This window comes from Microtus pennsylvanicus, chromosome 4 (genome assembly GCF_037038515.1).
Source record: "Microtus pennsylvanicus isolate mMicPen1 chromosome 4, mMicPen1.hap1, whole genome shotgun sequence".
In the NCBI taxonomy this organism is placed as follows: Eukaryota; Metazoa; Chordata; class Mammalia; order Rodentia; family Cricetidae; genus Microtus; species Microtus pennsylvanicus.
In genome coordinates, this window is record NC_134582.1 from 97,905,279 (window position 1) to 97,966,226 (window position 60,948).

Below are 60,948 nucleotides of genomic sequence, written 5' to 3' on the forward strand. Positions count from 1 at the left end.
TGCCCTTGCCAATTAAATGTCTACCCAGAAACTAATCTTTAGTTTCCTTTGTATGTTTAATCCTGTTGGCCTTTTATATGCATGACTTTAGGCATGGGTGTCTATTTTGTTTTTTAACATCAAAAATAATCCAATGGTTGCTGTTGAGTGCAACAAATTCAGATATTCTTTTCAATAAATCAGGTGCATAATTCTTTTTTTTTTTGGTTTTCTTTTTTTTCCCTTTTTTTTTTATTGAGAAAAGGAGAAAATAAAAACAAGTTTCCACCTCCTCCCAGCCTCCCATTTCCCTCCCCCTCCTCTCACCCTTCTCCCCCTCCTCCCACCCTTCTCCCCCCCCCACTCCTTTCCCCCTCCCTCTCCAGTCCAAAGAGCAGTCAGGGTTTTCTGCCCTGTGGTAAGTCCTAGGTCCTCCCCCCTCTGTCCATATCTAGGAAGGTGAACATCCAAACTGGCTAGGCTCCCACAAAGCCAGCACATTATGTAGGATCAAAACCCCGTGCCATTGTCCTTTGTGTCTCATCAGCCCTCATTTTTCGCCATGTTCAGAGAGTCCAGTTTTATCCCATGCTTTTTCAGTCACAGTCCAGCTGGCCTTGATGAGCTCCCAATAGATCAGCTCCACTGTCTCAGTGGGTGGGTGCACCCCTCATGGTCCCGACTTCTTTGCTCATGTTCTCCCTCCTTCTGCTCCTCATTGGGACCTTGGGAGCTCAGTCCAGCAGGTGCATAATTCTTGACCATAAGGTAACCTATGGCATTGACAAGTGCTCCTGACAGGCATGAGAAGGTATGGCTCTTTTCAAAGACAGTTGCTTCTCGTTTTAGAATTAGAGTAAGGCAAAAAAGAAAGAGAGATAAAACCAATGTAATAATGCATTAATTAAATTAATGAATCCCAAATAACAATTGCTATCTAATTTCTCTTATACTTTGTGAAATGAAACCATGTTGTTTCTTTTATAGCTAGAGTTTTGGAAGCCACCATCAAAGGCATTCTTGGTTGTTGAAGGGAGGGTTAAAGACAGACACACTATGGGAACAAAGACCACCAAAGGACCCCCTCCTTATGAAGACACATTTGCCTCCTATGATTCCATGCTGTAGGAATTGATAATGACCTTATCAATCAACTTTTCTGTGTTTTGGCAGGCTGCTATAGTGATAGGATGGCTTTGTATAGTGGTGAAGGAAGCTGAACTAGGGACTCTTGGATTGGTATGACCCTTCGTCAGATGCACTCCTTTGGATGGAGCTTGAGATTCTACATTTTGTTCTTCCATAAGACTGTTGATTCATTAGCCTCAGTAAGACAGGTGGTGCCCATCCTCTTTTCTCTCCCTGGTCTCAGGCAAGCCAAGGCTACATTCACAAGTGCAATTGATGGATGAGGACAATTAGTAGTGATGACTCCATAAGTTAGAACCCAAACTGTAGCAAATCACCAGGAAGCTTTTTTCTTCCCCTGCTGTTGGATAATGCTTTTGTACACTGTAATGATTTGTCATTCGTATTGGTTTAATAAAATGCTGATTGGCTAGTAGCCAGGCAGGAAGTACAGGCGGGGCAACAGACTAAAAGAATTCTGAGAAGAGGAAAGGGAGAGAGAGTCAGTCACCAGCGAGATGCAGAGGAAGCAAGATGAGAATACCTCACTGAGAAAAGGTACCAGGCCATGTGTGGCTACACATATACAAGAATTATGGGTGAATTTAAGTGGTAAGAGCTAGTTAGTAATAATTCTGAGCATTAGCCCAAACATTTTATAATTAGTATAAGCCTCTATGTATTTATTTGGGACCAAATGGTTGCAGGACTGGGTGGGACAGAAACTTTCATCTACATTTTCCCCACTCCCCCAGTCAGATACTACCACCTACATATCCAGGCTCTCCTAGATATAGGAGAAAAGCAGTGGACACTGCCTCTGGCTCTTCCTTTGGGCTGTTCCTTTAGTTTGGATCTGGAATGTTTCCCCAAAGACCATGTATTAATAGCTTTCTCCTCAATGTAGTGTTCCTGGGAGATGGTGAAACCTTAAGAGGTGGGATCCTTAGGGAAAGTCTTCAAATCATTGTGCGCTGTGTATCTGGAGGGGATTATAGCTCCCCTCTTTCATCTACTCTGTCTCCGTGTGAGCATTTTGGGTGTACTTCCTGCTCCAAGTCATTGTCATGTGGCTTTCCACCAAGACCATGTGATCATGGACAAGAGTTTGAGACTGAGACCAAATCACCCTTTGTTCTTTATAGACTGATTAACTAAGGTACTTTTTATGGTAATGGGAAGCTAAAACACTCCTCCAGCAAAACCCAATGACAAAAACAAAATTCCAAGAGTCTAAGTGACTCTGCTCAAATCCTTTTAACCTGTGGGGTAACCACAAGTAAGCTGTCAAAAGTCAAACATACTTTTAAGTCCCAGATCACAGAATAGACTCTGATTCACAATTTGCGTGAGAGACACATTTCATTCATGTCATAATAAACCAGTTAGTGCAGCCCTTAACTAAAACTTCAACCAAATAATATAGTCATCAACACGATGCTAACAGAATGGAAGGAATTACTGCAAGAGCCAAGAGAAAACTGCAAACCCAGGGGCAAATTTGGCCACCTGTGCCTCAGCAGCACTAATCAGTGTGGAAGAGGTAATGAGAACCTAATGGCAGATTGTGTCGCTGTTAAGGCGAAGGGAAACAGAGTTTGGCCTTCCAAGTGTGGGGCCCTGTTTTCCTCCTCTGCTGTTGCATGACCCTCAGAGTGTGCATGAGAAGCTCACAGTGCAGCTGTGCTGCGGCTACCAGACAACGCCAATTTCCATCCAAGATCTGGAACTGCTGCTTGTGGGTACATGCAGACGCAAACTACAGGCACCTCTGTGGGGGCAGCAGAGCTAGCCCTAAGCCTCAAATCATCATTACAATCTACTTTCCAAGTACAGTATCCAGAGTATAATCAAAGATAACCATTTGGGTGGGGAGCCATGGCAACATAGAGCAAAGCAGCCTAAAAAAAAAAGAGAGAGAGAAAGAGAGAGAATGGAAATAGTGGAAGATTCCAAACGTTGCAACCTCCCCAACAAGCTAGAGAACAACAGTTTTTGAAGATAAAGTCTATGAAAGCCAAGGTCAAACATTTTAGCAGGTAATTGCCAGTTTGCAAAAGACAAGCAAGTATGATTGAAAAGGGACTGGAAACCACAGAGCTAAAAATATAATAATAAATTATGTCCATAGAAAAAAATAGGTAACAAGAGAAAGAATTTGTGGATTTTAAATTCTGATGAAGCAATCCATTAAAGTTATTAAGTGATTAACTGACTTTAGTTTCTTCTAGAAAGTCAATATAGTTTAAAATAAAAACCAAATCAAAAGCAACTATGGGAAAGACAGAAGGAACGATAAACATCTCCAAGAGTTAGGATGAAGATGCTTGGAGAGGGGGAGGGGCACAGAGCAGACTAGTACATACAAAAGCAACATTCGGGCCAGGGAGATGGCTCAGTTGGTAAAAGCACAAAAGCCTGAGGTTGGCTCACCCGCACCCACATAAAAACCCTGCGTGGAGGCATGTGTCTGTAACTTCAGCACTCAGCCGAGGGAGGAGAGACAGTAGATCCCTGAAGACAATTGGCTAACCAACCTAGCCAGGCAGTAGGGCCCAAGTGCAGTGGGAGATAATGTTCAAAACACAAGGCAGAGAGTGATGAGCTGTGGTCCCCAGTGTGCGTACACTGTAGATGTCTTGTACCTTGCTTTACCAACTCACAGATAATGACACAGAGACTTCTTATTAATTGTGAAAACCTGGCCTTAGCTTAGGCTTGTTTTGGACTAGCTCTTATAACTTAAATTAGCCCATATCTATAAGTTAATTATAACTTAAATTAACTTAGTCCACATCTGATAAAAATATCCTTCGAGATACATCCAGTTCTACTTTGTTCTGCTCTTCCTGTTTCTTCTGTGTCTCTGTCATGTGCTAGATTCCTCCCTCTACTTCCTCTCTCTGCCTGGAAATCTCGTTTATACCTCCTGCCTCGCTATTGACTGTTTAGCTTTTTCTTACACTGATCACAACACTAGACCTTCACACAGTGTACAAATATCCCACGACAATACACAAACACATACGCACACATGTGTAGACAATCCACACCCACACAGGTGTACACCCACACCAACACATACATATGTTCCCTGTACATATACACAAAAGAACAAAAGCTAACATTCAAAGTGCTTGTTCCAAACTAGATGAAAGGCATCAGTGCATACTCTGAGCCCTAGCAGGAGAAACAAAACAAGTCTGTATCCAATGCTAGAAAAACTGCAGGAGTCCTAAGACAAAGGTCATAAAAACGATCCAAAAGGAGGGTCTAGAGACAGGGAAGCCACACTGACAACACACAGCCACAGGAACTGGGAAAGCCAGGCCAAAGAGAATTCTTCTAATTTGCTAGGGAAACCAAACTCAAAATCGTACCAGCTTTAACTTAGTCAATATTTGAGAAAAATATCCTTCAAGACACATACAGATAAACAAAAACTAAGAGCATTGATTAAGCAGATTTTGCCTTTAAACCACTCTGAGGAACATTATTTAAACACAAGGAATGTTGGAGTTGAAAGAAGAAAAGAAAGAACAAGGAAACTGCATATATGGTAAATTTAAACAAACATGAACGACATAGAACAATAGCAATAGTGTCTAAAGAGTTTTCAATGTATGTAGAATTAAAATAAATGATAATCCAGGTTTGAAGGTTTATAACTTTAGTTCTAGGTACCCAGGATGCTGGTGTAAGAGGATTATTTGAACTTGTGTTTGAGGCTAGCTGATAGAACATCACAACATTATTTAAACTATAATTCTAAATAAATAAAAGTAAATAATAATGTAGAAGTCATAGGGTGGGGGATGGAGTTTAATGCTCCATGATCCTTCAGCTAGAGGTATAGTTCAGTCTCTAGCATCTCCTTCCCTTAGAAAGAAGTTTCCAAGGTCGTTGCATTGTCTGGGAAGATAAGCCAGGGATGCATGCTGAAATGCCCAAAGTCTGGAAGAACATTAAGATGATTTGACAGCTTCTAAATTAAACCAAAGAGAAATAAAGAATGCACAATCAATCCAAAAAAGGCAAGAAAGAGGGAAGAAATTAAGATACAACAGACATGAGGAATAACAAGATGGGGTATAAAACTAGGTATTTAAGTAATTACTCAATGCACTGTAAATGACTTAATGTTTGAGTTAAGAGACAAAGGTGGTCAGTCTGGCTTGAAAACATATAATGTTTAAAGGAAACATGATCTGGAAGAACAAAGAATTTTTTTTATATAGGTTTGAGTGGGAAAGGTCCTTTGCAGGCTCATGCATTAAACATGTCTGTTGGCTCTATTTAGGGAAGTTTTGGAAACTTTAGAAGTGAGGACGAGCAGGAGTAAATAGATCACTGGGCGCAGTTGTGAAGGGACCTTATCTAGGTCCCTCTCTGTCTCTCTCTGCTTTCTCGTTTGTTCAGAAGTAAAGCGAAGTCTCAACCATGTTCCATCCACCCCACAGCCATGATGTAGTACCAGGCTCCTGGGCAAAGCAACCAGGAAGTGAAACCTCTGAAGTCACCAGCTCACCCATCTTTCTGCCACTAAGTTGCCTCTTAGGTTTAGCTGCGACAATGAGAAAACTAACTCCTGGCCGGGACTGGGCCATCTTGTAAAGCTCCCCCACTTTGGTTGAACTGGGGCAGTTCCAGTAACTGCAATTATTTGATTTCTGGAGTCCCTTTTTCTGTAGGTTCTTGCCTTCCTACCCCATGGGCCCCAAGTTATGATCAACCAGAAAAAAAAATGTTTACCAATTACGGCATACTCTCCTTCTCTATCCCTAACAGGGCCAACCTTGGGTCAGAAGCAGAAACATTTCGATCTACCCCCTTTAGTTAAGGACCCTACTCCTTTACTAGAGGAATCTGTGCTCAGTGCCCAGCTATGCTGCTGTCTGACCTGTCCATCTAAGATGATAAGGACTCTTCCAAGGTCAATGCCAAGAGCAATCTTCCTCTGCCCGGCCCCTTAAACTCCAAACTGGAAACATGTCACTGATGAACACGCCATGCAAACACTAACCATAGAGACAGATGTAGCTATATTAGTACTAAGCAAAAAATAACTTTTTCCTATCCTAGAAATAGACATTTTATAAGAAAAAGATTCAGTGCCCTAGAAAAATATCAAGCTTTTAAATTTGGATTCACTCAGTAACATTCCCTCAAAATGAAAGAGCAAAAGTAGAAAGAAATTAAAGGAGAAACGTGTATGCAAAATGGGAAAAGGATGCACTTTTAGTAATTAATATGGTCTAGCTAATACAGTAATCAAAATTATAGGATTCTTTTAGAAAAGAAGAAGAAACTTCGTAATTTGGCTGCTATAGTGTTCATTCCAGGGAGGAGCTTGGAAGAGAATGGGAGCAAGTGTTTCCAAGCTCTGAGGTGCAGAAACCAACCTGACTCCACATTTGGAACCCCAGAACTTGCAAATAGAACTGAGTTCATGAAGAGGAGTAGGTTCTGCGCTATCCTAGGAGGTTTTCACACTGCACCATCAATGCCCTTTCACTTGCTGCCAATTGAAACATTGGCAATTTTACAATCTCCAATAACTTGCACTCAACAAGGCAGCTGAGGTTGATGGAAAGGCAGAAGGTAAGTGGCATTCCAGTAGAACCTGTGGAATTGCCATCTTCCACAGCAGTCTGCCTCCTTCCAGTATCTCTGGCAAAGCCCCAAATCTCTGCAAAGAGTCAACAAAAACAACAGCAACAACAAAAGACTGTTCATCTGGCATTAGGTATAAAGCTCGGCGGTGGAGTCTGATTTAGCATGCCCAGGCGCTGGATTAACCCTCCAGCACGAACACAGAGGCGTGTGGAGAGAGGGAGTGTCATGTAGGGAATGGTCCCAACAGTCACCTCCAGTGTGCGATTTTACACACTTGAGTAGATGAACTGCAGGAGAGCACGAGCTGCAAGAGCAATCGGATGTTACTGAACAAGGTTTTCAAAGTATGCTTGCGCCAGCCCTTCCTTCATTTTGTAGACTGTTACGCCGGATCCTATTGAGACTTCCTTGCAACAGAAAAGATGACTTCCCTGTATTATTTCAAAATTGTAAATATTTTAACATTACACAATATTTTTAAGAGTCAGATTTAAAGGAATGAAGATGTGCCACAAATTTCAGTTTTCTGTGTAGAATATCATGTTAGTTTCAAATATTTAAGAAATTAAGTAAGATTCCCCTCCCCCACTTTCAATAAACCTGTCTCTTTCTTTGTCCTTCTCTTCGTGTTTTGAGACAGAGTCTTGCTACACATCCCAGACTAACCTCAAACTTACAGTTCTCCTCCTCCAACCTTCCATGTGCTTATATTTCATGCTTATGCCACTAGGTCAGCTACCTGCATGTTTTCTATTAAGATAATACAGGAAATACTAGTAACAGTTACCCTATCATTCTAATATACAAAATATTACAAAATTTTGCAATTCATTAAGTATGTGTGTGTACTTTTGATAGGTGTACAGGGGCTCATGTGTGTTTGGATGTGTATGTATACACATATGTACATATGTGAGGACAAACTTGGGTATCATTCTCCAGGAACCAGCCTCCTTTTTAAAGATAGTGTCTTTCACTGGCCTGGAACTTGCCGAGTAAGTTAAGCTAATAGGGTCAGCAAGCCCCAAGGATCCGCCAGTCTCCACCTCCTAAGAGGGGATTACAGGTGCCAACCACCATGCCTAGAATTTTTAATTCCATTTAATTTTTAATGGGTTCTGGGCATCAAACTCAGGTCCTTGTGGGGCAAGGAAATTCTTTACCAACTAAACCGTGTTCCCAGGCACCACCAATTGCTTCTGTGTTTAGATACTAAAACAGCTCTCTGGTAACTAATTTGGCTATCCGGTTGCATTAGCTCACAGCAACTCTAATGTGGGGAACAGTGCTTTTAAATCTTCTGCATTGAGTGCCAACATTCTAGGAAGCTTAACCCCCTACATAATCTAGCAAACGTGCAGTCTAAATGTCATCGTGTATTTCCTTTTGCTATCGCAAAACACTTGCTGCTAGGTACTGGCTCACTGTTCTGAAGGCTGGAAGCAAAAGCCATTTTGTCAATATCTGTTCTAGGTGAGGTCCCTAACACACAGCACAGCCTGCAGCAGAGACACCATTCTCTCCAGATTAACCCATAATTCTTTTGTTATCTCCGATCAGAATTCCAATTCACCAAGCCAACGCTTTGGTTTCTCTGAAGGGCAAACAAGTAATCGAGGAAAGGGGAGTGGCTCGCCCTACAGTCTTCAAACAGTCAGAAATGAGAAAAGTGACAAGCCAATAGAGGAGGCCTGCCTCCAGCGGCGAGTCCAGGAGAGAATGTGTGAGTTTGGTGTATGACTGAGGTGGTACCTAGAATCTGGGAAAACAGCAGGACCCATTAGATGTTTGTAAATTATCTGTTCTCTGGGGGATAAACTGGTCTCACTTCACAGCCTGAAAAAATTTAAACTGATTAGGAGTTAAATCTAAAAACCAAACTTCTACGTGCAAAAGTACTGGAATAAATATCAATGTGCTGGCCTCCTGGTAGAGGGAACCTCAACTGAGCTAATGTTCCCATGAGATTGGCCTAGAAGCAAGTCTGTGGGGCATTTTCTTGATTACTGATTGATGTGGGAGAACCCATCCCACTCTGGCCGGTGCCATCCTGAGCAGGCGGTCTTTGGTAGTATAAGAAAACAGGCTGAGCAAGCCAAGGATAAGAAGCTGGTTATCAGAGTTCCTCTGTGGTCTCTGCTTCAGTTCTTGCTCAAGGTCCCTGCCTTGACTTCCCCCAGTGATGGACTGTGATCAGGATCTGTAAGCCAAGAATCTATTGGTCATGGTCTTTATCAGAGCAAATAGGAAGTAACTGAGACAATTAGAGAATGTATTTAATATCTTGGAAGACTCTGAAACACTACAAAAGATGCAGGAAGTCAAATTTTAAGACATAGGTAGAAGTTTACTTGTCTGATTCTTTAAAAATTTCTGCCAACATCACAAAACTTGTATACACATGAGTAGAATCCCTAAGACATGTGACTGGGAGAGATGCTCACCATGGCCATCCATCAGGGGTAAAAAGTTGATTAGATTGCCTCTCAGCCACAGCACTCTGGAAAGTCCTCTGTCCAGCTACCATTCAACAGACGGAAGAGAACCTAATACAAATCCCTTCTTGCCATGTGTAGCTCCTAAGGATCAAACTATCAATTAGACACAGTGAATTCTTGGCAAGACGGCGATTTGGGAAGACAGACCCTACCATCAATTATTGTGCTAAGAACACAGTGCAGAACAGGGTCCCAAGAGATCAGTCTTGGAACTGACCTCCACCTGTTACGCTATAGTTCTCTTTGATAATGTTTCTTTTGATCAATCATTTCAAGCAGCTGTTTTATGCAATCAAATATCCACTAATTTAGACAAGAATTTTGATCTTGTTGTTTTTCCAGCCCTAGTCTTCCCTTTTCTCTTGGATGTTAAGAAACACTTGCCCTGGCTACTGGCAATCTTGTTTCCAGTTACACAGGAAACCATTGTCTTCCTGAGTAGTTCAACCACAGCTCTGTTGTGATGACAAGTCAAACCCTTGGAAGTCCTCTTTGTTAGTCAAATTTTCGGAAGAAAAAAAAAAACCTGAAATCAGCATCGTGTGACAAGTCCCGAGGAAACAAAAGCAAAAAACAAAAAAACTGTTTAGTTTATACTGCTAAAAATCCCACCAGTCCAGAAATCAACTTGTTTGTATGAGAAAAGCAGACACCTGTCTCGAACCCACATCCCACCCCTCCTGTCCTTGCACTTGACCTTCGGTTTTGAGAACAGAACTTCCTAGTCCTCTGGTGGAGATTCTTCTTTACCTTGATTAAAAATATTGCCAAAGATTCTAAAAGGAAGTAATATCTCATATGACATAGTACCTATGTACCAGAATTTTTTAAAGCTTCATAGAAGTTTGTTTAATCCTCTCATCCAGCTAATGAGTTGGATAGAACATGTCCTCATTGTGTAGATGGTGAAATCAGTAAGCAGATGTTACACAAGTTGTCAACGGTCCCATAAACCAGCATTCATCCTAGAGAGCCTGCTCCGACATCTGTGAGCTGACCCTGCCTTGCACACAGCCTCACACAGCAAAGGGAGGGTGGGACCTTTCCAGATGTGTCAGGACTACTCTAGGTGACTAAGATTGGCTGCAGGTCTTGGAGGTCATTGTTCAGATCCATCTGCCAATGCTTCTGTATCTTGGAAACTGCTGCCAGTTGGAGATAGAGATGAGTGGAGTATTTTAACAAGGAAAAGACAGGATGCGGGCTCGAAGCATCAAAACCAGGCTCTGTGAAACACGGATTCAAAGGGACAAAGGAGATGGTGGGTCACAGAGAAAATCCCACAGCCGTGGACATAAAGACCGTGGCCCAATATATTGTAATGTTCTTCAAATAAAACAGCCTACAGACTGGGCCTGTGAACACATGGGACTCACTGGTCAAATGTTGGTGATCTAACTAGTGCCAGGATGATAAAATAATTTCGCATAATCTGGTGTAGGGAAGAAGGGAGGCTTGAGTGAGTGAATGCACATTGTGACAAGGACCAGGCTTTGTCGAGGACACCCAAGGCCTCTCAGACACATGGGAAATCAGAAAAGCTGTGACTTATACGGTCCAGGCTCAAGAGAAAGTGCAAGGCATTTCCCTGGGAGTTCTGGAATGAGTGTTTATGAAGACTGATCAGTGTGTACAAAGACTAGCAGCTGTATCTTCCTCCTCCCCAGATGTTTATGGCCTGACACTGCTCACTCACAGAGACCTCCTACTCTGGAATTAGCCATGCCCTCCCCCTGTATGGACCTAATCAACATGCTGTGCTTCCCAGCTGCCACCGCAGAGGCTAGAGGAACCCCTCCCCACCAGATCCTAGTTTTGCTGTCCATGTCTCTGTGTATCTGTCTTCATTCCTATGTGACCGTTAGCCGGGGTTCTGGGACCCAAGTCAGTAGGGTGGCTGCCATCTGGGTTCATTGTCCTAAGAAAACATACTACAGTCACAATACAATTCTAACAGCACAAGAGGCACAACATTCGAGCTAGTGAAATGGATGCGCAGTCCTCAGAGAAGCAGAGGTTATGTTTACAGATGGGGAGGGCGAGCTAGAGGCTTTGGTTCTTTGGAAAAGTGTCCACCCTGATCAGTCATCGCACAGTCATTTCTAGCTCAAAGATTTATGGGCTAATATAGAAGTTTGCCAAGGGCTTATTACTGAAGGCTATCTCTTTGACAACCTACCATGTTGCCTGGCAACAATTTCCTTGTTGATTTCATATCTCTTCTTATCATGGTTTCTGTAACGTCTGCAAATCTATCCCTATTTTGTTCCGTCCCACGTGAAATAAAGTTCTTTTATATTCTGGGATTGCCAGGCAGCAGGAGAAAATGATGGATTTATCTAACTCCATTGTGACCTGAAAAGCTGCATCCTTGGCTATTATTGCAGCCTCAACTTCAGTTTGAGCTTAAAGCATTTCCCCAAACGCCCATGGACGATTAAAGCACCACCTGCGAAGCCCGTAACAGCAATTGCAGTCGGGATGGAAGAAAGCAGGATGTGAAATTTCAGGGCTCAGGTTCACACGCTGGGTGGATTTGGCCGGAACTAGAACTACAGAGCAGGGGAGGTCTGATCTCCGAATAACACAAAGCGGAAAGGCACAGCAGTCGAAATGCTGGAAGAGTCTTGCATAGATCAGAGAAATCTGAGATGTGTATTGTGACAAAGGTTAGGTTCATTTAAGAGAAATGTATGTTCGTGGTCTGAGTGCATGTATGTATATATGGGTACATATGAGGTGTGTGTGCAGGTACATGTATGTGGAGGCCCAAGGCATCTTTCTTTTTTTTTCTTTTTATTGAGAAAAGGAGAAAAAAAAACAAGTTTCCATCTCCTCCCAGCCTCCCATTTCCCTCCCCCTCCTCCCACCCTTCTCTTGATGGCTCTACCTTATATATCAAGGCAGAGTCTCTTACTAAACCAGCGGCATGCCACTTCAGCTGGTCTAGCTAGCCAGTTTGCTCCCAGAATCACCAGCTAGGATTACCAGTAGTTGCCATGCCTACCCAGCTTCTCCATGGGTTCTTGAGCTCTGGAACACCAGCCTCACACTTGTGTGGCATGACATTACCCTCTGGGCTTTTCCCTATGCCTCCAAAAGAAGTCTGGACAATTATTCCTGGTGGGTCTCAGCTCCTATGCTCAGAGGTCTCCGACTAATGCCTGAAATTCTGTAGCTAAGCTGTATCCGTTACCTTGAAATTTCATATACTTGTAATTTGAAGATGAAACGTTTTGAACATTTGTCCCTAGTTAAGGGTGCCATGTTGGCATGTTGTAGAGTCTTTACAAAGTATGTCCTAGTGGTAGAAGTCAGTCACTAGGGGTGAGCAAATGAATGCTAATTTCTGTGGAACTCTGTTTCATGGTCTTCTGTGGCAAGAACAATCTCCATCACATGTCCTTGCTATGCTGTAAGCTGCTCCGCCATGCCTTCCCTATCATGATGACCCCAAACTATTTTCTCCCTTAAAATAATTTGGCCATAGCAAAACAAAAGTAACCAAATACAGACCTCTTAAGGATAAAAATGCTTGCATGAAAATAATCTTTAGTTGTCATTTACATCTTAGTGACAATCAGTCACTTCTATTTTTGTGGGGAAGGAGAACGCAAGGCCAATGTTTGACAAAAGAGGAATGCCGAGGGCTCTGGGCTCAGGAGAAAATGACAAAACAATGCCCGTCTTGACATCCTTGCCGTATGAGTTTTATAACACCAAACCCACAGATAATAATTACAGACCTATCTTGGTTTCTCCTTCCGCATCAGCATTACTACCTTCATCAACAAAAGATCTGTAATTATAGATCCTCATCAGGGTCTTATTAAAATCTATGCACATAACAAAGATTCAAAATACACTGAGACAAGACTAACAAAAATGAAAGAAGTTGGCAAGTCCACTATTATAGTTAGAGATCATGGCACATGTGGCTAGGGAGACAGGACTCTTGAAATGGACTAGCTTTGTAGGGAGGATGCCCGAGTTGGGTAGTGAACTACAGGACAGTTCTGCAGGGGACCATGGACCGATCTAGTCCCTTATCTACCTCTCCTTCTCAAAAACATGCGTTCCCAAGGATGTCAGGAATACAATAGCATGAGAAAGAGGATTCTTTTCTAGAAGTCAGCTGTCTTTCTGTGCTTTAGTTCAGTTTGTCAATTGGCCCTGGGAAAACAAAGCCCAGGAGATCAAAGCCCAGGATAGCTGGCCTCTCTCAGTGGCGGTAAAATGAAGGCTTTTATGGTAGAAAATCCAGCTACTCAAGCATTCTTGAGCCTCAATTTCAAGGGCACCCTGGGTTTCCACTGTCTCATGCTGCCGGCCTGCAACTCACTGCCTGTGAATGTGTTTATCTTACCAGACACAGGGAAGATAACCAGTGCACAGTAAGATGCGCTTACCTCATCAAACCTTCTGGACTTGTTTCCAGCAAAGATGCAGAAACTGAGGGAACTAGACTGAAGGTCATAGGAGTTGGATCTAGTATATAGAGTTGAGGAGCCATCTTGGCAACTCCCATGCTTATGAAAATGTTCTGTCTCATTACAGTCTCTGTATCCACAATTCACTGTTTAAAAATGTGCTAATTTTGTGCTTGCAGACAGTATTAAGTAGTTAATCAGTGAAGATCTGGTGTTCCTAAGCCTGCATAATTGGAAGAAGTTATGATCAAATGCATCATCTGTCAAACTGCAATTCTGATCTTATCTCCACCACAGTAAAGTTGCTGTCACACTACAGGAATTCGATTAAGTGACTCAGATATTCCTTTCCTGTCCTATGATGATATATCCTGCGCCTGAACCAGAGATTGTCATCAGCTTTAAAACACACACAAAGAGCAATCCTCAGAAGGACATCACAAAATGAACGTTTAACACGCCTGGCTCTGCAGATGCCAGAACACCTGCACAGGTCCTGGCACCGCAGAGCAATGCCAGTCACTTCTATAAGAACTCAGAACCAAAGAAAGTATGACACAGGGGACAGCGCATGTCACATATGATGGTCGTGGCAGAGATTGTAATGGAGATCCCACATTACCACGGCTTGGCTCCATCCTGCACCCCGCCTCACTTCTGTCTGTGGTGTGGGTACAGGCAAGAAACACACTGCACAGCCTGGAATACAGAATACAGAGCTTGCTTAGTGATGGGACACGTTTGTTTGGAGACAGGGTCTCACATATTAAAGGAGTCGATTCCCAGATTCTCAGACAACAGCAAAAAGTATATAGTATGATAGTATCAGCAACGTGGTAGGTTTTTAAAGTCATTACCAGATATAATACGGACAGATATGATGACACACACTGCTAATTAAACGTCTCAAAATGTTGAAGCAAAATGCTCAGCACCCCAACCAGGTGAGACCCTGTAAATTTCATTCTTCAGTGATGAGGTCCCACTGCAATTAAGTTCTGCAGATGAAGAAAGTGAAAAATAAGAATGATAATCTTGACCATGAAATGGCTCAGCTAGGATTTGAATTCCAGCAGACTCACACCTGGCCCATGGTTCCTCACTGTTCACAGATGGCTGGGCTGCAGACAGAACCCTGGGTGTGGGGGCAGAGGGCAAGGCTGGGCACAGGGAGTATGCAAAGGTCTCTGTTCCTCTTACAAAGTCCAGTTTGTAGGCTGTCTGTCTTGTCAAGACTATGTGAGTGACACAGCTGGAAGTGTGCAGAACATGATCCGTGTGCCCCCTGGTGGCTCTGACTGCAGCCATCAAAAGCCGTGTGAAGACTGCTATAGGTTGTGGAAAGTCATGAGATGAAATAAGAAAAATCAAGCCACGAAACAGGTGATGTAGGTCCTCAACTTCCACATGCACACATACATTTGGAAAGTACCCAAAGGACATATACTGGACCATTCATAATAGTTACCACTGAGGCATACTGTTTTGCCCCCTTTTTTGTATAATTTTTGCAATGATTAAATATTGCTTTTGTAATGAGAGAAATAGACTCTATCGAAAGATGTTACTTTATCTATCATGTTGATCACAAACACTGAAACAACCCTGGCCTCCACTGGTCACTGGCAAGTGGACTAGGCTGAGGTGCAGCTTCAGGAAGAGTTTGCTCCAGTCTCAGCCTCACTCCTTCTGGAGAGCAGCTTTGAGGACTGCATTCACATAGACCCCAGGGAAACGTTATCCATTCGTTTTTATTATTTAGCAATTGTGTACCTTCATATTCTATACACCAAACATGATAGAAATGCAAAAGTCAATTAAAGGCAGGACCCATTCAGGAACCACACAAGTTTTCTCTTTCCTCCTATCTTCCTTAGCTACAAATTCAGTTTTGGCTGCCGTTGAGGGTGTGACGTCTCTTTTGTGTGTATTTGTATCTTGTAACAACTAGCAGTCAAGAAGCTAACAGCTTGCATGTGTGGTTGACATCTGGCTATTTTACTGTTCAGGCATCTTCTCTAGTCCCTAAGGTGTGCAGGAAATCTTCTCTAAGAGAGTAGTTGTATTCCTCATGTCTCCCTTCAGCCCCCCTCCCGTGTAGGTGATGTGTATGAACGCATGTGGTGCGGCATGTATACACAAGCATGTAAGTGCATGGGGGGACCTAAAGTTGATATCAGATATCTTCCGTGGTTACTCTCTACTTTATGAGGCAGGGTCTCTCAACTGAACCCAGAAGTTGCCAGTTCTGGTCAAGATAGCCAGCTTGTCCATGGGGTCCCGTCTCTGTTTCCTAAGTGCTTGGATTGTAGGTGCCCATCACACCTGCCAGGTGTGGCTCTTGCACTGGCTTCTGGGGATCTGAAATGTAGTCATGTTTGTCAGAGAGCAACGTTGTGGAGTTGATTCTCTCCTTCCACCTTCACATGGTATGGGAATTTGAGTGAGAATGGTTCCCATAGGCCATTTGAACACCTGGTCCCCAGTGGGTGGCACTGTTTGGTTTATTTAGGAGGCATGGCCTTCTTAAAGGAAGTATGTAGCTACAGAGGGGCTTTGAGAATTTATTATTTGAATTTCTTTTTCCTTTATGTGTATGAATGTTTTGCCTGCATGTATGTCTATGCATTGTGTGCATACAGGAACCACGGAGGCTAGAAGGCTTCAAATCTCCCTGGAACTGGAGTTACAGACTGTTGTGAACCACCATGTCGGTGCTAGAAATCAAACATGAGGCTCCTGCAAGAGCAGCCAGTGCCTTTAACTCCTGGGGTCATGCCATTTCCAGTTGCTTTCTCTACTCCTGCTTGTGTTGGGAAGATGTGAACTTTCAGCTTCTTGCTCCAGAAGCCATGCTCTGCCTCTGCAATCATGGACTCTCATCGCTCCGGAACCGTGAGCTAAAATAAACTCCTTCTTCCTTAAGTTGTCTTGGCCACAGTGTTATCATATCAGAAAAGGAACATAAATTCTGGGGATTGAATTCAGTTTTTCAGTAATATATTATTTGTGTTTTAATAAATAAAGCTTGCCTGAAGGTCAGAGGGCAAAGCAGTCATACTACTCAGCCATACAGTCCAGGGGGTGGTGGCACACACTTTTAATTCCAGGAGACAGAGGCAGACAGATCTCTGTGGCTACCCTGGGCTACACAAGATCCAGAAACAGATCCAGGTGATGGTGGTGTACATCTTTAAGCCCAGTGTTTGGGAGTCACACATTTTTGTTTTGTTTTGTCTTTGAGACAGGGTTTCCCTGTAGCTTTGGAGCCTGTTCTGGAACTAGCTCTTACAGACCAGGCTGGCCCCGAACTCACAGATGCCTGCTTCTACATCCTGAGTGAGGGGATTAAAGGAGTGCACAGAAAGTGTGTGCTAGGAGTCACACACTTTAGATCCCAGCACTAGGGAGATGGAGACAGGAGCAATATGGCTGGGCAGAGAGAGGAGGATAAAGGGGAAGAGACAGGAACTCAGTGGAGGGTGGAGTCTAAGGATTCGTGGAGACAGGATCTTGCTCCTCCAGTAGGAAGATTTGGTAGAGGTAAAAGGTCTCTCTAATGGTTGCTGCTTTGCTTTTCTGATCTGCAGGTTGAACCCCAATACCTGTCTCTGGGTTTTTACTATTCGTGCTACACAGGTTTGGATGGAGCCTTTTTCTGCTGAGCCATCCCACTCACTACCCCTACCCAGAACACTGTACTTTCTAATGCAGTATTAATAAAAGCTGGATTCTCATTTAGAATTGATAAAATGTCCTAGTTTAAAGATGCATATCTTGAAAAGATGAGTGATTATTTTTCTTACAGCAACTGGAGAGAGTCTCTGCAAGTCATTTACATAACATCATTGAATTTTATTGTGCTATGCCAGGGTAAACAAAACCTAACACCTGGAAGGTAAGGAATGAACTGGAGCTTCGCACTGCAGTTTTAGAACCTCTCAGCATGACATTAATACATGGCAACACTGAATAGCTACCTCCAGTTGGCTAGTGTCCTGACTCCCTTGTCCACTGTGTCTCACCGATTTTCCCTTAGTATGGGCTACCCTCTCATATTCAAGTGTGCTGTAGTATATACTGTTTGAGACAGTGAAGAACTGCCTTTAAATAAACGTGCTTTAAAAAAAAAAGATTCGTTCAATCAACCAAGAAGTACTCCTGACTTCTACATTACTTCACAAATGAGGGCAGGCACCACACCTGTTTTACACACCATGATGTCCTAGGCTGGTATGTCTTAGATGATTCTATGGCCTCTTAACTAGAAGGGCAGTGTTCAAGGATCTCAGTGATATGTCCTCACTCCGTCCCCAAGAAAATATATCCAAGGGAATGGAAGACTCATTTTGAATGGGACCACTTCTAGGTTCCATGATGTGTTCTTAGCTCTGAGTGACTTCATTTCCATGTTTAGTGAATGCAAATCAATGAAGACCTGATTAGTGAATCCTAGTGAGATATCAGTAAAGCTGACGGATTAGTCTCACATGAATTTGTGTTTTCCTAAGCTTCTTAAAAATTATAGTGAAGCAATCTTTAAAATTTTGCACCCTTCTCTAGAAAAATGGGGTAAAGGCCAAGCGTGGAGGCACGTGCCTTTAAACCTAGCACTTGGGAAGCAGAGGCAGGTGGATGTCTTGAGTTCAAGGCCAATCTGATAAACTGAGTGAGTTCCAGGATAGCGAGAATTATACAGCGAATCCCTGTCTTGAAAAACAAAAACAAGCAAAAAAAAATTAGGGAAAGAAATATGAGATAAATAAGGGAGTTAGTGCTACATGATGTTAAGGTCAGAAAGATGATGAAAAAAATCCAATAAGGAAAGCCAGAAACCTGCTTTTTCTCTAAAGAAGTTGTTTCAAAGTCTTGAGGTCATTCACAAGGAGTTGGGCCAGGAGGCCACCGTAGGACATCTAAACTGGAAAACTCCAAACACAGCTGACAGTTTGGGTCCCATTTAGTCACCAGAGAACACACCCAACTGATACTGTCTCCCTGTTTGACACTCAGCATGCAGGGAGCTGAACCTTCACCCACAGGCAGATAACAGAGAGGGTCCCCACTATCCAACTGGAAAGCCCTAAGAACTGACTTCCAGGGTTTTCAACAGTCTGAAAAGGAACAAAACCAATACACTGCCCTTCCATCCAAGTTCAAAGCTTTCAATTTCATGAAACTGAAAGCTTGACATGAGGAGAGAATAAAGACCAAAACAAAGAAAAAGAAAAAAAAAATAGAAAAACTAAAAAGTTAGCATGCTCAGGGAGTTAAGCAGCCATCAAACAAGTTCTACAATAAATACAGGCTTCTGGGGGAGGAATAGAGGACAGAAGGAAATTTAAGAAGGATGGCAGCAATGAAAGAGTAAAAAGTAAAGGTGAAGAAATTTCTCAGAAACTACAGTAAGAAAGAAAATTACACAGGGGTGGGATTAGAGCAGAGGGAAGGCAGCAGGACATCCCTCCCCAGTGAAGTCTCTCTACTCACGCCTCCTCACCCTGGCCATCTCACTCCTGATTTCCTATGTAGTGCAATGCTAACGTTTCACTCAATAAATGCAAGAGAATCTCTTTCATTCGCCGGTGTTTCCATGATCAGTAAGATTTCTTAGTGTGAAAAAGGTTATATTTAATGAATTACATGGGGGTGGGTCCCCTAAAAGTGTAAGGCAGGAATTTCCATCTAGAAAGCTCCTACCAAATTCACACAAAAACGACTGAAAATTTTCTATACACCAGAAGCAGAAGATTCTAGAAGTTTGTAGTGTTTACAAACCAGAGATGCCAGACCAGAATGTCCTCAAACTTCTAAGTAACAAGATGGGAAAGTAGAAGACAATGGACAAATAATTCCTCACCTAGAATGTATTCCCAGTCAAACCCTCAGACAAGCCTAAAGGTAGAGTGTGAGCATCACTTGCAGTCTTTAGGGGTCTACACTAGCTCTTTGCAGAACCCTTCAGTGACAAAGCTCAGGTAGTGATAAAGCTACCTGAGCAAAAATGAAGTCTCTGCAGGAAGTTGCCTGTCTAGGCGGATAAAACCAGATATCCCAAGCAGTGGGATATCATGTGCAGGAAACAGGTATTCTCACCAGGAAGGCAGAGGCACTCCCAGGATGACAGCTGACATCAACTCTTGATTGACTAAGGACTCTCGGAGAGGAGTAAGAAGGAACCCACTAACTCCTGTGGAAATGTGTACAAAGGGGCTCTCAAAATGAATTTGAGAATTAGCATCCAGTCCAAGCCTAGTGATAGTGACATAACTCCAGGAAACACAAAAGGTAAACTGTCTTTACAAACAGCTACATGTAAATAAGTACTAAACTTGGGGGAGGAATGTGCTAGGGAATCTTTGTGGCAGAATTTGTTTGAAAGATGTGTTGCATTTGTTTATGTTGCGGGACATTTGTTTAACTATGTGAAGATGTGCTGCATCTGTTTAATTATGTAAAGATGTGTTCTGTCGGTTTCCCTGCCTGCCTAAGGCACCTGATTGGTCTAGTAAAAAGTTGAACAGCCAATAGTGTGGGAGGAAATATGGGCAGGTCTTCCGGAGAGGGAGAGTAAGTAGAAAGAGGGATTTAGGGTCAGGAGAGAAAGAAAAGGAGACAACAGTGAGACGCCAGGGGCTAGACAGACAGACAGACAGCCCCAAGGCAAACGTAGATGAACAGAAACAGGTTAAATTAACTTAAAAAAGACAGTGGGACAAGCCTAAGCTGAGGCTGAGCATTCATAATTAGTAAGTTTTCGTGTCTTTATTTGGGAGCTGGCTGGCGACCCAAAGAAAAATTCCAACTGCAAGTACTGCAGTCTTTCACAGGCCACTTAGAATTATATAGGTACAGTCCTTAAAGAGAGAAAAGGAAAAAAAAAAAAAAAACCCTGTATAATCCCAGCACCAGAGGCAGCCCTGGGCAACACAGTGAAACCCTGAATAAAAAACAAACAAAAAACTAATTTTCAGAAAAATTCCCTGCCTTCCCAATCTTCTGTTGTTTTCTCATTCACAGTACCAGTTCTTGAAATGTGATGGGGGCAGACATTGGTGCCACGAAACAAGGAGGAGAAGGAACACTGAAGAATTGAAGAGTACTTTGAAATAGTTTTATTGGTTCATAAGACCTTTGCATATAAAAAAAATACCCAAATCACTATGCAGTATTAAATCACAATTACATTTTCTTTTACCAATTGGAACTACCCAGAATATACTTTTTTTAAAAGAAAAAAAAAGCCTACCGAACAGAATTTTGAAATGACATTATGACTTAAATACTATGACAAAATAGATAATTCCTTATAACATTAAGTAATTGCACAAAGCTGCCAGGTATCTTCATAAGCATAATCATTGCACAGAGTGCAAATAACACAATTTCAATGGTACACATTTAGCTGAAGAACCACCTCCACCTATGGAACTCTTAATATCTGGCACAAAATGTTGGTCTGTTTTAACTTTTCCCAGCCAATCATCTCCAGGACCCAGCGACTTCTGGCCTTCCTCAGGTACAAGCATCCTACTCATGGCCTAAAAGTCAACACCGCCTCTGCTTGAAGAAGTCAATTCCTCTTAGCTCCTCAGGCAAGTAGTCCTGGTCCACAGGCTCACTGTACATGGGGTTGTACTTGTAGCCTTTGCCATAGCCCAAATCCTTCATCAGCCTGGTGGGTGCATTCCTCAGGTGCAGGGGTACGGGAGGCAGGGGCCCCTGATGATTCCGCAGACAGGCTTTCACGTTGTTGTAGGCACTGTACACCTCAATGGATTTGGGGGCTCTGGCAAAATACACCACACACTGGGCCAGAAGCACCTAGGACACAGAAGGGAATGTCACCAGGAAGATGCCACAAAGTTTGTTTGGCATAGTAGTTTATGATCTCTACTAGTTAATTCTTAGACGATTCCCATGTTTGTTTTTAAATTAATTTTTATACTTCCACATCTTTTCACTTATTCTGGACAATTAATTTACAAATGTAGAAAAAGTCCTATGAGGTGAGAGGAAAGCTAGACCAGTGGTTCTCATTTAACCTAAGAACTTCTTACTAAATCAAATATTTCTTAGGTACTAATCCATAAAACAATGGAGGTGAACCTGCAATTCCCTGTCCCCAGAATGCCTGAACACTTCTGAGCCTCAGGACTCTTGAGGACAGTTTGAAAACATGACCTTGTTTCTGGTGATAGTCCTATAATCTCAGTCACTCAGGAGGCTAGAGGAAGGAAGGGCTCAGGTTCAAGGGCTAGAGAATGGGCTCAGAACAATTTTGAGCAACTCATAAGACCCTGTTTCAAAAAGTTAAAACAGATACAACACAGTGGTAGAGCATTCGACTGGTACATATGTTCTGTACAAACACAATGTTATAAAAACAAAGTCAAACCACAACCTCATTGATAGGGAAGTTCTCATTTCTCTAGGAAGTTAATATTCTATGAAGTCCAAAAGCTAAGGAGCTTGCTCAGTGGGCCTAACATACCAGTGATGAAGGCAGGAATTACATTCAGATCCACAAAAGACAGGACACAAAACAAAACAGATTTGCAAAGAACTCAGCTGGTATCTTACCTCACATTCGGGCATGCCTATAAAGTGACAGCCTTGGTAGGCAGCAACTGCTTGTGCTAATGCTGATGGATCTGCCAAGCCTGTCACACATAAAGAGACAAGGTAAAGAAGTTTAAGTCACAGCACTGCCAGTGTGCAACCAGCAACCGCTACTGCATGCAGACTTAGGAACAGAACACCCAACAATTACACCAATTTACCTCTGATATCCAACCACATTAAGCAAGAACTATTTAGAGTTACTGTTGTTGTCAAAAATGGTCTCTTGTGAAAAAACACATTCTAGTAAGAAAACAAAGACTACATATGACAAGCAGAAGGTGCAAAGTCATAAAGTCATCCACAGGATTTTATGTAAATATAAACTCTAGAAGATTAAGATGAGGAAAACGTTTCTGATCTTTGTCTTGAATGGTATTTAGAATCTTCCATTTCTATCACAAGAACTATCTAACGAAAACCTTAACATTTGTCTGCAAAGCTAACCAGAAATTATCTTGCATTTGGATATTCTGAAAGATCTTGAAAGACCATTCCCAAATGAGAAACAGAAACGGTAACTCTCTGAACAGTCAAAGCACATGCTCATGAAGAAACAGACCACTGGGCTCATGACAAGTCTTTCCTTTTCTGCCTACTCTGCATGATTCCATGACATTCTTGGTCCAAGAGTGACATATACCAGTCTCACAACCCCCACAGACTCTCCTCCACTCACCAATGTCTTCGCTGGCAAACCTCACAAGTCTCCTGGCCACGTAGAGTGGGTCCTCTCCTCCCTCAAGCATCCGTGCCAGCCAGTACAGGGAGGCATTCTGGTCAGAGCCACGCATAGCCTTGTGTAGGGCAGAGATGCAGTTGTAATGTTCTTCTCCTGTACACCAGAGAGAACACTGTCACACGGCTGCCTTGTGTGCCCATCTGACATACAAAGCAGCACTAAACAGGCCCCAGGTACGTTGGGGAAGGCAGGCATGACAGCTGCCCTAGAGGTGTATTCAGTGAAGTGAAACCTGGATTAGCCCCAAAGGAGCTCACTCAGGGCCCCATGACTGTTTCATAGCACAGTCTTGTTCAGAGGAGAAACACACTGACAGCACCGAGACATAGAGGACTGTCAGAGACGAGAGAGGTGGGACAGAGTCTCATGTCCTGGTTCCATCTTCTGCCCCCACAGTCTATTTGAGTAAAACTGACTGAGTCTGGTCAGAGGCATCAGAATGGAGGCAAAGTAGCAGGGACAGCTGTTAAAGCCCATCTGTTCCTCAGCGTCATTGCCAGCTGACATCCTGGTATCTGAAGCCCATGGTCATTAAACCGCGGACTGTGAGGACACTTGTGAGGAGACTGGCAGATGACCTAACGGTTCTTATCCTGAAAGTACTGGAGCTCCAGCCTCACCACTGACTCAGTCCATCCTTAATCCTCGATCCACAGATAAATCAGCAAAATGTACTTTAGAAAAACCATTTAAGCACAGGAAATTAAAGCTAACAGTAGTCAAAAATAAGCAGTGCTCTGTAGACATGTTCCATGCCTCCCTGACCATCCTTTCACGTACTTTAAGGACACGACACCTGAGAAGGCAGAGCACACTGGTCCTAAGTCCTTACAGAGAAGCACCTGCTTTGTGGTCATCTTGAGCTACAACAATGTGACTGTGTTCTGGTAGGCACAGCACTGTGGCTCCAGGAACAAATCCCAGCAGCTGCTAAGATGACATTTGGTCTTCAAATAGAATGACAAGAAACTGGTCTACCAAAGAGAAAATAGCTGTTAGGCTGATTGCAGGGCCCCAAAACTCCAATTCCTAAGGAAACCCAAGCTAGATCAATGGCATGAGCCCGGTTACTAAATGTTTATGAGTAAGTAGTGCCCCTCACCGGGGGCTTTTCCAGTTAAGGGAGCCATGAACCCTGCCTGGATGGAAGTGTCCTGAATGGAAGTGATCTACATGGCTTTGGCCCCTTTTCGGCCTCTTTTCTACAGGGCAGGGCCTAACATTGGGAAGGGACAGGCAGTTACCTCTAGCCTACTACCTATCTTTCAATCCCATACTCTCTCAGGTGACTCATCTTTACTGGGTTAACACAGGATATACCAACTGGTACAGTGAACTAAAGAACAGCCTCTGGCCCAAGGTAATTTGGACTTGAACCTCAAACACACTATCAGTGCAGACTCTGGAAAATTTTCTATGCTTCAGGACTCTCACTGGGTAAAATGGGGCTGTTTTAAAGACACAGGCTGTGTACAGAGCCAAGAACTACAGAAGAACTAACTATAACTGCTAGCATTAATCACTAGCTCACACTAAAAATAATTCCATTTTTGCTTTTATGATATACTGCCTGATAGTTGGAAATTTAATATTATTTTTATTTTATTTTTTATTTTTTTGGTTTTTCGAGACAGGGTTTCTCTGTGGTTTTGGAGCCTGTCCTGGAACTAGCTCTTGTAGACCAGGCTGGCCTGGAAATTTCATATTATCAATCTAAAAGCACAAGTTCAATACAGGGCAGACCATTTGTTATCACTCAGAAATGTTTTCACTCTGGTGTAGAAACATCTGAACTACTTACTAGATCCTACTAATGGACAACTGTTTTGTTTGTGACATTAAAAGAAATAATAATAATAATAAAAAAAAACCTCTAATGGTAAGGCTTTGTTTTGTTTGTTTTGTCTCATCAGTTATAAAAAGCCCCAAGAGTCTAAGCTAACACATTTCCAGGGCAATGGTTCTACAGTTCTTATTTATAGAGCAATCAGTAAAAGCACATTTCTTGAGAACAGACACGCTGGCATGGGTGGGCAGTGTGAGCACACTGGTATTAGAAGGGCACGATGCATGGGGTCCTCAAGGCTGTGCTTCCACACAGTTTCCACTGCCTTCAGCTCCTCCTGGGACAGGGAAGAGCTAGAAGGATGATCCCTTATATACAGCTCCCTAAGGCTGAACACCCCCAAGAGCAACTCTTCTCAGTTACATGGTCTAGGTACAGTGACCTCAGAGTCTCCACCGTGAGGTGGCAGACGCATATGCAGGCAGTGAGAAAGCACATTTTGGGAAGTAGATAGAACTGGATTTGAGGATCAGTTTTTAGCACATGCTTTTGAACTGAGAATTTTATGGGAAGTAGGGATAATATTAATAAAAACCTTCGAAGGTAGTTTTGGAAATCTAAAAAAGGAAAAAGCCATAAAGCACTCAATGATTATTCATAAACATTCTATGGATTTTAACCTGGTAAGTTAGGGGCCTGGTAAGTGTAAAAGATGGTCCAGTCACAGCAAAGGGTCTTCTGGGACACTCCCAAGGGGGAGATGAAGGCCACTGCTACTGAGCCTCCAGAAGGCATGAGATCCGTTCACTTCTGAAAAATGTGTGGTTTCTTCTCATTCCATGCTAGTATTTGGCTGAAAGCAAAGTATGGAGCTATGCCTAGATGTTTTACTTCTCAGGCTTCTCAAGGACTGCCAAGACATCCAATGGAGAGCAAGTGAAAAGGCCCCTGGCTGAGGCCACACCCAGCACCACACAGGTGGGACAGGGGTGTTCAATGTGTTCTTAGCACTGTTTTCAGCACACAACACTATCAGGTAGGGCTGCTTTGGTCACTCAGGATGTGCAGCCAGCTCACTCATTCATGAGAAGCAGTGGCCAGGACCAGAATCATTATCCAGTCCCTCCCAATTCTCTAGTCAGTAAGAACTCTCATCATCAGGAAATACCAGAATGGAGACATAGTCAACGAGACCTGGAAGGTTCAGTTACCAACCTCTGTTTCTGGCAGGACTTTTAAAGACATGGACATAGTTATACAACACGATACTACTCAGAGTCGCACAAATGTTCTGCGATAGAGTTCTGCCTGATCTACAGTAAGTCATCTTCACTTCTGTTTTATAAAAGCTGTAAATATGCTGTGCTTATGATATTTAATAAGTCCACAGATTTAATAAGAATTGGGATATTTGCTATCTATAAGCATGTTTATATACAAATACTTAGTGCAGACTGCAAAATTAACCATTTTGAGGCTACTAGTAAATTTACCTTTTAGACAAAAAATGGAGGATTTCAACTCTCAAATAAATCAGTAAGTCTTGACTTACTTACTGTCTTTGTCTTTGTAAATGATCACAAGAATCACTGTCAACTGAATTCATATGCTTTCGAACTGCTATGTTCTACCAGGTGCTACCAGACAGCAAGGGGAAGTCTGTATCTAACAACCTTACAAGATGAAGCCTCCAATTTCAAACTCCCAAGCTCTTCTTGATTCTTAATCAAGGCAGCTTGCTTTATGCTTGTTTTCAGAAAGGTCAGCCCTGTGTGTGAGGCTTACTTCTATTATGATATGCAGATCAAATTAAGAATCTGGGGTATGCTTTGGGCTGGCATAAGATTACAGGCTGCAAATGAGCCGCAGGCATACACTTGTTCCCGCAGTACTACGGTTCCCTATCTCAATTCCTCACCTGCGCGGTCATATAAAATGTGGGACCGCTGGAGGCCTTCCTTCACATCATTCTCAGTGATTAGAACCCGGCTCGGGGAATAGGTTTGACCACTCTTCTTACAGAACATCTTCCTAGAGCTCAATCTGGCCAGCACTGCCAGTTGTAGTCCATTCAAGCCAGTCCGTGCGTCACCATCACTGAGGTAAGCCAGAGTGTCCACTGCTTTATCTTCAATGAAGACAGAGGGCCTGCAACAGAAACCAGGGTTCGTTACCAGCACATTCAAGTCACACCTCGTTTTACAGCACATGTTAATTAAACTTTTGATTCAGTAAGCACTCTAGTTCAAAGGTTTTACTACTTACTCTGAATTCATATTAACCTAGATACCTAAGCATTTTTTAGACTAAGAACTGACCAGATTTCCTAAGTCCTGGGAGTATGCCGGTATACTTTACCAGTCAGGAGCTACAGGGTATCTCACTCTATCTCACAGGTGGAGGCAATCACATTCTATCTTATGAGCCACAGAAGACCACACTGAACAAGTTCCTTTACACACACAAGCTTGTACAAGGTAGGATAAAAATGTTATGCAAAGTCAATGTGACAAGTGGGCTATATGTTTTTAACCTACACAATAGTGAAAACTACTAGACATGCTAGTATGTCATTGTGGTGATATTTTGTTTGTGTTCTAACAAAGCTTGCCTGAAAATCAGAGGGTGGAGCTAGCCACTGGTTAACCATAGAGGCCAGGCAGTGATGGCACACACTTTTAATCCCAGCAGTTGGGAGGAAGCAGGAAGATCAGGAGTTCAAAGCCACACTGGGCTACACGAGACTTGACCAGTCAAAAAGAAACAGAGCTCACACCTTTGATCCCAGCAATAGGTAGGCAGAGACAGGAAGTAAAATGGCTGGGCAGAGAGGAATATAAAACAGGAGGAGACAGGAGTTCAGCCTCTTTCAGGGTAAGGATTTGGCGAGGTAAGGCTGTGGCTTGCTCCTTTGTCTCTCTGATCTTTCAGCATTTACCCCTATATTTGACTCTGGGTTTTTATTACTAAGACCAATTAGAATTTGTGCTACACCTCATGATAGTGTATGGAAAGCCTATTTCAAGGGTCATCCACAGTTGATGACATAGGATACTCAGATCACCTTCAGACAGGGTAAAATCAGCATCACACTTTGGAAGTAGACACAGGTGGATCAAGTGAGTTTGAGGCCAGCCTGGTCTACAAAGCAAGTTCTAGGACAGCCAAGACTGTTAGACAGAGAAACCCTGTCTCAGAAACAAAAACAAATCAAAGATATTCTTTTCTTCACCACAGGTATCCCAGATTTCTAGCTATTCATTATGTGTCTTAGGGTCTCTATTGCTGGGATTAAACACATGACCAAATACACCTTGAAGAAGAAAGGGTTTATTTCATCTTATACTTCTAAGTAATAGTCCATCACTAAGGAAGATAAGGACAGGAACTCAAGGCAGGAACTGAAACAGAGGTCATGGAGGAATACTGCTTACTGGCTTGCTCCCCATGGTTTCCTCAGCCTGTTTTCTTATACAACTGCACTGTCTCCCATGGGCTGGGTCCTCTCATATCTATCATTAATCAAAAAAATCCATACAGTTGCCTAGAGGCAGGCAGTCTCTCCATCCCTTTCCCAAATGACTCTAGTGTGTCAAGCTGACCAAACAGCAAGGGCACTACAGTTCTCCTCATGCAGCTTCCTAGCACTGCATCCTTCTCATCCTCTTAAGGACCACCTGAGCCCCACAGCCCTAGTGACTGGCCTTCTCCCTCTCTAAAGGCAGCTCCAACCAGCAAACACGTCGCTAGAAGAGTCAACACACATCTAGACTACACCATTAGATCATACCGTATAGTTTTATATTCTTCAAATAAATAGCTGTTCAGATGGCATTTCTAAAATAATACATATTACATTAAATCTACAAAAGTCAAAGGGATAGAAACCACACATTGCTGGACAACGTTAAAATTAGCACTGTGGCACATAACCCTACCAAGAATATGTCCTTTACTGTTTCAGAGATTTATAAACAGCATGCTGACTAGGACTTCAAGAGTGGACATGGGAATTTTTCTCTTGGAAAAATCAGGACCCTACTTTAGACATTTAAACTCTCAACCAAAGTGTATGTGTGTGGACACATGAGCTGGTACATATGGAAGCCTGAAGTCGATATCTAGTCTATTCTTCACCTTATATATTGAGCCCAGAGCCTGCCTGTGGGGCTAATCTAGCTATCTGTCATTACAGGCAAGAGCACCACACCAGGTTCTAAAGCATAGGTCATTTTGCTCTTACAGTTTGGAGTCAAAAGAGTCACCACTCCTTCAACCCTTTAGATATGATTCATATTTGTAACGTCACTTTCTGTCCACAGTGTTTTAAAAACAGAACAAATCTGTCAGCAACTCCGTGCAAATAATAAAAAGGAGGTTGTGCTGATAGCACTCAATGGACATAAGCAAACGACAAAATGAAAATCTCTTCTGAAGAATACTGTGCAAGAAGTTCTCACATTCTACCCACCACTCAGCTATGTCCTGAACTACTGCTTTTAAAACTTTGAAGAGTTTTATTATTCAAAACATAATCTTTATTATTCAAAACATGCAAGGTTATGTTTTGAATAATAACAAAGTATATTAAAATACCCTGGGAGCAGTGAGGTAGCTCAGCAGGTAAAGGTGGATAGTGTGTTCAAGCCTGGAGAACTGAGAACCTACATAAAGGAGCAGTTCTATGTACACATGCACTCGTACACACACCCACACTCTCTCCCTCCACTCCCACCCCTCCCACACAAATAATTAATAAAAAATTTAGGGGCTAGAGAGATGGTTCAGTGGCCAAGAGCATATAATACTCTTGCAGAGTTCCTAGAACCAATATGGTGCAGCCTGAAGCTCCTTTAAGTCTTTAATTCCTGCTCTAAGGGGATCCGACGCCTGGTTCTGGCCTCTTATAGCACCTGCATACACACACTGCACAAGCCCACACAGCAACACATTAATAATAACAATAATAATAAAAACTTTTAAAAATTAAAAATAAAATACCCTGTGATTGAATGAGACAAGGAGACAATTTATACTAAGAATGATAAAACAGAAGCCAGGGAAATGCATTAGTGGGCAAACGGGCTTGCTGCCAAGCCACATGGTCTGAGAGTTCGATTCCTGGCACCCACATGGAGAGAACGAACTCTCAGAGCTGCACTTTGTTCTTCACTCCCACACATAAACACACATGGGGGAGGGGTGGGGAGACTGCTTTCAGTGTAGAAAGAAATTTCAAAAGTTAGAGAATTGAGGGTAAAATCTACTTTGGGCAAACAAAGGCTGACCAAAATTTTACAGCCTCCTGGAATAAAATAATAAATAGTAAGTTACACCGTTATGAAGTAATAAACTGGAGCTAGTAGGATGCCTTAGTGTGTAAAGGTGTTTGCTGCTTCAGCCTAAGTTCAACTCCCAGAACCCACATGGTAAAAGGAGAGATGATGTAAGTTGTCCTTTGACCTACACATACACTTCATGGCACACATGCACTAAACCCCACACACAAAATTAAAAAATGTAAGACAAAATAATTAAAAATAAATAATATGGCCAGGTGTGGTAGCCCATGACTAATTCCAGTACCCAGGAGGCAGGTAGCACTGAGTCTGAGGTCAGCCTGCCCTACACAGCAAGTTCTACAACAGCCAGGGTAATAAAGGGAGACCTTGTCTTAAAAAACAAAACAAAACAAAATAAAAAAACCCCAACACAACAACAAAAGATAATAAAAGCTTCTATAATAAGAAAAAATTGGCTGAAACAAATGCACTGGAAAATAATTCTTGGATAACAAAATGTAGTGGTAAAACAGAATTAACCAAGCTCCTCCAACTGAAGAACAAGTTTTGATCTTAACAGAGAAACAGAAAACACTCCCTCCTCTTTTCCAAAGACCTGAACTCCTTTGCACATTAATTTTTTGCTTTTTGGGTTTTTATTTTATATTTTTTTATTTTTCATGACAGATGATACTGGAAAGTGAAATTCTTTGTGACTTCATGGGAGAACCAAAGACAGCCTGGTTCATGTAATAAAAATAAGTCAGAGCTGAAATAGCTGCAAAGGTACAGGAAGTGGCACTCACATGCTGGTGTAACCAGCAGCTGTAGTTGGACTTAAAGCCCACTCAACAGGAGGGAAATCATTCCTGGCACTAGAAACCTAGCCACCTTCCTGGGGCTAGTGATGCCATAGACCTTAGAGGATAATCTACTACTTCACTTTGCAAAAACAGCATATCTCACTACATTTAAATCCTATCCTTATACCTACAAACAAGGGAGCTCTCACGCCTTGTCAAAGAAGCTTCTCTTTACAGCAGATGAAAGCATCACAGAAAACCATACTGGACACAATGCAGAGATCAACAATCACTGGGAGCCCAGGCCCATTGGCTACATCTAAGCACAGTTCCTGCATCTAGGCTCAGGGAACAACATATTGGGCAGGGAGGTTTGTTGCAAGGACCAAAACACCAGTCAATCTGCTGTGAAACAATGTCTCCTAGAAATGGCTGCATAAACAAGACCTGGACAAAGGTACTATCCATAGACATGCTAACCTGGAAGGGAGAAAATTCCACAGGGTCCCACCCCTAGACCAAAAACTATACACAACTAAATACTGCTGGAGAGGGAGAATTAGCCTCTGGGAGGGAGGGGCTGCAGGGAGGAAAGAGAAGGGGGAATGTAATGAAATTCTAATAATTAAAAATGTATTAAAAAAGCCGGGCGGTGGTGGCGCACGCCTTTAATCCCAGCACTTGGGAGGCAGAGGCAGGCGGATGTCTGTGAGTTCGAGACCAGCCTGGTCTACAAGAGCTAGTTCTAGGACAGGCTCCAAAACCACAGAGAAACCCTGTCTCGAAACCCCCCCCCCAAAAAAATGTATTAAAAAGAGAAGATACAATGTTTTCTATACTCATAATTTACTCTAGTTGGTATCTTCTATTGCAGTGTTTGACTACCTTTTTTTTTTTTTTTTTGCTATTTGGTGGTAGAAAACATGCCAGAGAGAAAATAACAAAAAAAAAGAAAAAAAAAAGAAAAAAAAAAGAAAACTGCTGGGACAAAGTGGCAGAGCAGGAGGTCCTGTTAGCAGGCATGGGTATTATGAGTTCAAGACCAGCCTGGTCTAAAAGAGCTAGTTCCAAAGCTACAGAAAAACCCTGCCTCAAAAAAAAAAAAAAAAAAAAAAAAAAGCAGATGGAGGGTGACCAAAAATGTCTTGTGTAGGCTGCTGTGTCTAAATCATGGCTCTTCTCTATAATCCAGGAATTCCAAGCAAGATAGCCTCATGGCCCCCAAGCAAGAGTAAATGCTGTTTACTCCCCTCTCACAAAGAGATCCACCCGCCTCCACCCGCCTCCCGAGTGCTGGGATTGTGCCTCCACCACCCAGCAGATCTGCAGTCTTATCAGCAGCAGGTAACTTAGAGTAACAACAGTAGTTTATACTCTGATTCTCAACAGTACAAGATCACTGACCACAGACAGTCAGTCCTTGCCTCCTTCCAAAATTAACCAAGCACACAGACAGCACACTTTATTTTCTGTGTCATGTAATCAAGATGTATTTGCTATCTAACACACTGTATCCAGAATGTGTTTGTAATTGCAGCATTGGGAAGTAGAAATCACACAGATCAAGTTCAAGGCTAACCTGGCCACAGGGTCCTGTCTTGTAAAACCAAAATTTAGATAGATGGATGGATGGATGAGACAAACAGACAGACAGACAAACAAAACTTCCCTTTTTGAGATGAGGTCAAATGTAACACAAGCTAGACTTGAATTAGACAGGCTAAGATGACTTTGAACCTCACACTGCCCTGCCTCCATCCCAAGTGCTGGATTATAGATTTAAGTCATTATGCCATTTTTGCAGTGCTAGGGACCAAACCTAGGACCTCAAGCATGCTAGGAAAGCACTCTACCAATTAAGCTATATCTCCAGTCTCAATATTTTTCTATGGTCATTACTCAGCATGTAAGTTTCAATTATTGTATCCTTTGCATTGCTTTAGACAAACAAATACATTCATCTCATTATTAGCAATCAAGTTTTCATCTTTAGTGAAAAAAATTATATATACACTAAACAACTGTTTGAAAATAATTTTAGCTGGGTGTAGTGCACTGCAGAGGCGGGTGAATCTCTAATTTCAAGGCTAGCCTAGTCTACAGAGTGAGTTCCAGGACAACCAGGGCTACACAGAGAAACCCTGTTGAGAAAAACAAAAACAATAAAATGAAAAAAAAAAGTTTAAAAATTTAACGAATTACCACCAAAGTTTGATTTGCATACCTGTCTTATATACTCGGGATCATATAAGCTGGATGAAAAGGAAACTAGTATACGAAGCTTAAGGTACTCTCTTGTGCACATGACCACAGCAGAGCACCAGCAGCCCTTTGCTCCTCTGGCTCTTGTCACCCTACATGCTCTCTACAGGCACAGGAATGTACTTTTCAGCACTCAGCAATATCTAGCATATGCAGGACTTTCAATGCCTCAGGAATGCTGGGATTAAAGGCCTAAGAATATTTTTTAAAGAGCACTCAGGCTGGGGTGGAGAAGGGTGGAGCTTAGTAACTAAGCTTGTAAAGACTTGGGTGTGAACCCCAGCATGAAAGCCGAGCAAGAAACTGAATACTTCTGTCCTACTGTAATGTCAGCAATAAAATACTCTCTGGCAAAGTAGGGGAAAAATTTTTCTTGGCAATTGAGGAGTCAGCTACTTCTTTGAGGAAGTCATCGAAAATGTGTTTCTTCTGTGGTCTATGACACCTCCTAACATCTTGTCAGAAATGCTAGCAAATTGACCAATTAATGAAGCTAAGGCTAATACTTATTTTACTGTGCTTCCAACAGATAAGAAGGAATATTTCTATTAAAGAAAAAGGTCTCACACCTGGACAATTATGTCCCATGAAGGACAATACTAAGGAATAAACTATGTCTCTCATATTAAAAGCTAGAATTGATTTATGCCCTAAGCAATCACCAATGATGCAAAACACACTTAACAGGTGCTGGGGATATAAACAAGGACAGCCTTCTGTTTTCTTAGCATTCCCAAGAAGGTGGAAGACAGAAACAAGCAAGAATGAAAGAAGCCATAACCGGATCAGTGACAGAGAAAAACTTAAGACATGTTAAATACTGGAGGTTTGCACTGACTGCAATACAATTTTAGCAGGTTAAGGGTGACTGATTTATTCAGTATGTGACTACTAGTTTAGTAACATATAATATCTGAATTCTTCCGCTGGATTGCTCACACTTCCTTCATGTGCCTGCAGGTCACCTAGAACTCTCTTAAAGCACAGAAGCCTCTTCATGAGGACGGGCTCCACAGTTCTATGACCGCATTTCAGTCATGGCTAAGCAGTGAGTGGGAGACCTGGAGAACTTGGATAATCCAGTCCCATGAAATGACATGAAATAAAAAGGACCCTGAATCAACAGGACATAAAATTGCATACACATTACAACAACCAGAACATGGGATAATAATAGTTTCCTACAGCTTGGGAATTTTCTTTCCTTTTTCCTTTTCAGTTTGTCTTTAGTACATGGTGGAATGAGTTTACAGTTGGTCCACGGATTCTCTGCATCTTCAAATTCAATCAATCTTTGACTGAAAAGTTTTATTTAATGCATGTTTACAAACTTGTAAATCTTTTCCTCTTTGTCACTAGTCCCTACACAATAGCGAACAAGAGCTAGTCATATAGCATTATAATCTAGGGAGGGTGGAAGCGTAGCAGTTGTATAGCATTTGTCTGTCATGAGCAGGATATTGAGTTGACTGCAATTTTTTTTAAACTACAAACAATCTAATCAGAATTTAAAGTATGTGGGAGTGGGAGAATGTGTGTAGATTTAATGCAAACACTGTACCTGCATGTTTATTTGTGAAGGGTCCGGGACTGAGAGAAGATTATACTAGATACAATGACCTGAGACCTACACAAGCCCAGCCCACAGGGCTCCTGCTATGAGCACAATGGACAGATTAACAGCAGGCCCCACATTTTTTTTCTGGCCGCAGTCCTAATGGCCATTCAATCACAACTGTACTCTATAATAAAGCAACCTCATTCTGCCCTGGGGTCCTTAGCCAAATACTTCAAGGTTTTCAATGTGGCATTCTTCCTACATGTAAGACAAGAGCAAATGGGAGAATCCAGACACAGGGAGAACTGTTGAAACCCAAAACCTGAGCGCTTTAATCCTCACGGAAAAGAGGCCCCAGAACTTGGCCTTGGAGCAGCACATGCAGCTGTCTGGTCCATGGCCTGAGGAGGAGGGCAACAGCCCCTCTGCAGACCACACTATGTTCCCTGCATTATTTCAGCCACCACATGAACAAACGACTTCAGAAGAACATTTCCAACAATAAAGGAGAACCTCTGACCCAAGAAATCAAATGGATTCACCATCCAAACGCTACAGGGTAGTCATGATGCAGAGCTGAGGAGCAAAAGGAATGAGACAGCCTCTTATTTGTCACTTTCAACTAACTTCTTTACTTCCAGGGGAATGAGTTTTGGAATATGCAAAATGTTTTAAGTCACTGTATGATTAAGAGTTACAGCAACGTCTCCCCAACACTTTGAAAAACACACTGTGGGACAAAAGAAATCACAATCTAATGCAAATCTCCAACGATGTGTAAATTAATTCTAGAAATGTATATCTATTTCCTCTTTTTAAAAAGCAGCTTGAAGCCTTTAAAATAAGGCTTCCTATAGTCTTTCTAAACCTTTAAAACAAGTGATTGAGGAAAAAGCATGAAGCATAACTGCAAATGCCCAGTAACTACAGTAACAGCAACATTAAAGCTCAAAAGTATAGACACACCTATGAGGAGCCACAGAATGCACTTAAGGGACCCCCGAAGGAGGTCTTGAGGGCAGGATTAAACACTTCTTGTTTATTATCCTTACAGCCAGATGGACAATTCTTCTCTGCCACCAACCCTCTACTGGCTGAGGCCCAGCCCTCTTTGGTCCTCTGCCAAGAGATTCTCAGGGAGGTGTGGGCGTCCAGGAGTGCGCACAATCTACTTACTCAGAGCTGCAGTTGCTGCTGTGGCTCAGAGGGTCAGTAGGACGGCTAGAGTCTAGGACATGGATTCCCAGTGAGTTGATAGCTCTCATTAAAATAGTCACCATTGCCTCTACTGGAAGCTTCTCAAGAACAATCACCCGACATCGGCTCAGAAGAGCGGCATTGACCTGGAAGGAAGGGTTCTCCGTGGTTGCACCAATCAGTGTGATCGTGCCACATTCCACGTGAGGAAGGAAAGTGTCCTAATCATGGGAGGAAAAGAGAAGACAGTGATTCTACTCAACAGCCATGGGCAGAACCCTATGTAAGTTGTCTATCCACTCTTTCATTTTCCTAATTTTACCTTTTCAGAACACTCATCAGATAGAGCAGATCAACTTCACGAGTATCCCTCTTGATTAACATGTATAAAGCTCAACTTTTGGGTACAGTGTCTAAGCCTGGTCTCTTATTGAAAAAGTATGGTAAATTACCACCTACCTATAAGAGTAATTCCAACAACTTCAACATAAGCTACTTCTTTGCTTAGAAAAGTACCTTCTCCCTATTGCTGAACTAGTACACAGTGTGTACAACTGCATGCCAGCTTTTTATAGAAGAACACAGTGTTAGAATTTCTAAAATATTCTTCCCCTACAAGTATTCAAACAACTTGTTACTGTTTTTAACACTGGTGAATATACAACCTCCAGATACTGTCTAAAGGGGAAATGTCAGGTCAACGGTCCCATGTGAAACCATGAAGCCAGTGTCAGGCAGAATTCTAAAATGTTGTTTTACTCAAAAAGATTCACCTTAGGAGAAAAAAGGTTTATTAGTTTTGTGAAATATTTCTACCTGCAGTTAAAAAGCTGCAACAATGTAAATCAAAGAGAAAAGAATGCCTGAAAAACAGCCATTTTTCTATTTAGGTAATTCAAAATGAAGCTTTATATAAAATCAAATTGTATCATTTTATGTCTAAAGGCCTTAAAATAAACATTTAGAACATTATCTTTTAATATTTTTCTTGACAAGAGCTAGAAGGCACAGAAAACAGAAAATAATTTGGAACATACATATACTGGGCAGAAATAAAACCACGAATTTGGGGGAGAGGGATAAGAGCTAGAATCCAGGTTTTCATAAGCTAGATAAGTGCTTTATACCCTAACCTTAAAAAGATCTTTAGATCAAGTGCAACTGGTCACAATGTCTTTTTAGTTTAAAAGGCTCTAAAAGTTGGAAACTGGATCAAAAGATCCTTTTCTTACATGGAAAGCCAGAGATAGAGCAATCATTCCATTTATCAGAGGGAGAAAGCATTCTCGTTTCATCGAAAAATACAAAAAAAAAAAAAAATGGAGAAATAAGTTTGAAGATGGGTGGCAGCCTAAGTGTCTTGAGGACAGTTAACATCTGTTGCATTTGTATACTGCTTTGTGATCTTACATTCTGTGTGTCCTAGTTTATGCACATAATATCTGAAAAATAGCAAAAAGTTAATATACCTGCTGAGATTTATTGAACCGATGAATCTCATCAATAAAGAGGATGGTTTTCCTTTTGAAGAAGCTCTTTTCATTCTGGGCCTGCTTTATGACATCTCGCACATCATTTGTCTTGGCGTTTGTGGCAGACAGCGTCACAAACCTTATGCTGTGCTTCTTGCTGTTGTTGGCTATGATGTGAGCTAAGGTGGTCTAGAAAAAGATGATAAACAGAGTTTGAAAAACTCACCAGACAGACTGGGCAGCATACATGGGTACCACAAGTAGCACCGTAACTATTTAACCAAGTACACTGAACATGGCGGAATGCTGAAGCAGAGAGACTATGGAGTTGTAAAAAAAACAACAACAAAATAATTACAATTAAGATGGGAAGATAGTTAATTCTGACCACTCCCCTCCTCTTAACTCCTTTTGATTCTTTTTTGGTGGACTCTTTAAGATCTTATGAATCCCAATAAAGAATAGCAGTCCTGATTTAGCAAAGCTGGGGTAACAGCTGTGACCTCTCACCAAAGAGAAATTCTTTCTCCTTTGGCCAAGAGTATAATGTTGAAGGCCCCTGGATAAGAGTTGATTCCAGAACCAAGCTCAAATGGGACGCCAACAGATTAGCTGAGAAAAGCAAAATGAATGGCTTCTGAGGGCAGTGACAGCAGCTAGCATGTGAAGTGGCTACATGCCACTTCTGAATGTCCACTCTAGAAGAAAATTAAAAGCAAGAATTTGATCTTATTAGTACTTATCAGAAAACAAAGGAAAGACTGAAAAAAACTCTTAATTCAGTACCTTGCATTTAATGGGTGCTCAATAAATATGTATTTGCCATTACTGATAGTACTGTTAGCAATTCAGTATTAAAAATGGAAATAAAGAAAAAGTGAAGGTTGCTTACTGAATGGCAAACTGTTGAGCACTTTATTTTCTGGGAGTTGTACAGTTGAGTGTCATCAGACACTGGCTGCTTGGTAACGAATCCCAGCTTACCTGTGCCTTTTGGAATTAGGCTCCCATGTCATATGGGTTTGTGACTACCACCAACTGTCTCACTGAGCAGACTTGGCCCAAAAATCTCTCACATTCAACCCTCCGTGACTCACCACTCAGCTCCCTGCAGACCTTCGCAGAGCCTACAAGCATCAATGTGCACTCTTAGGGTGTTACACAGATGTCAGGAATACTGCCAAGGCTACTGAGCAAGCCCCTAAAAAGAGGAACCACCAAATCCGGGAGGGGCGCGAAAGATGTCAAGAACTAAACAATTAGCATGTTATTTTGGAGGCTGGACTGTTATCTGGGGTACATTTGATTTATGCTTGATCAGAGAGAACATGAATACAAGAAGGCACAAAAGGAATGATGCATTCCAAAAAATAAAGAGGTGTAGCTGAGATGAGCTGCAAAGAAAAACAGGATTAACATCACAAATGTGTTTGAAGCAGCCTGAATCAAGAAGCGTTCTTTACATTCCAATCCTGGGCTCATTCTTTATTGTCCTATGGATGGGCAGGAACAGGATTGTCAATTTATCACATTCTCTCAAGTACTCTTCCAGTGACCTGTTCTCTAAACCCATGATATTCTAGCCAATCTCCTCTGGCTGTGGTAAGGTGACACACAGAACAGGACACTAAAGCATGAATGCTTTTCTTAAGCGGAAGGCAATATGAGAAAGTTATGGGAATGCCTGTTGAAACGCTGCACAGAAGGGAGATTTCAATTAGTTCCAAAAACCAGTTAGAATAAACCAACTAGTGGGAAGGAAAAGAAGTAGAACAGAAAAAAATTTTAATTACTTTTCCACAACAAATGGAGCTTACAAAATGTTTCTTCCCAGATTTTTGCAGCATGCCCTTTGCTTGGAATTAGGTCACTAAAAATCAAGGATGTGGGGGTACGTAGGAACACAAAGATGGCTCGAATCAGTACACACTTTCGCATAACCAAGAAATTCAGGCATTTTTCTTTGGAAAACGCCCAACAAGGATGTCTTGGGAAACTGGGGAAATGACATACTTGCTTCCTCATTGCAAACTCGGCTCACGCACGGGGACCGCGCCCCCAGGCCTCCCTCTCCCGGGGAGGGGTCGGAAATTTTGAGGACCGCACCTGACCCTCGGCAAGAGTGACACTCACCTTGCCGCAGCCTGGCGGGCCCCACAGGATGAGCGAGGGGATCTCGTTGGTCTCCAGCAACGAGCGGAGCAGAGTCTCCTGCCCCACGGCCCTACTCTGCCCGATGTAGTCCTGCAGCGTATCGGGACGCATCTTGTCTGCCAGCGGCTTGCCCTCCAGCATCTGTCGGATCTCCTCGGCTGCCAGCGCCCGGGGATGCGAGCGGCCCGCGCTGACTCCGAACGATGCATCGGCGGCGTCCGCGTCCCAGTGCCCGGGGTCTTCCTCGCCGTCCACGTCCGCGTCGCCATCGCCGTCCACCCCTGCCTCCTCCTCCTCCTGAGCCTCCGCCTCGTCCCAGCTGCGCGGAGATGCACTGCCCGCCGCGGCGGCGGCCGCCGGCCTCTTGCCCAAGCCCTTCCTAGCGGGGCTGCTGGACCGGGCTACAGGGAAGTCAGGGATGAGGCGCGCGCCGCTGGGCGTGGGCGGTGCGTCGTAGCTCTCACGGCTCTCGGTCTCGCCGCCGTCGTCACCCTCCTCGCCCTCGCCCTCGCTGCTCTCGGCCGCCGTCGGGGTGGCGGGCTGCTTCAGCGCCGAGCTCTCCGACAGCCGACGCCGCTTGGCGCCCGGTGGCGAGGGCCCCTTGGCCCGTTCCCCCGCGCGATGCGACCCGGCCGCGGGCTCCGCGTGCCCCGCGGGGTGCAGCAGCAGGCAGCGGTCCAGATGCGAGTTGATGTGCGCGGCGGGCATCATCTGCTGGCACACGGGGCACTGCACCTGATGCAGCTGCGACAGGAAGGGGTCGTCTTCCGGCCCGCTCACCTCCATGGTGGCCGCTGCCCTCCCCGGCGCCCGCGCCGCTGCACCTGCCCCTAGGAACGCCGACGCCCGCCGCTAGGCCCCGTGCCGCGCGACCCTCGCGCTCCGGGGAGGTAGCAGGACGCGCACAGGCCGAGGGAGGGCGCCGCTCATGCCTCACGTCCCCAGCTCCCGCGTCAACCCGCCCTCGGCCCGCAGCTGGCAACGCCTCGCACGTCGTGTCGGGAAGTGTAGTTCAAAGCTGGTAGACTAGCGCGCAACCATTTGCCCCAATCGCCGCAGGCAATTTCTCGCATTGCACTTTGGGAAATGTAGTTCGCTGTCTCTAACGGGTCTCTCGTCTGGTTAAGTCCCTGGGAACCGAGGCGTTTCTGATGTGTTGCTTGGGTAGGCTTGGTGCGCGTGCGCACGCCCGCTCAATGCCAGAAAGGGCAGTCTTCCGCCCTTCTAATGGTGCGAAAGCGGAAAGGAACTTGGGAACTTGGCATTCTAGGATTTTGGCCTTCTGGGTTCGGAGAGAGATGGTGTGGACAGGGAGAAATATTTGTAATAAAACAGAACGAAGCGGAAATACACAAGACGTGCCTAGAAAACTGGAGAAAGGACCCCCACTGGAAAATCACAAGCAGCTACACAATTCAACTCAGAAGGCAGCTCAAGGAAATGCAAATGAAAGCGTTTCTCTCCCTTTCCCCCTTTATTTTTACCTAAGCCGTGTCACCCAAAGTACTTGCTTAAGAGTTATCTCATAGCTGAAGTAATAGCTGTAAACTGGACAGCAAGCATTTTATTCTCATAAAATTATAGGAATCCCTTAAAGGTGAGTTGCAGCAGACAGAAACAGGAAAGGAGTATCATAGACATTTTAAAAGTACTCGCTGAGTGTGGTGGGGATACCTTTAATACCAGTACAAAGGAGGCACAGATGGGTGAGTCTCCGCGTTTGAGGCTAGCCTGGTCTGCATATGGAGTTCCAAGCCAGCGAGGGCTATATAATGAGGCCCTATCTCAAAATATTTTTACTTTTGTTTAAAAGAAATTGTAAATGTGATAGTCTATATCTTTGTATTACTACTTATGATTTTATTATGCTTTTCTATAAGTCACCCCTTTAAAAAGTGCAAAAGGAGCTGGAGAAGTGTTTTAGTAGTGAAGAGCCCCTGCTGCTCTTGCGGAGTACCCTTTTTAAGTTTGCAGTACTCACGTGGTGGCTCACAGAGGATCTGATTCCTTGTGGTCTCTAGGGGCACAGCAACTGGGTGGTGCACAACCATATGTGCAGGTGAAACACTCATACATATAAAAGTATTAAACCTTTAAAAGATATAAATACAGGTTGTGAGGAGTGAGTTTTGATTAGTCGCTGAAGCTGGAGTTCTCAACCTCTCAAATACCCGGGGCACTGAAGTATCAAACTTTGATTATTTTATTGTTGATAATCAGACATTAAATGTATTAAAGGAAATTTGACACTTTTATGAACTTTGACAAAAATTTTTATTTGATCTACTACCCAACAATATACCATTGAGAGGTCTATAGAATCTGTTTACTGTTTTTCCACTGAAGGTTTAATTATCTTAGTCCATGAAATAGACTGGCAATAGCTAATGTGAAATGAAATGACAATTTCTATTACATATCAAAAATGTAATAATATTAAACTCAAAGAGGAACAAAATGGCTGGCTCCTATTGGAAGAAGTATGCTGTGGAATAATCCTCTTGTACCCCATAAAGATTTATCATTCAAACTGATTTAATAAAATGCTGATTGGCCAGTAGCCAAGCAGGAAATATAGGTGGGGCAACCAACCTAAGGATGATTGGAAGAAGGGCAGAGTCAGGAGACACTCGCCAGACATAGAGAGAACAAAATGGGAAAGCTGTACTGAGAAAAGGTACTGCCATGTGACAGAGCACAAATAAGGAATATTGGTTAACTTTAAATGTAAAAGCTAGTTAATAATAAGCCTGAGCTATTGATCGAGTGTTTATAAGTAATGGTAAGCCTCTATATGGTAATTTGGGAAGTGGCTGCTAGCTGTTTGGGTCTGAACTCAAAACATTCAGCAAGAATTTCCACATAAAGCCTGAAAAAGCTTTAAAAAGAATTATAAACACACAAAACTGGAGTCAAACTCGGCTTCTTGGTAACCATTTTTTCTTGGAGAGGCTCTGTTTGCTGGTGTCAAGCTACTTTAAAAGATGGTTTCCTGACTCAGCATTAGCAGCAAAAACCCTGTGGCTCCTATAAGAGATCCTACCACCAAACACTTGAATGGGATTTATAAACAGTGGGTGGCACACTACTCAGTGACAGGACTTAGAAAATTCCTAGAGTTGGGATGGTAAACATGTTCCCAACTGGTACTGCCACCATGAAGCTAGGCACTCAGGAAACTAAGGAGTGGATTGAAACCAGCTGCCAAAGCTGCCTTTTTTGGTCCTAGTCAAACCAGTTAGCAGTTTAAAGACTCATGTTGGGGAAGGGGCTGGAGAGGTAGCTCAGTGGTTAAGAGTACTGCCTGCTCTTCCAAAGGTCCTGAGTTCAATTCCCAGCAACCACATCGTGGCTTACAGCCATCTGTAATGAGATCTGGTGCTCTCTTCTGGCCTGCAGGCATGCATACAGGCAGAACACTGTATACTTAATAAATAAATAAATAAATAAATCTTTTAAAAAAGACTCATTTGGTCAGAAAAAGATAGAGATATGCAGTAAAGATAGATCCAGAACAAACAAAGAAAGAAAGAAACCTATAAATAGATTACAGTGTGTTTAAAAATATATATGTAGGCTTGGGAGAGAAAAGAAGGGTAAAATAAAGTCTTTAAGAAAGAAATAAGAGTAATAAAAATATGATAAGCCACATAAAGATGGAAAATACACAGAGAATCTGGATTATATATATTATTGTGTTGTCTTTAGATTTTTAATTGTTAATGAGTGAATAACTGCTGAGAGACATTTGATTATGAAAGCTGTTAGATTAAACCTTCCTACATATTTTAAAAATATCTTGACTTCAAAATTTAAGTCAAAAGGTCTGTTACTTTGGGAAAGAGATTCTGCTCTTGTTTCCACTGGAAATGAGAGGCTGTGGATTCATTATGGGTTAAGAAAAATCAGGTTTGATCAAGGAAGACCCCCTGGAAAATCTCTGATAAGAGCTGATATCTCCAACGATTCAGTGTCTCAGAGGAGCAGTTTTTTTCTAAGTTCTACATCCAGAACAGCTTCAAGATGACTGGCTGAGGTGATTCAACCATACAGAATACTCCAGTCAGGACTTGACCGTAATCCTAAATTTTCTCAGAGTCCCCCAAAGATTACCAGTGCCCCCAATCAGCAGGAAGTAACCTATAAAACTACACCCACGCCTCCCCCCCCAAATATATTATGGATATTAGTCATTGTTTAGTAGGCTTGGCTACAAACTGTTATTGGTCATAGTAAAAAAAAAAGCTAAACAAAAGAGTTAAATTCAAAGATATCTTTCTAAAATAAAAGGAATAGGATATAGAAATGATAGGATAAAAAGATAGATTATTAAATCTACTTTAATTCAAATATTTTACATTGGTATGGATTTTAGTTTATAAATACAAATTTAAGGTTAATTTTGTTATACTGTATGAATATTTCTACTCTTATTTAGCGTATGATGCTTATGCAACTCATTTAAAATGTAATATATAATTAAGAAATACAAATTAACAGACATCTATAATAGCAAACTTAGGTATATTTTCAATATACATACAGAGATCTATTTCATACAAAGATCTATTTCAGATAGGTAAGCAATCTTCAAACACTTCAGAGACCTACACAATATGGCATTTAAAATGTTTTAATAACTTAAACTTTTCTTGACAGTGAGACATGTGTACTTCTGGCAGCACTAATTACTTCAAAGAGGATGATGGGCCTTGAAGAAACTCCATATGGAGTTTGTTTCCTTTATGGCAAAAGCTAGTCATGCGGGCAAAGAAACTACCCTTGCCTCAATTGCTGACAGTTACTTCCCAAACTAGACCAGCAGGACATAAGAAAGGCAACTGTTGAACTTTGCCAATACAAAGTAACACAGTCCTTCAAGATACCCTGCTTCAGAGGAAAGTCTGTCAGACATAGTAGGCCTGTAGGCCAGAGTTTGATGCCACAATATTACAGAGGAACTTTTGGTGACTGTCCAGGTAACTTGTGGTTCTTGTGAGTAACAGTTCACCCTTCTGAATTTTTTGATGGAGTTGAAGACTAGATAGTTACAGTTTTCCTTATTTATGATAAAAGGTAAATTAGATACGAAACTTTGGACTCACAAAGGTAAGATAGATGATAAAATATTTTCTTTTATTTTGCCAAATACAAACAGACTGGATATTGTAACTGTAATTGTTTCTTGGTAACTGTTTTTGTTGTATATAATCTTAATGTGAAAGTTAAAACCTTCCTTTCTAGTTAGACAAATGGGGAAATGTTGTGGAAAAATCCTCTTGTATACTATAAAGATTTGACTCTCGGGTTGGTTTAATAAAATGATCATTGCCCAGTAGTCAGGCAGGAAGTATAGGCAGGATGACCAAACTAAGGATGACGGGAAGGAGAAGGATGGAGTCAGAGGAGAAACTGACCAAGAGAGAGCAGCAAGTAACCTATAAAACTACACCCACGTTCTCCCAAAAAACTGTACTGAGAAAAGGTACCTCCATGTGGCAGAACATAAGTAAATAAGGGATATGGGTTAGCTTTTAATGTAAAAACTAGTTAATGATAAGCCTGAGCTATTGCTCAAGCATCTCTAAGTAATATTAAGCCTTTGTGTGGTGATTTGGGAAGCAGCTCCCCGGTATTTGGGACCGAGCAGGTCTGAGACAGGAAACTTCCGCCAACAGAAATATCATTTCTGTGAGGAAGGAAGGTGGCTCAGTCTCTGAGAGGCCCCATTTTCTAATTTCATTGTTGTTCTTTTGTGGCGGAGATTGAAGCCAAGGCCTTGTGCATACTAGCCATGTGTTCTACCCTATCTTCATGCTATTCCTTTTGCACATGCCATTTGCTCACATATAGAAATAAGGAAATTCTCCACATCATTTCTCTATCTATCTATCTATCTATCTATCTATCTATCTATCTATCTATCTAATTTACTCCTGAAGACAAGAATAAAATTGAGCCATATGAATGTAGCATGAGGTAACAGTGTACTAGATTTAATTTCAAGTTATCTGGAACTGAATGAGTCATAGTTTGGCCCTGGGCAAAGCTACTTGACTTCTGGTCTGTTTCCAAATATTAAGGAAGGATAAGAACCTCACCCTCAATTGTGAGACCTGAATGAAAGTAAAATAGTATAATGGCCCTATATTTCTTCTCAAACCTTAGCTCTTTGAAGTTCAAGGTTTTCTCCACTAGATGGTGATGGTACGAAAAATAACCATACCAGCAAGCACTTTTTAAAAAATCACTATTTAGTATTGCTTAGTCAAACTTAGTTTGTTTTTGAATCAGCTCAAATACATGTAAACTCTGTTGTAAAATTACAAGAAATGAAATCTTTTTCGAACTGAAAACCTAGAATTAGATGTTCTTCTCTAGGATATCCCTGGTGGCTTTCTTCTGTCCTTGAGTGCTTACTTTGAGCTGTGTAAACCGCCTTCCCTCTCCTGCCTCAGAGTTGAGTGAGAGCTATGCAGTCCTCAGAGGCTGGAATAAGACCTTCTAACCCAGAAGTTCGATGAACACAACCATAGAGTTACCCAGACTCAGTGTTTGAACACGGGTGTACTGAGAGCCTCTTCGGGATGCTGGACCTCTGAGCATTGTCTCTCATCCTCATGTCCATATTCGAATCTAGTTCATTCCATGCAGCAAGATTCTCAGCCATCTTATGCCACCTTCATCAAAGCTAGCCCTGTGACCATTTGCTGCTATTACTCCATGGTTCTCCTACCCTCCTCAAAGCTTATGTTTCTCTTTTCTACAATCTCTTGATTCTGTGCCACATTGCTAATTAGTTTATTCTATTACATGATGAATTTTTTGGTACTACAAAAAGGACTTTTAAATTCTCTTTCCTTCCCTTTATTGATAAAAAAGTATATGTATTTTTAAAAATTAATTTCTTCCATACTTGTGACGTCCTGGTAGTTGTAAGGGCTCTTGGTTGACATGGGTACTACCAGCTCACTGTCTCATGCACAAATAAGCCAGGGTTCTGGCATCAGATTTTCTTAAACAGAAAGGGCTTCTGTTGACAATGACACAGGAAACGTGTTCAGATTTATCGTGTCATCTGTGGGCATTGATCTGGTTTATAGGAAAAGGGGAGGAACTACTTACCAGCAGGACGGTAAGAAGTGGACTGTCCTGTGCCTTATACTCAGGAAAAGACAGTCATGTCTTGGCCCAGGTCACATGTTTTACATGCTCCTTTCAGTGAGAAATATCTTGTTTTGTATGAATGGTGAGTTTGTAACAGCAGAGGGCATCAGCTGAGTGAGCAGGCTTCTTCTGTACATGTTCAACTAGAGGTGGCTAGCTCATGTTTTGCTGGTTTCTGGCAGGTTCTAGAAGTCCCTACAAAACAACTTCAAAGGGCTTTGTGTTTGCGTACTTTATACCCAGTCTCTAGCACAGAAAAAAAAATGTATCTGATCGTTTTCCAGCTGGCACAGATCTTCCCAAACTGGGGTTTTCCTGATTGATAAGGTGCCTGTGTTATGCAAATAGGGCAATGCCCAGGGTTACCTGGGTTTGGAACTTGAACAGTGATTTAATCAATTTTGTCTGTAGGATGAACCTTCAATTAAAAAAAAAAGCAGTAGATTCCTGGTGGTGAATACACTGAAGTGAGAGAGGGCAGCATGCCTTTATAAGCAGAAACAAGGGCATGGAGCACTCTGCCTGAACCCCCGGCCACACTGCTGTAGTTTGGAACTGAGGAGTCTCCCAAAGGCTCATGCGCTAAAGCCATATTTGCCAACCTGTGGCGCTATTGGGAGATGGCAGAACCTTTCTGAAAGGAGTAATAGGTCATTGGAAAGGTGTCTGGAGTCCTAGCCCCTTCCTCTTTCCTTCCTTGCTTTCTGGCTGTCACGAGGCAGCTTTCTTCCCTTCGTTTTTCTACCCTGATGTTCTATTGCCTCACCACAGGCCCAAAGACAATGGAATCAACTTATTCTGATCGAACTTCCAAAATTGTGATTCCAGATAGCCTTTCCGTCTTTAAAGTTGTTTCAAGCCTTTAGTTAGAGCAATAGAAAGCTGACTACACACCCTGAGTAGCTGTGGAGATGGAATGAAGAAAGAACAGACACACATCCAGTATGGCCGGGATAAGGTGGGAGTTTCTTTTAACTCTATATCCTGCCACCTGACATCTCAGTATGTTTATTATGTACATCCCAAAATCGGGTGGTAAGGCAGGAGGTATTAGTTAGCCTGGGTAGGAGGTCTCTGAAGGCCAGCAGTCTCAGGCCATAAACACCGGGGAAGAGGAAGATGAGGTTGCTAGTCCTTGCACATGCTGACCAATTATTATTAAACACTGGTACTTAGACTTCTGAGGAAAGCTTTGCCATCCATGTTGAGCCTGGCCCACACGGGGAATCACCTTTGTCAGCATCCCATGGGTCCAAGACTTTGGAGGGCTTCATAGGATTGTGCCAACTGTCAACAATACACAAGATTTCATTCAATCAGGGATTGCCCCCCTCCCTTTCCATTTGAGTCTCCTTTATAATGAAACTTTAATCACTTAAGTATAGTTTTTCTTTTCATTTTGAGTTCTGCTAAGCTTTTCTACTTAACTTGTTGGCATATAAAAGAGCTCTACAATAGCCCAGAGTGGAGTATAACAAAAATTTATTTATTTGGGGATAAACTCACAGAAAGAGTAGCAATCCACAGTCCTCTGTGTGCACTGGGAACTGGAACTGAATCCAGCAGCCAAGAGACCCATGCACACTTTTTTCTGCATTTAGAGTACATGAGACCATGCCCAAAGTGGGCTGATATCTTAAAAACTATTAGCTGAAGGAGTTCCCACATCACAAACCCCTTTTGTCTAAATAGGAGAGTTCTAAATCTAACACAAAACTATATACAATAAGAACAAGTATCAAGTATTGTCCAGGAAAAAGTAGAGGCAAAACCGTGCATAAAAATTAGAATTACAACCAGTATGAACATCAAACTAGAATCATATGCTAAATGTTTCAATAGTTATCCTATTTAAAAATAACTTGACTAAGTCATGAGAGGAAAGTAACTATGACTATCTTCAACCTTATCAAAGACCTGAGAAGGGTATAATATTGTCTGAGTAAACAGGAAGTTCATTGTAAGAAACTTCCAAACCTCTAGAATTGACAGAGACATCTTGCTGCCTGGACAGTCACCCAAAGTTCTTCTGTAATGTTGGGGCATCCATCTTCAGCCTACAGGCTCTTAGTATCTCGCAGACTTGTAGATGAAACAAAATTTGTTTCACCTATATTGGCAGTTTGTCAGTTACTTTCTTCTGTGCCCTGAAGAATTCCTGGTAGTTTCTTCTGTGAAGTAGAAACCCTGAAGGAATATTATATCATTTGGAAAGTTCAGCAGTCACTTTTCTGTGAGTCCTGCATACCCAGTTCATACAGTATGCCATCAAGCAATCCAGGCAAGAGCAGTTTCTTGCCCAAATGGCTAGCCTTGTCACACTAAATACAAATTTCATAATAAGTTTCTTCAGTGCCCATCAACCTCTGTAAAGTAATTGGTGCTGCCAGAAGCAGACATGTCTCACTGTTGAGAAAAGTCCAAGTTCTTAAAACATTTTAAATGCCATATTCTGTAGGACTTTGAAAGATTTAAAGAATAGCTATTCATCTGAAATATGTCTCTGTACATCTAGAAAACTTAACTAACATGACTATAGTTTGACTATTATAGATAATTATCTATTAAGCCAGATGTAATTATATATTACATTTTTAAATGAGTTGCATAAACATAATACCTTAAACAAAAGTAGAAATATACAGATAATAAAATTGACCTTATGTGTATCAATAAACCAAACCCCATGCCTATGTAAAGTATTCATTTCTATATCATATCCCTCTTTAAATGAAAACAAACATTCATAAACAGTCATTTAGGGAATTTGGGCATTGCTTTCCTCAAAATGCTTCCTGTTGTTTGATGGGCAAAGTATTTTCAGAGTTCACGGAGATCTTTCAGAGAGTCTTATTTCATCAAACTCCATAAACCTGGAAGGAATCCACAGTTTCCAATCCTCTGTAGAAACAAAAGCAGAACCTCTTTTCCAAAGTAACATGTCCTTAGACTCCAAATTTAAAGTTAAGACACCTTTAAAATATATATATGTTGGTTTAGTTTAACAGCCCATACAATGAAATGCTTCTCTGTACTTAGCTCATTCACAGTCAAAATATTAAAAGAATGCACGATAATATATATAATCCAGACTCTCTGTGTATTTTTCATCTTTACGTGGCTTATTTTTTTAATTTTCAATATTTATTTTTACTATCTTTACTCCTTTAATCTATGACTTCCAGTCTTTTTATAACTGTCTATACTTTTGTTCCTTTCTCTCCCAAGCTTATGTACATTTTTTAAATCACACTGTGACCTGTTCAGAGGTTTATTTTTGTCTGAATCTGTCTTTATTGCATATCTGCAATCATTAGAGCACCATTTTATTTAAATATTAAGCGGGTGTGGCTAGGACCAACTCTACAGCCCTGCTTGTTAGCTCTGCCCAATCCAACATGGTGGAGATATGTTCACTGCCTCTGCCAACCATGCTAACCACCCCAGCTCTAGATGCAGCGGGTCTTTGCTGCCATTAAACAACTAGTAGCACATTGCTCACAAACCCCATTTAAACGCAGAACCTCACAAAAGAGCCAGCACGGACCAGGAAGCCACCATTTCTTAACAAAGCCATGCAGTTTTTGCTGCTAATGCTGAGTCAGGAAGCCTTTTCTTAAAGGAATCATGCCTCTGCTTGCCACCAGCACAAAGAGTCTATCTGAAAAAATGCTGCTGTCAAGAAGCTCCAATTGACTCCCATTTTTGTGAGTGTAAAAGCCCATTTTTAAAGCTTTCTTAGGCTTTATGTACATTGCCAAATGCTGGGCATCATTTTGTAAAGTGGAGGCTGCTCATTCATTCCCAACCACCCAAATTTGAATAATTACACACAAACTATATTAATTACAACACTGTCTGGCAAATGGCTTAAGCATATTCCTAGCTAGCTCTTATGTCTTAAATTAACCCATTTCTATTCATCTGTGTATCACCACAAGGCTATGGCTTACTGAATAAGGTTCTGGTATTTGTCTCCTTCAGCAGCTACATGGCCTCTCTTTGACTCCACCTACTGTTTCTATATATCTTTTTTCAGATTTCCTGCCTAGCTGTACTCTGTTAAGCCATTGGCCAAAACAGGTTCATTCATCAACCAAGAAAAGCAACATATATACAGAAGGACATCCACATCTTAACTACACTACATTTGTACCTTACAGTTAGAAGTGAAGGTAGTATTTAGGATTTCAGTTTAGTGGGAGGCATTATGTAGAGAACATTGCTCTTAACCAGTGAAGCGTATACCAACTGAGCAATTTAGGCTCAGTACTGAATTGCAGAATACACAACTGGTATCAGGATAATACTTTTTGATTTTTCCATTCCAATACTAAATATTCTCATGTTATTAGAGAAAGCATGTCTCTTTATCTTATGAACATTTGACAACATTCTGTATTAAACCTGACTTACAAGCAGCAAAACTTTATTCAAGACACATTTTTAACTTTATGACTTTTCTGCTTCAACAAGCACTGTTGTGATGTTTAATGATCAGGAACACTCAAGGTGGCTTTTATGTTCACATCCAGCTCCCCACCCTTGCATGCCATGCCTCCTTTCACAGAGTACTTTCCTAGCCTTCCACTAGGCTTGGACCCCTGTTACCTCTCTGATAGAGGTGCTATTGTTAGCATCTCCCTGGCCCCAGGCCGTTTTGCTGCTCTTTGCCATATGCTTATTTGACCCTGGCTGTCCCTCATAGCAGTTACCTGGCAGTATCCCAACTGCAAGTTTCTATGTCTGTTTCCACTTCTCCTGCCAACCTCCACCAGAGGGTAAAGTTCTTCCCCTTGCCAGCTCAGGGCCTCACATGCTGTGGGCTGTGCTGGAACAGAATTAGTGGGTGAAAGGAACTGGGCAGGCCTAATGTGTAAGCTTAACTCATTTTGCTCAAGGCCAATGTTTGGAACATTCTGTTTCTTCTGGGAAAACCACCTGACTGGGGCTTTTAAACATGTAAAAGTCGGATGAAGACTTATTGCTGGTTTAGATATTTAGAGAACCCTTACAAAGAAAAGAGAAAGCATTTTTAGATGGGAGAGTGAAATAGTCATCTAGGAAGAAAAAAAGAAGCAAATCTAGAAAGGAAAAACTGTTTTTTCTCGAGCACTGGAATTGACAAAAGAGATGTGATGGATATGTCACACATTCTTTTTCCTCCTCCTGTACTGAACTGGATTGGAAGTCCAATAGCAAGAGAGCTGAAAGTCAGAGATGAGAAAAACTTTCATAGAAACAGGTTTTCTCCAAGATCGGGAAGACCCAAAGCTCCCATGTTCTCAGCTTTCCTCTGGCCTTCAAGGAAGGCTCAAAGAACACCTGCTCAAAGCACCTTTGTAGGTGGGCATCCTCGGCAAAGCCACTAGTAAGGCCTTCAGCAGTGGCCTCACTGATTCACAGCTGTGAACACAGTTGAGTCTTTGGGGAACTTCTGGAAATATGTAAGGGATCCATGGGGCTTTGCTCAGTGCCATCTGGGTAGAATGGTAAGAAAAAGGGGGAAATTTAAGACATATTCCTTTAAAAAATATTTAGAAGTTTTTGAAGATTGGTAATTGGTGCCACCAATATTTAATTATCCAAAAGAGAGAGAAAGGGAGAGAGAAAAGAAAAGAAATGAACGTTGGCTTTTACCTTATTCCATATGAAAAGCGATGAATTCAAAATAGATCACTGATGTCAATAGTGAATTAATTCTGTAACACCTACACAGCTCTTCATGACTTTGTGTAGATGGTTTTTAAGGGAGGACACAAGTAGTGTTGATCATGAAAAAAAAGTGAAATTTGACTTTATCAAAATTTAAATGCATTTGCTGAAAAGACATTTTTGGATGCTAGGCATAGTGACTTGTTCCTGTCACCCATGCAATTGAGAGGCAGAGACCAAACAATCTCTATAAATAACTGTAAGGTCAGCTTGAGGTACAATTTTTTTTTAATTAAAAAAGAGAACTTTAGACCAAGGGCTAAAGCTGGGAGATTGAAAAATGTAGACCACCAAGGCACTCCAGTTCTGATCCGCTCCTGTACCAGGGGTTGAATCAGGCCTGTGTCTGTTTCCCTCTTGAGTAGACTGGAGGCCCCATCTACACAGCCTTGCTGCAGCAGCTCCCCTCTCCAGGTAGCCAGATGGGAATTCCAGACCAGTGTTGTTTCCCGGGACATTGACACAGCTGCCAAGTTTATTGGTGCCGGGGCTGCCATAGTTGGTATGGCTGGCTCCAGGGCTGGCATTGGAACAGTGTTTGGTAGCTTGATTATTGGCAATGACAGAAACTTGTCTCTCAAGCAACTGCTCTTCTCCTATCCCATTCTGGGTTTTGCCCTGTCTGAGGCCATGGGGCTCTTCTGTTTGATGGTTGCCTTCCTAGTCCTCTTCACCATGTGAGGCTCCATGGGTCACCCAGCCATCCCTGCTGCTTCGACTCCATGCCGGTCCTGGTGCTGGAGGGTGCTAAGCTTCACCATTAAACAACAACGTTTGAGAGAGAGAGAGAGAGAGAGAGAGAGAGAGAGAGAGAGAGAGAGAGAGAGAGGAGAGAACTTTAGGAAAATGAAACTACACTCTTTTGGGGAAGAAATAGATGAAATAGATTTGGGTTCTGAATAAGGAAAGAGACCTCACTACAATAGTAAAACAAAATAACTCCATTGTAAATGAGTAAAAGTTCCACAATAGGGTATTTGAATAACCAAACAGAGATACAAAATTAAACTCAAATTAAAACCACAACAGATGTCACGCCATCCCAAACGGAATGGCAGAAACAAAAAACGCTGATGATATTACATTTCACCTAAGACGATTTAAATAATAAATGTCAAACTATTTCTACTCCATGTTTTACTAGAAGTGCCATGATGTAAGAAAAAGACTATGGAATAAGAGGATAGGGAACTGTAACAAAAGAGAGCCATCTTTTTTTGTGGGTTGTATACATCAAAAGAATTATGTATAGAAAAATCATTTTGAGTGATAGCAGTTTAATAAGTTATCTGCTTAAAGTAGTCAATGTTGTAAATAAGCACAAGTAGAAAGAAGCCTGAAAACAAAGCATGTAGCATCACAAATATGAATTACCTAAGAATAAATCTGTTGGAAGATATGTAGAGGGGTTTTATTTTTCCTTCAGAGGAGGTAAGTTGTAGAATATCCTTGAAGGAAAGTATAAAGGAGTATGACAAATTAATTAAAATTCCATATTTGCAGTTCCTAACACCCTTTAGTATAAGATGTAAATTACTGCCAAACTCATTTATAGATTCAATTCCATCCCAGTCTATATGCCACAGGTGTGTGTAAACTAACAAGCAGATGCTAAAATACTTTAAATGTGCTTACAGTAGCTAGGACATCCTCAGTGGGTGGGGGAGCCTGTCAAAAGACAGCCCCCAAACATTCGGCTATTACCACAGGATGGAGATGGTCTTACAACTTAGTGAAAAAAATAGGCTTTTCCATAGAGATGATGAATGAACATATGAAAATAGTGAGCCTACTCTAATTCATAAAAAAGTCCTATTTGGGAAGTTTAAATTATGAAGTACCTAGAAAATAAAATACAATAATATCAAGCACAATACAAATTTAGTTATAAATATTATAAACAAAATGTAATATATCAAACATAATATTTAAGACATATTTGGAAATTTCTAAATAGTGATACAAGATTAAAATCCTTACATGGTCATTTAATTGATGTAAAACATTGCATATATATGTATATATAATATAGGTACAACCTTAGTAATTAGAGACACAATTTAAATGTCTAATTATTACATGGTCACTAAATTAGCAAAAAGTATTAAAAGCATCACTGGGGCACCAGTGTCAATATATTGGTACTTACATTTATATGCACTGTAGTGTTCGTAGAAGCCTTAAACTAAAAACATCTACAAATCAATCAATAGTATAAAACATAAAGCATAAATTATATAGTTTTACAATGGAATGTTACATAAGTAAAACTAGCAACATAACAATATAACAAACCAGAGAAAGATGATTTGATTGAAAAAAGATACAAAGGAATTCAAACAAATCCTAACCTGTCATAAAGTTACATGTTTACAATATACATGGAAGTAACTGTAATAAAAACACAACAATCATCTAAAAACATGGAAGTTAGTTGGAGAGGAAGTAAAACAATGGGGTTTAGGGCTGTGTGGCCTGGTGGTGGCTTGAGCAACGGTCATTCTCCTTCTTAAGCTATGCATACAGTTCTTTTGTATTGTGTAACAGTCCAGTGAAAGGAAAAAAATATTTTATGGGTGCACTGTGGAATAATGAATTAAAATACTCAGAAATATTTTGCCTTCTAAAATCTAGATTAAATTTTTAGCTGGTATCTTTTGTTTGGGGGATTTAGTAATATTAATAGCAATAATAGTACCAATAATAATCACAAAAGTTACCATCTGTTAAGTCCCTCTGAAACATTAACCACTTTCACCTCATTTCTTACCCCTCATCTCTGTGAGGTACATGGTACTACTCTCATTTAATAGATGAGAAGAACCAAAGCTTAGGATGGCCACGCAGCCACTCTGAATTTATACAGTGAGTGAATCTCAACTTCAAACCTCAGCTCACTCCCTGTAATGCCATGGGTTCTTCTAGGCTAGTCTCTTTATTGTGGCAAGTTTGTTTTATTTTAATGGAATTTCATTTATGTTAAAAAGAAAACAAATGCTTGCAGACCAGTGAGTAACTTTAGAAAAGCAGATAGGTCATATTTGTTGCGACAATCTTGTCTGACATTTTTCTACTATTTTTCTCTATATATTATTATTTACTTAATATTTATTGACAGTGTATCTTTTTATCCATAAAAAATTCAAAATGTATTTGGTCACAATTGTCCCAGCACTAGGGAGGCAGAGGCAGGTGGGATCTTTATGAGTTTGAGGCCAGCCTGGTCTACATAGAGAGTTCCAGGACAGCCAGAGCTACATAATGAGACCTGTCTCAAACAAAACAAAACAAACAAAAAATTCGGAACCTACCACAAATACTGTTCTAGATTCTTTCGTTTTTCTCCCAACTTGACCACTACGTTTATTCTTGTATTGTTAAATATGGCTAATGAAATGGTGGTACTTTTTCTCTTGGAGATACTATCCTATTTAAACAACTCTCATATTCATATTTGATTTTAATGTTTTATTGCAATGTATTATTATTATCATTATTATTGGTAGTGCTGGAGATTGAATACCAGAGGCAGATACTCTTTCCCATGAGCTACATCTTTACTCCATAATTAATTTTTAAATATAAAAAAGACACTATGATACTGTCAAGAATATTATCTGCTCCTTTGAAATAAAACTCTGATATGTTCCAAGGGTGTGCTCAAAGTGCCTTTAATAATGTTTAGCTGAGTTTTCATTTCCTACCAAGTGAGTGAGGGTAGCAGCACCCACCACTGGTCCAGCTCCTTCACAGTGAGCATTTGTTCTGGGTGAGAACTGGCTTGGCAGTGCCTTTCAGTCTCCTACTGGCTATAATGTATCCTTTCAGACCACCAAAAAATGTGTACTCAAATTCTTCAATACTTTTGAACATAAACCATAAACACTAGCAACTTAATTGGAACTATTCTGTAGTTGCCCCGTTTTCTTTTACCTTTCAGAGAAACAACATACCCCAGTGGTAGGTGAGGTTTTCACAGGTCTCCCCATCAGCCGTTACTGTGCCCCCTACTTCAGGGTTTTTCCTTGTGGAAAATTTCTCCCCTGAGCCTTGCCCACTGGGAGAAGCCCGCCAGCTTTAGTGAGGGAGCATGACTTGAGGTTTGCGCTTCTGTAATTTCATGCCTCGTTGCTATCATAAGCTGCTTCTAGCTCCTGAAATCCTCTTCCAATTTAGAAGGTAGAAAAGCATTTCTAAGCCTGCTAATATAAATATGCTCTTCTCCCAATTCCTAAAGCTAGCAAGCGATGATTCATGCCTCAGAATGGGGATTTCATAAGTGGGCAGCTGCCTCCTAGATGCCCTCCGCTTGTTTAGAATGGATAGTCTCGCAGTGGTGTGAATTTTACCTTGTAGCAAGTATCTTGCTTTCTTCTTTCCTTCTTAGACTTAAAGAACCAACAGAAGGGAAATACATATGAGGGATGTGGAATGAGGCAGAAGGAATCCTACGGCATTGGAATGGAATTATAAATACGTGTGAATTAGAACATAACATAGAACACAATCATTTTCATTGTCATGACCAGAAGCAATGACACCACAGTAGCAAGGAGCATCCCTATGCCCAGTGCTTCGTGTTTTTTTTTTTTTAGAACATCTTCATGCACTGGTTTTGATTTTTGAAAGGTCGTTCTTCTTTAAAAAGAACCAGCATTCCTTGAAGGAGTGGAAAATTCCAGAAATAGAATAAAAATGTAGAGGAAGTAGAGAGTAATCAAGACATTATTGGTGTGTCAAAAGTACAGCTTTTGCAACAGCTTGAGCATCAAAATGAAGAATGTAAGGTGTTTCTTTTTTTTCTTTTTCCTTTTCTCTCCTTGTGTGTGTGTGTGTGTGTGTGTTTGGTTTGGTTTGGGCTGACTTTATACTGACACTTAAAAGGGAAAGATGCGGTTTGGGATGGAAGCATTGTGATGTAAGAGAACATCAGTTAGTGAGTGTGGAAGAAATGGTAGGCTCAGAAACCCACTGTTCCCTAAGCACCATTGTAATCCATCCAATCAAGAATAGATACTAAAGACCTGGGCGTGAACTGGTAGAACACAGGATACCCACGGAGTTCCTTAATTTACATATCATTTAGACATTGAAAATATAATTTTACGGGAGAGAAATCTGGTGGATACCGCCATAATCAGATCATCAATTTTACCTTTGCTAACTAATGATAGCATAGGCTAACACTGTGTGCCACCTGTTGGGATATCCTGAGAAAATTATAATATTTCTTTGACTTTCTTGCCATGAGACTTGGTTCCATGAGACACAGTCAGGCAATATAAGCTGTGATCATTTATGAAGCTGTATTTGTCAGGAGTTTTCAAAAAATAATAATTTCACGTGGAATAAAAGGAAAAAGAATGGAGCGACTGCTTCCTAAATAGAGAAAAGAGGATTTTTAAAAAGACTGCAGAAAATGCACTATGGGATCATTGATGGGCCCTGTTATGTGAGAAAGGTCTTCTTTCTGAGGAGACATGCTTCTGCAGGTAGAAATGAAGTCCCATAAAAACCGCAGCTGCAGAAATGGAGACAGAAACAGCAGACGTAGAAAACTCTGACACTCGGTGACGATAAGAAAATCGTATACAGCTATGTACTGTACTCTTCTTGTATTGCCTCTTCAGGTTTGAACTTTAAAATATTTTAAACTTATCCATTTTTTTTACTGAAGTGGGAACCAAACCCAGGACCTCATGCATCCTAGAGCATTTTCCTACTGAGCTGCATCCTTAGCATCCAGGCTTTTCTTTGTTTGTTTTTGTTTTTAGGTTAGGAAGCAAAGATATATAACAAGATGGTGTAAAAGTCATATAAACTTTGGGAAGTTATTCGCCAATTTATTTATGAATAGTGTTGCATGATGTACTTTGTTTCTAAGGAAATATCATGTGCTGTTTTCTAAACAACGTATCCACTCAGTGCTAGGTATTTGAATTCCGCAATAAATAAATAAAATGGCACATAATTAAAAGAACAACTAATCCAACCTCTATAGGAACAATTCACTAAAACAGTTTTTAATCTGTTTAAAATAAATTAACTTTATATGATCTCATTTATATTTTATGTAGTTCTGCAACAGCTCTTTTGCTTTCACGTTTTAAAAAGAAAAAGGAGCACAGATAATTTATTACATACCTAAGAAACATGAGTTTGTTTCTTTGTTTCTGTGGCAGGGTGTTATATATGCCGGCAAGAACTCTACCAGTGAACCATGCCCACAGCCTGCCTGGGAGTTTCAGACTCCTTGGTTTTTGTTACAAAATATTTAGCTACTTACTCACTGTCACTTGGAAAATTTAAAGGTCTAATATCAAATGGACTGTAAACAAGTCTGGACATTTGGTAACATCATTACCCTCTTGGCTGAAAGTATCCTATCTCCGGGGAGATAATAAGTGGCAGAAGCTAACTTCATATAGCACTCATTTTTTATTAATTACAAAATCTCATGTTACATGGCATTTTGTACTAGAGGAAAACTACGAGACTCTAACTCTTTCCCACGCATCCTTTTCCTTTCTTCAGCCCCAGGTGACCCAGTACTGAGGGTTTAATTTATGCCTCCCTGGATCTCAGCCTTGGTTACTTGGAACCATCAGCTCCAAGCTGCCCAGTAGCACTTCTCCCCACCCCATCCCCACTTCTTTTCACAAGATTACTTTATGAATCATATGAAAACTGAGTTTTCTTAGCAAAATTAGAGTTTGCAGATCATAGAATTCACATAAATAGTTCAACAGTGTTTTAAAACATTGGGTAAGTTGTGTAATCATTACTAGCAAGCACCATCCAGTGAAATCCTATTTACAGCTAAATCCTGCAGACTGTATGTGTGTGTGTGTGTGTGTGTGTGTGTGTGTGTGTAACCATATATATAAACATGATCCCTTAGTATGTGGCCTTTGCCTCTGACTTTTTTTCATTTAGCACCATGTTTTAGTCCATTCGTGTTATAGCAAGCATGCATGTTTTGCTTCCGACTAGTATTCCATTTGCATGGACATACCACTTTGTAGTCTCCCCTCACCAAACCTTTGGTTTGTTTCTAATTGTGGCTATTGTGTGCACTGCATCTGACAGTGTTTATGTGCAAGAGTTGCATGTTCTTGTGTTTTCATTGCTCTTCCCTATGTAACCAGTAGTACTAGACTTAGGGGAAGCAGCTTAAACTGATATTTCACTTTCAAAAGCATCTGGGATATTTTCCATTCCTATCTTCTGTCTGATGAGAGCTTCCCTTTCTCCCCATCCTAGCTATGTTTGTTTCTCCATCTCTTTAAAATTAACACTTTCCTAGTGGATGCAATGTTATTATTTTGTAATTTGAATTTTCATTTTCCTGATAACTGATTCTTGATGTTCCTATATTTATTTTTTGCCTGTCTTTTTAATTCCTTTGTCCACTTTTAAAATTGGGATGTATGTCATTCTATTAGTGAGTTGTAACAATCTGTTGTATGTTCTGGATAAAAGCCCTTTAGCAAATCTCCTGTCCTTTTTTTTTTTTTTTTTTTTTGGAGATAGGGTTTTTCTGTAAGTTTGGAGCATGTCTTGGAACTAGCTTTTGTAGACCAGGTTGGTCTCAAACTCACAGAGATCCGCCTTCCTCTGCCTCCTGAGTGCTCGGATTAAAGGCGTGTGCCACCACCTCCCGGTTTCAATTTCTGTTTTTATGGTCATATTCTCTAGTGCTTTATGATAGGTGTAAAAGTAATTGCTAGGCAGGCAATTAGAACGAAGCAGCTTTCGTCATCTGCATCTTAATGTCCACGACAATTGCTCCACTTTTGTGTGTAGAAGCCTTGCTGTTCTGGAGACATTCAGAAAGCTGTGTATAAACAGAAACAATCGGCACTTCCTGGTCTGCTTTAAATGCCAAGCAGAAGGAGAGCTGTCAGTGATGCCAGTTCATGTGGCTCTTCAGATTTCAATCTCTTCCTTGGGTAGTGCAAATGTTGCCTTAAAAGAAAAAAACCAAGAAATTCTGTCCTTCTTCATTCTGGAGAATTTCATATATTTCCATATTCTTCCATGTCCCCCTCCCAACTTCCTTTCCCCCTAAAAAGAATGGTTTTCCCTCACCCAGCAGCCATCACCTCCTAGCAAGGCGTGAGGCACAGGGAACCCTTTTGGCTGTTTTGTTCATGTGTCGGTCTTGTGCAGGTAACGGCAGCTGCAATGAATTCATAAGTGTGAAGCCGTGTGATGTCCAGAAGACAGCAGATCACAGCACTCTCCTGGGTCCTCCAGCTCTTACGATGCCTCCTCTTTAGTGATGTTCCCTGGCACTTGGCAGTGACATAGAGGGGGAAGTGGTGGTGTGAATAAAGACATTCTATTTAGTGCTGAGTTCTCAGTTATTATAACCAAGGGTTTCTTGGCTCTGTGAAAGGCTATTTTGCTTCTGTTTTTATTTTTTAAAAGTCATGTAAGTCCAAAATGTCAAGGAAATACTGAAGTCTTTTTAGGCATAACGAGCATCTTTAAGCTTTCGGAGTATGTAGCGGTTATGGACTTCAGGTCGTGAG

At 41.5% G+C, this 60,948-nt stretch overlaps 2 protein-coding genes and 1 pseudogene across 2 annotated transcripts in view; 2 read left to right on the forward strand and 1 right to left on the reverse strand.

Moving 5' to 3' along the window:
- Positions 1–36, forward strand: part of Serpinb1 (serpin family B member 1) — an 8,327-nt gene extending 8,291 nt beyond the window's left edge. The window contains exon 7 of the mRNA XM_075969955.1: positions 1–36. This exon is cut by the window's left edge and continues 477 nt beyond it. The gene's annotated coding sequence lies outside the window, so the exon portion shown is untranslated.
- A 20,707-nt stretch (positions 37–20,743) lies between these two features.
- Wrnip1 (WRN helicase interacting protein 1) lies at positions 20,744–40,456 on the reverse strand. Its single transcript, XM_075969956.1, has 7 exons — positions 39,509–40,456; positions 37,373–37,564; positions 35,883–36,124; positions 26,720–26,949; positions 22,953–23,108; positions 22,235–22,314; positions 20,744–21,475 (listed from the first exon to the last, which is right to left on the reverse strand). The coding sequence occupies exons 1-7, from the start codon at positions 40,313–40,315 to the stop codon at positions 21,200–21,202; spliced, it is 1,983 nt and encodes a 660-aa protein (XP_075826071.1). The 5' UTR covers positions 40,316–40,456; the 3' UTR covers positions 20,744–21,199.
- Position 40,457: 1 nt separating this feature from the next.
- On the forward strand, positions 40,458–53,092 carry LOC142849047 (ATP synthase F(0) complex subunit C1, mitochondrial pseudogene; annotated as a pseudogene).
- Positions 53,093–60,948: the final 7,856 nt, after the last annotated feature.

Excerpts from the sequence above, each read along its gene's own strand:
- Wrnip1 (XM_075969956.1), bottom strand. The coding sequence starts at position 40,315 with ATGGAGGTGAGCGGGCCGGAAGACGACCCCTTCCTGTCGCAGCTGCAT. Across the intron at positions 26,950-35,882 it reads AGCAGCAACTGCAGCTCTGA|GCCCTCTGTCTTCATTGAAG; the intron begins GTAAGTAGATTG and ends TTTCTGTTGCAG. Across the intron at positions 21,476-22,234 it reads TAGGCATGCCCGAATGTGAG|GTGCTTCTGGCCCAGTGTGT; the intron begins GTAAGATACCAG and ends TCTGTGTCCTAG.